The sequence below is a fragment of the Cryptomeria japonica genome, chromosome 5 (assembly GCF_030272615.1).
Source record: "Cryptomeria japonica chromosome 5, Sugi_1.0, whole genome shotgun sequence".
Classification (NCBI taxonomy): domain Eukaryota; kingdom Viridiplantae; phylum Streptophyta; class Pinopsida; order Cupressales; family Cupressaceae; genus Cryptomeria; species Cryptomeria japonica.
In genome coordinates, this window is record NC_081409.1 from 645309555 (window position 1) to 645381643 (window position 72089).

The 72089-nt window shown below is 33.8% G+C and overlaps 3 protein-coding genes across 3 annotated transcripts; all 3 read left to right on the forward strand.

Moving 5' to 3' along the window:
* Positions 1-13132: 13132 nt before the first annotated feature.
* LOC131876016 (pathogenesis-related protein PRMS-like) lies at positions 13133-21941 on the forward strand. The gene is made up of 4 exons (XM_059220772.1): positions 13133-13184; positions 13331-13398; positions 20888-21058; positions 21393-21941. The coding sequence occupies exons 1-4, from the start codon at positions 13133-13135 to the stop codon at positions 21939-21941; spliced, it is 840 nt and encodes a 279-aa protein (XP_059076755.1).
* A 20684-nt stretch (positions 21942-42625) lies between these two features.
* LOC131050346 (pathogenesis-related protein PR-1-like) lies at positions 42626-43117 on the forward strand. The gene has a single exon (XM_057984508.2). It carries the CDS (start codon positions 42626-42628, stop codon positions 43115-43117), a length of 492 nt encoding a protein of 163 aa, XP_057840491.2.
* A 21815-nt stretch (positions 43118-64932) lies between these two features.
* LOC131050347 (pathogenesis-related protein 1-like) lies at positions 64933-65424 on the forward strand. Its single transcript, XM_057984509.2, has one exon. It carries the CDS (start codon positions 64933-64935, stop codon positions 65422-65424), a length of 492 nt encoding a protein of 163 aa, XP_057840492.2.
* The last annotated feature ends 6665 nt before the right edge of the window (positions 65425-72089 follow it).

The following is a 72089-nucleotide window of genomic DNA, read 5'->3' on the forward strand; positions in this document are numbered from 1 at the left end:
TTTTATATCGGCTTGGGATGAAACCACCTTCAAGATAGAGGTGCCTAACACAATCAGAACTAAATTATTCTATGTATCTCATTTCTAAATTTTTAACTCTCTTCTACATTTCTAGTTTGTATTTTCTACTTTATGTCAATCTTGTTTAATTGGCCTTTCTTAACCTAGTTTGTCACACACACACAACCAATCCCAATCACATGCAATATAAAAAGGTGTGAGTCTAGGAAAATATGACTCTTATTTGTGGGCAAAAAGATATGCCCTTCCACATATTTAATGTTTTATGGGAGAAGGATTGACCGGAGTTAATGCACATGTTAGTCTAGCATCACTTTTCCTACACATCATTTTGGTGAACTTGACTTAGCTTACACTTACAATTGTTCTAATTCATTTGCATTATGTTCAAATATAATTGCATAGGTCTTATTTATTGATAAATGAATAAGGCAGTTACATTGATTAAATATTACTATTGTATATGTTGTATAGAAAACATAAAGACATTAAAACAAAATTTTCCTTTTCTTTTAGATTAGAAACAAAACATTTAACAATTTTCATTATATCCCTTAATTATCATATTCATTTTGTCCTCACCTTTTTTCTTCTTTAGCATGGTTCATGCTTGTCCCTCTCCCAAAATTAGTCCTACTCATGAGGATATTTTGGTGCAATAGGATGATATCATTATCACTTTTTAATGCTATTTGTTCTAGAGATGAAGAATCGACACATAAAGAGCCTAATAAAATTCCAGTCAATGCAATTTATGTTTCCTAATCCCAACCTAAACCTATTACTACTATTAGAGATTATGAAAGCCCTAACCACAAACTAAATAAGTTATTGTTGTTCAAGGTGTTAAAAACCCATCTTGACATCTTGGATGCATCTTAAACTTTGCAAAACAAATAACTCAAAATAATAATCATTATCAAGATGTTTTGCAACAATATCATTACCATATGGTTTCTCACACATACAACACTTGTACCAATGATTGTTCTTCTTCCTTCTCAACCTATACTTCCTCCAACACCTCTTTTTTCTCAACATGGTGGTAAAGCATATGATCTTATTGAGAAACTTTGTGCTACTCCGACTAAGATTTAACTTTGGGAATTGATACAATGTTCACCTAAATATCATGAAATGCTTCAAGATGCCCTACAAAAGGTAGTTCTCCCACCTAAAATACAAGATCTAATTATATAGTGGATCTATTATATTGTATGCATGCGACAAGTTTGGACATCATCTTCTCACAATGTGAGATACCTTCCCTAAAAGCTCAATAGAAAAATTATCCTCTTATGATTATGGTTGTTATTAATTAAAATGGAATAAAGCATACTATAATGGATAATAGATCAAGCCTTAATGTTTGTAGCATACATAATTTGTTACCCAATATTAGTGTAGACATGTCTCTCATTAAACATAAATCTCTATATATTGGTGGCTTTGATAATGTGGGTAAATAGTCATTAGGTACAATCATGCTACTAGTAAAGGTAGGACCTATGATTTTATCTATGCTCTTCCATGCCATGCATGATTCTCTCATACAATTTTCTTCTGAGTAGATTATGGGTTCATGGGGGCAATCCTATCTACTCTTCATAGAAAGAGCCCCAACCATCATCAAGACACTTTTTAGAAGGATAAAGCACATCCTTAGTATATTTGTTTTTTTTAAGGCAACATAAGCCAATGACGGGGTCATTGGTTTTGATTGTGAGGTGTGATTTCTAATGAACCCTAATCATCACCAAAGAGAACACTCAAAGATGAAGCACTATTCATACCATCACTATTTTTAGTAGTGAAGAATAATGGATCAATTTATTTTTTAAGAAATCAAAGTGCTAAGAGATGTGGATATAGGAGGTTAACAACTGGTCTCTACTCTCTTTTCATGTGTATAGGTTAATATCTTGAGACTATGATGAAGATAGTAATATATTTAGACAAAGTAGATAGTAATGAATAGCTTCAAACTTTGAATGGCAAAAACCCCTTGGATACTAGTGCTAAATGCTAGTGTTTACATACCTTTTAAAAAAATGTTTCTAGGGCTTCCTCACTTTCTGCAAGTTTATTAGACATATCTCTATAACTCATATCCCCCATGTCTACCTTAGGAATCCTTCCCAAGTGGTTAATCCTTAAGAGAATTAGGCTCGGATACAAATTGATAAAATTATAAGGAACTAAGAGGGGGGGGTGAATCAGTGCAAGCAAAAATAAATATGAATGTAATCACCAACTTAAACAACTTAAAACTTAACAAGCATAAGAGGAATATCACCACATAAGCTAATGCTGAATAAAACAAATTTTACATAAAACAAGAGATTTATATGTGGAAACCCAAAAGGGAAAAACCACAGTGGGAGTTAATAGCCACAAGATTCACTATTTGCAAAATAGAAATCTTGACCGATTAAGGTCTTACAAATATGCTTGTTAGGAGCAGACTCGATTAGGAGTCACCCAGTTAGGAGTCACCTGGTTAAGGGATTTAAATGATGAGCCCTATTAGGCTATTTGATTGGTTAGGATCAACCTCGCAAGAGGATTTAACACTCTGATAGAGCTACCCTGTTAGGGGGTTTACAAGTTAAGGCTTGTTAGGACCTACCCGGTTAGGGGATTTTACTGTTGCAAACTCTTAGGAAAACAACAATCAAATGATCTTCATGTAACACCTCAATGTCTGAGAAGATCTACTTCAGATCATCAAAAATTTAACAACACATCAATACAGAGCTTCACTTATCACCGCACAATCAAATTTGTATCGTTCGCTAATGATCTCACATGCTTTCATACACACACCAACTTGATACCTCATCACACTTTTTATAAACATCTCTTAGTCGGCTACAACCTTGGAACAATTTCCTAGGTTCAATGAATCTAGACATTCTTACATTACATGCCTTACTTATGTCAGCCACCAACATAAGAAATAAAAAATAAGACAAAAACCTGTGTCGTTTTACCGATTTAAGTGACTTTATCACTACCGGTTAAGTGTTCATCAGAATGCCTTCTCTGTACATCAAATATCACTTGTCCGGTTGAATCTACCAATGTGGTCATGAACATAGCTCCAAATACCTATCTCCATCATTGCTTTAAAACCGCATCTTCCAACTCTTTATCAATCTCCTGTACTGGTTGTCAGAATGCAACTCTGTTCCTATTTACCAGTTAAATTCCTAATTACTGGTTCTCTGTTAAACTGTCTTTTGTACCAGTTGGCTTCCAAGACTTAGATGACTACAAAAACATTGTTTCCATCAATGACAACACAAGACTTATTCATCAAACATGAATCTCAATCTCTTCATCATATTCACTAATCAATCATTTACCAGTTGCATATCACCAACAGTATTTACCGGTTTAGTCAAATGCCAACACTATATATATTGATCTCCAAAGTAGATTTTTCAAGTCAGCCAAGGAGCTAATAAAGCACAATTCAAAGTATGTCTTCACTAAGTGTTCCTGTGGTGGAAAGGAATGAAAAGTGGACCACACAACAAAGCAACAACATGCTATCCAAATGTCACAATCATTAAACCAAAGATAGAGCATCTGGGGTTAACCGGACCAAGAAAGAACATGGCCAAAACAAAATTTCAAACCACATAAACACATTCCAAACTATAATAAAAAAGATACATGCATGCATAATATAAATCCAAAAATGCAATAGGAGAAATGAAGATGGGAAGCAATGTGGTGCTCTGCAAACTCTGCTAGTCAAGCATCATCATTACTGCACAGACTTTCGGAGAACACCTTTTAGACCTTCAAAACATGAAAGAAGAATCATCAAAGAAATATTCAACAACTTTCCAACATATTAGAAATATATCTACAATAATTTAGAACATCTGGAGAAAAAACCAAACACTGAAATAGATTCATCATGTTGACATCAATGACAACCATACTGATACATCAAATAACTTCACATTTGCAACATGGTTGAGTAGCTTGTACTCCATGGCTAGGGGTGCTAGAAAGAGATAGAGCTAGAGATGGGAAAGGAAAGTCAAAAAATAGAAACCTACCTACCTAACTAGAAACACTTCCTTTTGATCACACATTTCTTAGTATGTGATGACCTCATGAAATTTGTATGGGGAAGAGATTTGAGGTGTTAGAAATACGATTGAGCAAGTACATAAGAAACGTCAAACCTGACTAGACTTAGCATTTATCACTATAAATTGTCTCTTCTAATACTTCGACACCAGTTGATGGGATAACATGACTTAATCAAGTGAGCACTAAAGAAATATCAGCCCTACCCAAACACGGTGTTCCCACTATAAATTGTCTTTTCTAATGCTTCCACACAAGTTGATCAGATAACATGACCTATCAAGCATCTATTGAGCCTTACACTTGGCTTTGATGTGACATGAGCCTTTAAGAAAGCACTACCATTGCCATTGCAAGTTTATCATGAAATTCAATTGGGATGTACTGCATGGTTAAAACCTACCTGACTAGGAAAAGAAACTTGGAAAAGCCAAAAAGTATTAGAATTCAATTAGTTGTAAGCTTTGGCTGATGTAATAGATACCAAATCACCATCCGATTGGACCTCTACCCAATATAAACTAACATCCTCCTTATTGAAAATGTACCCTTTATTAGATAACATGTTAGAAAGCCCATTGGCTTCATTGAAGCAGTGGTTGATAATATAATCTTCAAATTTCTCGAGAATTTGTTATTTCTCTTGGAGAATATAGTGTATTTTTCAAGATGAGGCTTCAAACTTTTTTAATGCCAAAATAGTATTCATTGAGTCTCCTTCAATAATCAACTTTTTAATCTTTAAAGTACAATCCATGCATAATCCATATACTAGTTTTATGGCTTCTACCACATTATTATATACATCTAGGATTTTGGTTGTCCCTACTTTCAAGATTTCCCCATTGTGGTCTCAAATTGCATGCTTGAGGCCTGTAATACTTAAGTTTCCTTTAACTACACCATCAAAGTTAAGCTTCTAATGTTCTTTATTAGGGGGTTCCCATTTTACATTTCTCTTTTTCTCTTTCCTCGCTTGACACTTGAGGAGACTTCTTTTAAAAGGAATTGTGATCCTTGACCATTTTTTGAGGATTATGTCATGGGTGAACTCACAATGCTAGTTCCCACTTTTTTGTACATCCTGATTTTTGTTGAAATTATACATTTTTTAGAAAATATAATGATTTAAGCTTTAAGAGATCCCATTTGAAGTAATTAATTGAAGAGAGTTAGATCAAAGGCTCTTAGATCAAAATTTCTTGGATAGAACCTCTCTACTTCTAAATTACACTTGCAATGGAGTCTCCTTTGCATCTATCAAACACTGATAAACAACCAATTTTACAGCTTTTGGGGGGTCAAATGAATTCATTTAGAAGGGTTGTTTTTTTAAGTATTTAGCCCTTATTATAATCTTTCCAAATAGTATAATTTTTAATATATTTAACTTCATTAATATATTTTTATTTTATTTCTTATGAATGCAGGGTTTTCATCGAACATGAACTTTAGTTGTTCAATGCTTATGGAAATAGTAAAAGTCACCCAAAAAATTCTAAAAAATATTTATGCACTAGGTATTGAAGTCCTCTTTCCAACAAGAAAATAAAAATTGATTTTCATTACATATACAAGAAGTTATGTAATATCAAATGGACATATGTCAAAATTATAGTGAACTCAACTTCAAATCTTAATAAAATATGAAATATTGAAGATAATTTAACAAAACCAATTGCAAACACTAGATATGGATGTTACAAAACCAAATTCCAAATAATCACATTCATACCTATTATGGAAAAAATCTTATTCTATACAGAGTGAGTATCACTCTTTAAAAAAATTGTTTTTTGAAAAAAACTAGTATTCGAGGGAGATATAAAAAATGGAATAAAATTGATTCCAAAAATTAGAAAAAAAATATTTATAGAATCTAGATACAAAATGAGACAAATCACTAGTTCACATCATCTACAAATTCCTTACGGTTTAGAAGTAATAGGTATCTGAATCTGAAGTTTTTTCTGAAAATGAATATTGCAGTGTCAAAGTTGGCAAAAAAGTGTAACCCACTATTGTGGGCTCACCCTCATGTCATAAGGAAAATAAAGATTCCAAGTTTTTGTGTTTCAAAGTGCAATCTCTTACCACCTCTTGAATGGACTTTTTAATGTTGCTAATTACCTGAGTAATTGCATTCTTTTCATTTTTAACTGATCCTTTTGTTCCTTTCCCACCATACATTCTAAATTACTATTGTTGGAGCTACTTTCCATAAAATTTTAAAAAAGGACTCCCTATGCAACTTAGGCCAAGCTTCCAATACCGAGATAAGGTTAGAGTAGAGTGGACCAAGCTAGTGGAGCTTGTGGAACAACAATGACTAGCATACAAAAGAAAAATCATAGTTATCACATCAAACACAATTAAAAACTAGTGAGAGGCCTAGAAAGTTATGTCTTTCACTAGTGAGAATTCTTCCCTTAAGAGACAACCAAGCAAATGCTCCTACCTTTGGAAGACTTGCATTTCTTCAACAAAAGGAAAAGAATCTCATTCTTGGGTATGTGTGTAGTTATCTGCTAATAGCTTCATATCCTTCTTTTAATGTATAATTACCTAAATTAGATTTATTCTAAATTAATTTATCCTCTTCATTCCTAAAGTGAATAGTTGTCTTACTAAAAGCCTTAGAGAGAGTTACTATCTAGGGTTGTGGAACATTGAAAAGGGAGAAGTCTTTCCATCAAAATATAAGAACATTATTTTGAGAGGAAATACTAAAGTAGTCTAAAACTTAAGTGCGCCACTGGTTTATCAAAAGTGTCTCAATTTCTGAAAGGTTTTCTATACTATCTAGAGTAGGGTGCACATTCTATGAGTCCTCCTAGAAACAATCTTTTTTACCATCTTGGATCACTTAGGAAAGAAGAGGGAGAAGGATATTTTTGCAACTAACCAAAAAATTCCACATTTGGGACCCAGATGGGAGGTCAAATATTGTGAAGATTCTCTCTGATTCTAGCGAGTCAAGGTATTTTGAAGAGATAATTGAAGCCCATTTGGAAATTTTTTTGGAGAAAAGTCTACAAACCATTTTTCCTCCAAGAGCCATATTTATTAGCTGCAAATTGTGTATTTTAGGTCCTTCCATTTTTGGTATACAACATTTGTCCCATGCAAGAAGATGATTCTTTTATTTTTCCTCATTAGGACCTTTCCAGAGGAAATGTTTAATTTTGGACTCAACTAAATATAATTCACCATTTGAGATATGCAACACTGACATGATATAGCTGGAGATTGTGGCTAGTAGAAATTTAATCATTAGGATGTGACCAACTAATGAGAGCCATGTATTTTTCCATAAATAAATAATATTTCAAATAGAAGAGGAAATATTTGACCGAAATGTACTCTTATTCTGACCCACAAACAAGGGGATACCTAAGAATTTGCAAGAAAGAGTATCCAACTTAAAACCAAGAGAAATAGGGAGAAATTTAAGAAAAATATTTTTTATTTTGAGGCATTAATCTTATGGTCTGATATATCACAATACTTATCCAACACATATATGTGTAATATATTTTATTTTAAGATGATGTATTATTTTTCTCTTATCAAACTTATATGTTTTAATGTGACATTATTTATTATTTTTTATGTGGTATAATTTATTATGTAAATTAAGGTGACATTCTTTATGACTTGTCAATTTATAGGTATATATTATAAGGTGTCATTCTTGTTGTCTTGTCAAATATATTAAAGATCATTAATCTAGACAATTTAGAAAATAAGATTGTATCAAGTTCCTTTGGACTATTTTTATGAAATCCTTGTGGCCACAAGTGTTTCTAGTAGACAATGAGCCAATAGATCCTTTAAATTAGGGTGATGTGACCACATTAATTTGAATCTGAAGGAGAACATCACCTGGGGTATAGAATAGAGTCATCGAATAAAGATAAGGAAGTGATCAAAGCCAAAGAAATAAGGGAGGATATATGTCCCAGATCAATGACATTTCAGGATGAAGAAGAAATACATCAATCAAGGCAAACCTAGATGAGGCCATTTCCCAAGCTCATATTACACCAAGTGAAACTAATTCTCTCTAACACCATGTCAAATAGCTCACCTTGATACAAAATCTCATGAAGGTCTTGCATAGTATCAAAAAAAACAAGGACACTGCCACCTTCTCAAAGGGATATAGGGGAGCATTATAATCACCCATTAGCATCAAATTGGATTTCTGGAAAGAAGCTCTTAGATCAAGGAGGTTAGATTCCAATCTCCTTCTTAATATCAAATTATTAGGTGCATAGATATTTGAAAGCAACTATTTGGACCTACTTACCTCATCATGAAAGAATACATTTTGAAAATGATTATCCTGTGAAGTTAGAACTACCTTCAAGTTATGGGTTTTCCACATCGTAGCTAAGCTTCCAAATGCACCATTTGCATTAGAAACATAAAAATAAGAAAAACATCAGATTAATTTGCTCACCTTTAGGAAGGCTTCAACACTCATCTTTTTTCTTGAAGAATCAAAATGTCAGGTTTAAATTCTTTCGCTATATTTTTTACTAAAATATTATTGTGGGAAATATTTAGTCCCCTAATATTCCAAAAGAGGATATCATTTTGTTGATTCTCTACAGAAAATATGCTCAAGAATAATCTGGCTCTGATTAGCCACATCTCTAGCTGTACACATTAGATGTTTTTCTCTATTAGAATTCTTGCCAATTCTAGAATCATTTCAGACAACTACAATCTTCTAAGATATTTTAAGGGAGAAAGAGGGACTCCCAACCATAGAGGAACTGGTAGAAGGAGATGAAGGAACCTGCACTAGTGATAAAGTAGGATCAATAGGAAGATTATCCTTAATCTTATCCTCAAATTTATCCATAACAACAACCTTTAAGTTCAAAGGAGGGGAGCTGAAGAGCCTAAGGATGAAAAATCAATAAAAGAAAACTCAACCACCTAACAAGGAAGAGTGGAATCAACCCCTTGTAGGCACCCCATGAACTCAAGAGTAGTAAGGTTAGGAATAGGTTTGAACCAAGGTCATTTACTAAAACTAGATCAACCATAAGGGCCTACACATAGTCAAAATCCTCCAAAGAAGTAAATTGAAGGACAGGAGGAAGATGAACTGAAGCCTCTAGAGACACCATAAAATGGGACTAGAGAAAATCCTTTATAGGAAATGAAGTCACCAATCCAATCAAACCATTGAGATGAGCCATAAGTGATTTTTTCTCCTCTAGCACAACCACAAACAAGGGGTAGAAAATGAATACATAGAAGTAGAATCAAACTCACTAGCCTTAAGAACCAAAATCAAGCCATAGGTCCCTTCCTTTTAGAATGGGGAGATGGACCAGTCTTCTAAGGGCCACCTCTCTGACAAGCATCACATGAGTGACCTACAGATGAGTAGAGATGGTAGTAAGGAATTAAGTTCTCAAATACCAAAGGTTGGTTCCAAGTACCCAATTGACATTACAACACAATTGGCTATGGGAACTACGAACTAGGTGCAATACATGCATAAAAGTAAGAAAAGACTAGCTTGGCTTGGTTCTAGGTGATAGAATGAAAAGAAATGGGATGAAAATTGAGTTAGCAATCCCATTAATAATTATTTCATTTCATAACTCCAACGGGAGCCTCAACAAATGAACCCAAGTCAAGATAGCACCAAAGAAATGAATAGTAGGATTGAAGCCTGGACACCACTTGCATAGAAGAAGGTGCTACCTGCTAAATAAATAAGGACTAGAGAAAATAATGTGAATATATTCTTGGCACAAAGAGAACAAGAAGAAAAATAACCCTTTAGAGAGCACAAAAAATGGATACACTTCCTTTAATAGCCCAGTGAGAAGAAGCCCCATTTTCTATCACCAACAATATTAGGGTATCTTCTCACAAATTTACCAACCAAGTTCAGTTCTATTTTAGAAATATCCCTATCCAAGGAGAGCTCCATAATATTTAAATATGTTCTAGTCTCAGAACACTCAATAGAGAACCCATCAAGAGCGACACATCAGCCTCTATTAAAAAGGCCCTTCCAAAACCCAAAATATTCCTTGACAAGAGACACAATCAAAGAGGGAAAGGATCTATTTAACTTGTCATTGGGAATTATGACCTTCTTGTCTGCCACATGTTTATGTTCTAGAGATGAATGAAAGGGGTATAAGGGAAAGGACCCACTAGCACTAAGGGGCATAACCACATGGATATTTGAAAAAATGATGCAACCATTTGCATACCAATAACAACATCCTGCTGACCTCGACTCAAACACATCTTCTTAAAAAGAATCCTTCAAGAAGGGAGGACCTTACTTCTCACAGGGAGATTCCCTACTACCGCTAGTAGAGATCATTTCATAAAATGTTTTATATCACTTACCTTACAAATATATAGTTTAAAGTTTGAAGTACATAAATTAATTATTACCAATATGTTGCCTTTAGGTAATATGAGACCACTTTGAAATTATGATGTTTACTATACACATACTATTGATACATATCAAATTCAATAGATTAACTAGATAAACCATCAGATTCAATTTTATTAATCAAGGTTTCAACACAATTCAAGACTCATCACTTGATTCCATAGTGTATAATATTTAAATTTATTTCGTATATTTAAAAAAATTATAGAAATTGGAGACTTGTATCGTATATATGTTACCATATCAAGCACTCTTGGTGAAAACATATCGCTTTCTAGGGTTAACCACTCTTTCCAAAAGTAAAATATGCTTTTGAATCATTATTTTTTATTTAAATTTTGAGATAGACAAGGGATATTTATTACATATTTGATATTTTTAACTCTTCTATGCCTATAAATTAGTTTTAACCTCCCTTCACCTGCAATATTCCATGTGTTGTTATCCCACTAAATAAATTGTCCACCATCATATATTGTTTATGTTATAGGCTAATTGTAGTGAGAATCAATGTGTTAAGATAAACTTGAGTATATGCTCAAATAGATATCATGTTATCTTAGCCGAACTGATAAAGAGTTAATTAGCTTGATCATCAAATATTTTATTTCTAGTGGAATCATCTTTATTTTCCTTCTTATTATTACATTCGATTTTTATATACCTTATTTACAATTATTTCAATACCTCAATCTACTCTTACTAGATGTTTTGAACATCCCATTTGACTTAGAATGGTCTTTAGTCTTGTCCTTAGGACCCTTCCTATTTTACTTTCCTCTCTTAATAGATCAATATTGCACATGCAATGCATCGTTAGATCCCTTTGAATTCATTCCACTGATTTCCTTAAACAAGAGAGTTACAATCAAGTCATCCAATTTTGGATAATATTTAAGAGAATAATTGATTGAAATAATCATATTATCTATGAATATTTTGATAATCAACATAAAAATAAATCTCTTCTATCCTCATTTATCTTCATACTAGACAAGGATTATATCAAAAGTATTTAGATATTATGCAACTAATTTTTCATATTTCACTTTAAGAGAATAAAAATTTCATATCAGTAATAACTTATTAATGATAGTCTTTATCTCAGATATCCCACTTAATCATTTATATGCAATTGCTTTGTTAGAAAAAAAAAATAATAATTAAAAAAATTTCCTAAGCGCAAGCATATAATGCCACTATTTTTTTAATCAAACATTAATCCTTAATTTGATATTTTTTTTGTTTGGTCTCAACCTTCAGAAAAAACACCAACCTATTTATTCAAAGAAGTCCTCCAAAATTTTCTCTCTTCAATCAAGATAAACTAGCCATAATCTATCTCTGGTGGAACGTAAAACTTCAAAAAATATAACAACACATTTTCAAAGTACTAAGAATCCAATCAAATATTCTTAAAAATGCATCACTCTTTCTAATCAAGTAAATGTTGGCATTAATATTTAATTCTCACGAGTGAAACAATACAGTGATACATGTTCATCTTAATGAAAAAATGAAAAAAAAAATGATAAAGAGGATGTTGTTGAAATAGTTGATGAGACAACATATATAAGTATTATTCATCGTTTATTGTTTCAAATTAATACTAGATTAGATGTCATGTTTTTATTTTCTATTATTCTAAGGTATATGACTTAACCATCCGAGTTTCATATAAAGGCAACAAAGAATATGTTGAAATATGTGAAAGAGAATTTACATTTTTTTTAAGCTTTTATATTTCTTAAGTGTTTGAACTTGTTCACTTTAGTGATTTTGATTAGGAAAGTAGTTTGGAAGACTAGAAATTCACATTCGATAATTATTTTCCACTTTATTCAAATTTGATTAAGTGGCACTAAGAAATGGATTAGTTGCTCTATCGTTTATGGAGTTAGATTATATTGCAATCACTTCTCCAACTACACAAGCAATAGCGTTTTAGATAAAATCGAATTGAAACAAATTTACTCTGAAGTAGTTTTTGGTTTAGTAAAAAGAAAAATGATTGAATCATATAAATTGCGGGTAGTTTATTTTACTTTTCCAATCTATATGACTGAACAATTTTAAATGGTGGATGCAAGATTCTTAAAATACTTTTTCCCTTTCCCTGTTGTTATAAGGATTCTTTATGAATGACTAGAGGAACAACAAATCATGTCAGAGTTTTCAAGGAATGCCTCACCAGCCTTAGAGATACTGCTCATATACTGACTTATCTTAATGATACCAGGAAGACGAATATAAGCTGCCAAAATCAAGACATGTTTTTAGCAGACGTTTCAAATACTTAGCATCAGATGAAAGATGTGAGAATCGCTGTTTCCTAACAATATGCCGGTCGATCAATTCAAGACAATGTGCTGGTAATAATTTACCTTTCAAAACGTGTCGCGAAGCCGACATTGTGACGTTTATCTGAAATATTATTATGAAGGCATCTGGCCGTCTTTATGATCTCTGGTCAGTTAGAAAGGATGCGCTGGTAATAATCAACACTTTAAAACGTTCTACGATGAAAGGAAAAACTTTGTTTTTTATACGACTACAATGGCAGGTGGTCGTCAAATCAGTATACAATGGCGTCTGAAGTATAAGGAACGTAAGTGCTGGCAATACTCGGGCTTTAAAACGTGTTGAAAACCAAATAGTTTGAACATTGCTTATAACATTTGACCGCTGATGGCTTTATTCTTACGAATTATCCAGTCTTTAAACTAGTTTCCTCTTATTCCTCACTGATGGCAGTTTTGGGTACAATTTTTCTCTTTTTCAAAACAATCCCCGACCTAAATGATCTACTCAAAACTGCGAATGTAAGTTGCTTCAAACATGAGAGAAATCAGGGATGCGGCTTCGCACCCACACACTAACCCAATATTATTAAAAAATAACAGTTAAAACCTCACAAGTATGGTCAGCATCCACATCTATGTTATGCTTCAGAGATTCCATGATTGCTTGGTTTGCATGTCCATGAATATATATGCATTTTACTGTTTAAAGTATATTTAGCGCCATCCTTATTAATTTCACATAGCGTGGAGAAGATCGATAGCATTATTATTGTGATTCAAATTTAATTGTATTCTCTCATGACGTATTTTCATAGGACTCAAATATCATTGTTTTGAAAGTTGAAATCATCAGAAATATTTATTAATAATATGTAATAGTACAATTTACATATATTTTTTATTAAGAAAAAATCAGATTTTGAAAGGATCTCAAAACTTTAAATAAAAAAAACTATCATCATAATACACAAAGTCAACCTGCAGCCAAAACAATGTCAAAAATTAAAAAACAGGCCTAAGCACAACAGGCTTGAAACTGAAAAATAAATTGAATGAATGATTAAATAATCGAATAATGTATTCAACAATATACAAGTGTATATATAGAGATTACAAGACGACATTCTAAATTAAGAACAAGTCGTTTAAAGTGAACTACTAAAAAGCTAAACGCTAAATAAAGCTTAAAAGCTAATTAATCTAAAAAGAAAAAGCTAAATGCTAAATAAAGCTTTAAAAGCTAATTAAATAAAAAGCTAAATGACCATTAAACAAGGAACTAAATATAGGTGACTAAAATATAATTAAATATTCTAATACCCTCCCTTAATTGTCATTCTATCTACTAACTACCCTACAGAAGACACTGCAGGTCTTTTGATCACAAATGAAAAGGACACTCTGCTGTGGTGGAGACCCTCCTTGGATCTGAAAAGTGTTAATGACCAAGAATATCAAAATCCATCCAACCTAATGTTGGGTAACCAAACTGAAACCTGTAACCATGATTTTGAGGAAAAATCGACAAACCCTTTTGCAGAAGAGTACCAACTCCAAAACTAACTGCAAGATACCACGGTTGCAGATGTTTGCCCTGGCAGGTGCGACCCAAACTAATTGCAACAAAGCACGATTTTGAGGAAAAAACCGTCAAACCCTGAAATAAGAACCCTCGAAAAGAGAATTTACGATTTTAAGGAGAAAATCGAAAAACCATGAAATCTGAGGTTACAAATCATTGTTTTTGTGGAAAAAAATGGTAAAACCCAGATAATTAAAATCTTACATGAATATCGCAGATTACAGATGAGATAATTTTTAAGGGAAAATTATAAACCTAGTGAACAATTTTTGAGGAAAAAATCGTGAAAACCCTCCCATGATTTTTTGTGGAAAAAATAAAAAAACCGACAAACAATTTTTCAGGAAAAAATCGTGAAAACCCTGGGACGTGTAAGACGAGGTCCGGCCTAAATCAATCTGATAAAGGTAACGATATTCAGATATCGTGAACATGTACTATTTCCAAGTGTTGTGGTTGAGGCCACTGAACTTCTGACTGTGTTCCAACATGATGTCGGTCAAAGATGCCATCACGGAAACCGAGGTTGAATGAGGTCAACTGAGTGAAAGCAAGAGACAAAAGAATCTGATTTTAAAAAAAGTTAGAATAGAAGTAGCTACACAAAAAATCTGAACCCCTGGAGAAGAATTCCTAGCACGAATTCCAAGGCACGAATTTTGAGGTTTGGAAGAAACCTAGAAATTAAAATTTTTCTGCAAACATCAAACTTGAAATTTTTCCTGAAAATAATAAAAAAAAATAATAATTTGCAGAAAATAAAAAAATACCCATGATTTTTTTTTTGTAAAAAAAAGAAAAATATTGACGATTTTTTTTCCAAAAAAAAACACAAAAAAAAAAGGCAGAAACCCTCGGTCGGATGTACAACATAAACAACGCCCACAGAATTAGTAGAAATCGCTGACTATTTTTAAATTCCAAGGTAAATTTGCTGGCAAAAAATTTGAGGCACGTAAAACGAGGCAACCAAAAAAATATGAGATCAACCCAGAAAAGCTCTCGAAAAACCCACTAAGAATCTAAAATTGAGGCACAAAAAATGATGCACCCAAAAAATTCCGACGACGACCCAGTTGAGGTCTCAAAAAACCCACCAAGAATCTGCAAGAAAAATAAAATTTTGACTTGAACTAAAGGGTCAAAACCCTAGTCGAAAATTGTAGAAACCCTAGGAAAATTTTCAATCTTAAAAAAAAACCCCATGTTTCAGGCTTGAAAATCTCTAGAACTCTAAAAAAAATATGAATTGTTGCCCAACACAGAAATTCGCCCACAAATGAGAAGCCCTCGAAACCCTCAAAAAGCCTTCAAAAAAGCAAAATCGATTTTTTATAAAAAAAACAATAAAAAAATCTGGCAAATATTCCAGAAAGAAGGCCATGAAATTTTATTAAAAAATTTGCCAAACTTTAAAGAATCCCATTGACCCGCTCTGATACCATGAAAAATAAATTGAATGAATGATTCAATAATCTGATAATGTATTCAACAATATACAAGTGTATATATAGAGATTACAAGACGACGTTCTAAATTAAGAACAAGTCATTTAAAGTGAACTACTAAAAAGCTAAACGCTAAATAAAGCTTAAAAGCTAATTAATGTAAAATGAAAAAGCTAAATGCTAAATAAAGCTTTAAAAGCTAATTAACTAAAAAGCTAAATGACCATTAAACAAGGAACTAAATATAGGTCACTAAAATATAATTAAATATTCTAATAGAAACACAGAACAACAAAAACATAACTAATATTTTTCAGGGCTTCAGTAACTTCTGCTTCAGTCTGATCTAGATTTTGAGACAAGTTCTTCAAATCTTGCAATTCATACTTTGCCTCCACCATAAAGTTTTTAAGGTTCCCTAGATATGAATGGATATGAATGGAAGAGCCTTTGTCATCACTAACATACTTTCCCTTTTCAGCATTATTACCTCTTTAATTTGAAGACTTGAATTTTGTGCCATTTATCCACAAGAAATTTCATACTTTCTACCTTGTTGGCTATGTTTTTTCTAAATGAATTATATCTGCTGAATTGTTCTTAATTTTTTACCTCTATGAGTCCATGTGCACCATAGACAATGGTAAAGATTAGTTTTGATGGTTTCACTTGTGAATTTAAATTTTACAAGTCTTTTAGGGATTCTATAGGAATTCTAATTCTCTTGAAAATACCATCAATAAAGGCAATATAAAGTTCATACCTATAAGTGATGATATTGACAAAATTTTCAATGAGTAGATAATAATGCTATTTAATAAATTCTATAATAATATTGTAAAGCTTCTAGCTTTGAAAGTTTTTGCACAAATTGGTTTTACTATAACATGACTTATTTTGTATAACGTAGGAATCATTTGGAAAGGAATAGAATTGATAAATGGTAGTCCCAATAGTGAATATTTTTTGTTTTATAATTAACTTTTCTAAAGTCAATGATCATAATGAATTCTCTTTTGAAATGCTTTAACCTATATTACTATTAATGAACATCAATCTTCAGCCTTTGACATTTTGAAATGTATTCACTAAGGCTAACCTTTGCCTCCTATAGTTAAGATTATTTTTATGTAAGGTTTTGGTACCTAATTGACCATGTTGTGTCCTAACCACCTATCAAGGGCATGTCTCAGTCAAATTATTTTTCTTATTTAGTGAACGAGCACTCCCTTTGTGAGTCTTTTGCACACTCTTTTAGAAGAGGAATTCAACATAAAATGTCATCCTCATTGATTTGATATCTTTTATAAATCTTCTAGTTATAGAATCCAATGGATGAAAACTCAATATCATCAATAATCCATGGTCCTAAAGCTTCTTTGGGTTGATTAAATTTTGGTAGAAGTGCATTGATCATGGGGATATTTTTAATTTTCTACACATTCCTTCTATTTTTCAAGCTTCTTTAGCTACTTTATGTGAAGTAAAAAAAAATTAAAATTGAAAAAAGTTAGCTTATTGAATAACTAACAATTATTTCCATAATGAAATAATAAGTTTGTTTTAAAATTATAATAGTCACCCATGTGTACCCTCCTATTGAGTGTCTTTGAAATCCTCTTACCAAAATCTTGAAAAGAAATTAGGTACATTCTTTGACCTTTCTCTTTTAATCATAGAGAATTTTATAGGCTTTCATTGGAGTTTTATTTTTTCCATGCGAGTTAGAAGTTTGGTCTCACTATCTATTAAGTCCTAGGGTGTGACTCTTCGTTCCAAATACATCATTAAAGCCCTTGGTAGTAATGAAGGTTCAAAATTCATTGTTTAGCATTGCATTTTTGTAGGTGTTCCTCTTGGGAAACAGATCTATAAGGGGATTGTCGTCCACACACTTCTCATTATGAATGATCTTCAAATTCAATTGACTTTTGTTATCAAAACCATTAGGAAATATAGGGAAGTTCTGAAGCCTTATCTTCTTTAGATTGGAAATAAATTCTATAGCTATATTTTTATTAACTATCATTCTCTCCAATGGTCCTTTCTTTTTGTTAAGATTGTCCCCTTTGCTCAAATTCCTTGGATCTGTACCTTTAGTTGTTTCCTAGGAGTGAAGGTTCTTCTTGTTTTTTTTTTTCTAAAATAACAAGGAACTTTCTCTATTGTCTTGAAACTAATGACAAGTTTTATTTGTTCATTCAAGACAAGGAAACCTACCACAAGATTACTAGTTTTGTTTCACAAGCCATTATCCGTAAATTTTGGTTAAGAATTTCAAACTGTAGTGGAAAGATTAGAAAGTATATCTTGACCTATGATTTCACAATCATAAGCCTCACAAGGGTATGATCCCTAGTTTTAATAAAAAATAGTTAATTCAATATCTTTTGAGTATTTGGCATCTTAGAGTAACCACTATCTAGTCAACTACTATGTTCACCTACCTTGCTCCTTTTGCTTGGCTTTCACTACTTTCTTTCCTTTCCATTTTTTCTAGACTCATCCATATTGGAATTAAGGATCTAGTATGCCCTTTTTCTAGTCACCAAGAAATGCTTAAGCAACTCTTTTTATTTAGTCCCAAGGTTTGAGCATCTTGAAACTAGATACATGATTTGTTCAAGTGTTTTCAACTTGATTCTTTTTCATGACATTTGGTTTTATTAGGGAATTAGCTTGAAACCCCTTTCAAATTCTCTCAAATTTAGTAGCATGTTAGGGTAGAAATTATTTTCAATATTTGGATGGGTAGATTTTTGTTTTCTTTTTCTTGCAATATAATTCCTCCCAATTTCTCACTTTACAACTATGGTTTTCTCTTATGTTCTTCTATAGGTATACATTGTTGGCCATTTGGAGGAATTGATTAGGAGTTGCATTGATGTTTTGTCATTGATGTTAACACTAGCTATTTTTGGATGCTTTACCAGCACCCTTCTGGTCCTGGTAGGTTGTATGGTTTGTGGTTGGTTTGGATCTAGCATGATCTGGTATGCTCCGGTATGATTTGGTTATAGAATTGGCTTATTCATGCTACTCATATTCATATTCAATAAGTTTTTTTTGGTTTGGTCATCGGATGCTATCTTATTTGCTTGGAAGCTTGGTTTCTGGTTCTAGAGAGGGTTTCATTGGCAGAGCTTTGATGAAGATCTTTGATGACATGCATAAGTTGTGTTGGTGTAGCTTCTGGTATGGATTCAGGATGCTGATTGTGATCATGTGAACAAGACTTGGTAGATGGAGATCACTGCTTTAGCGTGTGGAGCTATATTTGGTCCCGATTGATTTAGGTTATGGACCAGCTTAATGTAACGTGTGGATTGGACCTCTCAATGTGTTTTCGAGTTTTCTTATGGGTTGGATATTATTTGTTTGGCCTAAGGCTAACATGTTTTGTAATTATATAATTGGTTTATTGTCTGGTGGTCAACCTGATTGTTTATGGGCGAGGGCTTGTATATATATTGTAAGATGTCATTGTAGATGTGCTCATAGGGATGGGATATGGAAATGTAATGTGCAAATAATGTAATATCATTTGGGCAGAAGATTTGGTCAATCATTGGAGATCGAGTTGGGTTTATGTAAGAGGATTTAGTCCTCCGGTATTGAGCTTAACCAGAACTATACTCAGGCATAGGAAATGCTATCTTTGCAGTTCATTCCTTTCTCCGGATTGTAGTCTTGATTTCTATGTAGTCAGTGAGACTCCTTTTGTGATGAGTAGTGTGCTCTAGGTTGTTGGACTTCCTGGAAGTGCAGGCCCCTCAATTGTAATTTACATACTTACTGCAAAAGTATTATCTGACTGTGCGTAGGCTTCCCACCGTGGTTTTTCCCTTTACCGGGTTTTCCACGTATAAATCTTGGTGTCATGTGGATGGTATTTATTCTCTGATCATTGTTTGTGCTTAATTTGTTTAACTACTACTCTAGTATTTGGTTTAAGCATTCCAGTATTAATGTTTTTGGTTCCAGTATTATAGTTTTAATTGCTTAATGTTCTGGTAATCTGAGACAACTGAGTCACCCCCCCCTCTCAGTTGTCTTCTAGTTATTTGAACTGTCTAACATAGGTATAGGGGCCAACAATGTTTTCCTTGATGTTACACATCTACAAGTGCTTCTCAATACTGAGGCAATGCCCTTTGTACTATGGAGACAATTTTCATAACACCTGCCTCCAATTGAGGCCAATCTTCTCCTCATGACATTGTTGGTGTCAAAGCCATTTTCCTTGTCAAAACCACATGCCCATTCTCAAGCCTTTGAACTTCATGGAAGAAGAAAAATTGCTCAACAAAGTTAGCATCAACATTCTTACCACCACTCTACTCCTCTAGTTATTAGTCATGATCCATGACCTGGGCAATATTTGACAAGTTTCTCATGTTGGTTTTTGGTGTTTATCTTATTCATAATAATCAAACTAATTGTGATACTAAGAAAAAGACATGCCTTACACCTAATTTTTTTTTAGCATATAAATGTGAAATATTAGAATTTATAGATCATAAATTTTAATGTTTCTATTTAACCATAACTTATAAATAACTTTTTAAAATTATTGAATACATTATATTTACACAATTTCATTTAACTAATTTTTTTATAATAAATAATATTTGAAATATAAAAATTCAAATATCTAATTAATTATTATTTAAATTAATTAATTAACTTATTATTCACTAAAATATATGTAATGATGGTTGATTCAATGAAACAAAATAATACTTTAATATGATATCTTCTAGTTTCCATAAATTCAATATTTCTGTACCATTTTAAATGAACTATATTATGTTAAGAACATAAAAAATGAAAAAAATATTCAAAAACTTGAATAACTTGATGGCATATATATTTTTTCTTACACCCTTGTTTAACAAACCATCGACTCAAAAATAATTAAATCCAAGTGTGTAGGGGTTAATGATTTCTACGTGAGTAATTGTTATTAAAATATCAGACTCATAAATCATCTCCGAAGTCGTCTGTGGCTTTGCTAATGTCTGAAGCAACATGCATTAAAATAACGGGCACGTTACCCCACGTAAACAGCCGTCACGTTGCTCAACGTGCCTGTTGTTTTCAGCGACCTGCTCTTACAGAGTCGGCTGCATTATTAACGCCAGACAAGGTGTTGTTCTAGTTGAATATAGCTTCTTAAAACAAAATTACGTTTAAAATCACAAAACTTGTGAGCAAAGCCAACTGGCATAAGACTAATAACCTTAGAAATGAGGGCATGAAAGCTCAGAACGATAAGGATTAGACTGATTCTTTTCTCCGCAACACCTCCTAATTTTATTAATAATTTACTTTAAACCTACTATTTTATCATTTTGCGCATGTATTTAAGAAGACAGTTGTGGCACAGCATTGTCATATCTCAATCTCTCTTACAAACTGGTTATCAATTGTTAGTGTTGAATAAGATTTCATCTCAAGCTCTCTTAAAAACGAACTCTCAGTTTTCATCAATTGTTAACAGCTGTTATTGTGAGATTACACGTTATATTGTGTCAAGAATGAGTAGATTTTGCCAAATACTCCTGGTCTTCTTGGTGGTTGGGTTATTAAGCCGTGTAGAGGGCTTGACGAACTCTCAGGCCATTGCAGACTTCATTGATCCACAGAATGAGGCAAGAAAAGCCATCGGAGTTCCACCGCTTAAATGGAACGATACAGTTGCGGCTTTTGCTCGTAATTATGCAAGACAGAGAAGAACCGACTGCCTACTTCAGCATTCAGAAGGATCGCCCTATGGTGAAAACATATTCTGGGGCAAAGGCCCAAAGTGGACACGTCGTCAGGCGATGAATGCTTGGATTGATCAAAAGAAGTGGTATATTCATGCTAGTAACACTTGCACATGCCCAGATTGCACACACTATACGCAGATTGTGTGGGCAACAACCACAAGTGTTGGGTGTTCTATTATAAAATGTAAGAGCAATGACACATGGGTTATATGTAGCTATGATCCCCCGGGCAACTATATTGGCGCTAGACCTTATTGATTGCCTGAGTGTAGGCAGCATATATTTTGCAGTTGAGAATTGGCTAATCTTATTGTTTGTAATAGTGTAGTGACGAAAAAATAGAATAATGCTGCTGTCATTATCCATCTTTGTTGTTTTGGTATTCATAGCACATTTTACTCTCACTTGGTTTATCTCTGTATATCAGTAAAGCAAATTGGAGTTCAGACTTAGATCTCCTCTAGCATTGAATCATAGTACCTAGCCAGCAACTTGAGAGAGGGTTGTGGCATACTTATTTTGGTTTTGCAAGCTGAGTTTGAAAAATTAAACATCATATAGACGTTTTTAGGCAGCCTTCTCAGGCTACTGATGATTTGCCTTATTAAATTCAACTCAGCAATGGATTTGGTCTAATTTTCTAAATAAATAGTATCCTTGACTGGAATTATGAATAATCTTTTCCATCTACGTAAATATATTGCAGTGGCAGAGAAAATGTTAATCTCCTTACACAATATCTTAATCACACTTCCTGAGAAAAAACTTTTCTAAACTTATGATTTTTCTAAACGGTGAATTGAAATATCCTCAAAAGATTTTGCACTCGCGGACTTTTGTCTACGGAAAACGTCTTTCATCAACAACTGTTTTTGAAGAAGTTTCTGAACATATTGAATAATATTAGAGTAATAATCAGAATTTAATATTTTAAAGTAAATATTCTCTAATTCTAACCGAAATTTTCTTTTTAACCTAATAATCAGATGTTGTTGACTCTCTAAAATCATTGAGACCACACTTAAAAGATAATTTTTCTTCTTTATTCTCAAGGATTGTAGCTTCTTTTTAGCTTATTAATGAGTTCAACATCTTTTGAACTCATTTTAACGGTTCTATAAGACAATTCTTTCATCTTATCATAGTTTTGGGCTTGCGTAGAATCATGGTCCGCTTTCATAGCGTCTCCAAATTAGGGAAACTAGGGAAATCACAAATTAGGCGAACGACCTCATTTTATTTAATAAACTTTTTCTGAGTTCACAGATTATGAACTTGCCAACGTTTAAAACCTAATCGGATTTGTATAAAGTTCATTTAAACTAGCGAGTCTTGCAACATCACAAACATGCTGATCTTTTGAGTTTATTTTTTAAGGTTTTAGTTTACTTCTCATATTAGTATTTTGTTTAACTATTATACTTAGCTAATTTTAAATATTTATAATTTAAAGGAATAAATTAATTATTAGGGGAGGGTCAAATATTACAATAAAGAGATATAAATGAATGTAAGGGTCACTAAAGAAATTACAAATCATGTTTTATTAATGGGAAAAATAAAGGAAAAGACGTGGAAGAGGAAATGATAAAAACAAAATTTACTAATTTTAAGGCTTACAAATTGGCTATTGATACAGAAGAAATAAAAAATAATTCTAAACTGACCCATTACTTTATATGGGTCCCATAACAATTATTTGATAATTTACATTACATGATGATAAATAATTTTCATATACTTCAAATATCTATTCATATTTTATTTAAATGCATCTTGGTTTTACAATTTAATACCCTTATTGATTCCATTTAGTTTTGAACCATTGTGATGGAATACATTATGAAAAATATATACCAAGTGTTACACTTTCATGCTAACTCTCACTCCTTCAATCCTTTGCTAGTCCCATCCCACATTCATTTATAGCATTCTCGATTCATTTCAATTTCTTGCATCTCTAATTACATTTAGGTCAACATGTTTATCACTATTTTCTATTTATTTAAATTATTGACTATCAATCTTTTCTTTCTAACTTTTCTATTTAGTTAATTCATATATTAAAATTCATAGCATCTATTAAAAAACAAAGAGAACATTTTCAAAATATTTCCATTTGGATCACTAAAATTTTTAGCGGTTAACAATTGATGCAAAAAGATTGTTAAAATCTGTAAGTCATAAAATTGATCATATTATCATGAGTGCTATTATGCATTAGGCTATACCAATTTGTAAATCTCATCTCTTCTTAATTCAAAAAAATAGAATCGTACTTAATTATATTAATTGATTTTAATTAATTGAAATTAATGTAAACAAATTATTTCCATACAATAATCTAAAATATGTGACATTGTTTTAAGATTTTAATTGTTGTATTACTCATAGTTCAATATTACACTCTTGAGTACAACCTAAGTTGGCCTAGTTGTAGAGAACTTGTGCTCTTGAAAGAGGGATCACAAGTTCAAATCCCACAAGGGGGTAGGGTGTGTAAAGCTTATCGGCTTCGGCCCATTACCTATATAAAAAAGAGAATATTAAACTCTTGAGGTTGAGGGCCTCGTTCAAGTAGAGGTTAGCGTTGTTCCAATCTGGGCTTCCTTGGCTTGGATTGGAGTTGGTGTTTTCAAGTTTAAAGTTTAAATTTCCTATGCTAGTTTGATAAACTTGATTTTGCTCTTAATATGTTTATATACTATGTGAAGATTTTTAGTATAGACTCTCGTTAGAAGTCTTTTTGGTTCTCCATCCCTAAAGACTGTATTTAGAATTTTTTATATAATATTAAAATTAAGGCCTTGAAATAAAATTACATTCCCTTGAATAATGCATCTTCTTCCAAAATAATAAAAAAAAAGCTAAAAAAGAAATGTTCTTATGAAACACCTGCATTCAACAAGATTATTCATAACATTCTGTTTTTATAACAAGCTAATAAGCCTCAATAGTTAACTTATCTTGGTGCCGCAAGATAAAAATAAATTTTGAATTAAAAGCTAAAATAAGTATAGTGTATCGTGCCATGGCACAATTGAAAGGATGTTTAGCAGGAAAATTAAATAACTTATTTGGAAAGGATGTTTATCCCAACAGTTATTCTGTTTATTGTACAGTAAACATTCTCCAATCCGTCCAATTAATTCAGCTTTCATCGTGAAGTGTGAACCCAACGACATAATGACACCAAAAAAATAGAGCCGTTGACAACGAGAGCTTTGAAATCCATATGATAAAATGATAAATAATAACATTATTCAACTAACTCAGAGCTTCGAATCTTTTTCAGTGTGAATAGAAAAACTTCAATCTCCGTAACATTATTGACACAGAAAGACGCCCTTCTTCGAATTGCCACTATATTACAACGTCGCACTCATGTGAAAAAACTAAATGGACTGCGGAATTTGGGGTAACAACTCCATAAATTAGATTAAATGTTAGATACGCAGAAAATTCAATAACTTTGAAAATAAGGCATCATGCAAAGAATCAGTTTGTCATAAATGTTAGATACAAGAAATCAGTAGGTCGTCTCTGAAGCTTCACATTGGCATTCAATCGAAGATTGTTTTTATGTATGCAAAGGGAGTTGTCTGCAAAAGAAATATAGGGTTGTCAGCTAAAGAGTTGCTACTTGCTCCTTGTTAATTAAAATGTCTCATCATAATATAACTGGAATATTAGTTTTTATGTCAATATTTTTTATATTTATTTATTTTCATTTAGATAATAATGGACAGAAAAGAGTTCTTAACAAGGTACAAGTACAAATTTGAGGTTTGATCTTACTTGTCTAGGCTAGGTTTTTATGATAATTATATATACAAACTTGTCTTTAAAATGTTAAGACAAACATTATATTATATATAGATTAAATAATACATAAATTTTTATTAGAAATTTAAATAAATTTTAATGATTACAAATTGAAGATAATCATATTCATGCATATATTCATATAATATTCAATTAAAATATACATTAATATGGCAAACATTCATCGTAAATAGCTTATATAACATATCTTGCGACAATATTATAGACTAAAATATGTGACCAAAATAAAAGTGTTATGATCCTTTACAGTTAGGTTCATATCCCTTTAAGTAGACAAATGTTAGAACATAAGATGATGAGCCAATTCACATGTGTCACATGTTATTTTTGACAACTATATTTGTATTGAAACAAAACAAGTAGAACAAACAATTACAAGACATTTTCCATTTACATTATACTAGAAGTTGTTTGGAAGCAAATGAAAATTTGAAATAGAAGAAGAAGAATAAAATGAAATCATTGTGTGGAGTCTATGGCTTTTGATTCTAGATGTTGTCAAAACCTAATAGAACATTGATGTCATGGAAATAATGATTTGTCCTTAATATCTATTTATCTTTGTGGCATATATTGCCTTCCAAGGCCACCAAAATTCAAGCACCATGACAACTTTATTGAGATGAGCATTATACCTTGCATCTAATGCTACCTTTCTCTCCTTAACAAAACATTCCAAACTTGATTCGATTTTTACCAATTCATCCATGCTCTTACTCAATCACTTCGAATTTGGCTCTCCACTTGCACATATAAAAGAACACGACTAATTTATGTTGTTATTGAATTCAATTTTCTACAAGTTATTAACATTTGCTAATTAAATTATTATCCAAAACATCATCCTTTATTTTTTGGAGCTATGCTCTGAAGCCAATAATCAATCCTACAAGCCATCCTTCACACACATGAAAAGAAACTTTCTAGATGTTATTCCACCTATACACAACTAAAATTGTCATAGCCTAATTGAATAGTTTTTTTTTAATTTAATTATTCTATTTTCTTCTATTAATTAAATGAAAATTTATTTGCTTAATTAATTCACTAATCCTTTTTCTAATCCATTTTCTATCCTAATTTAAATAATTAATTTTGTTTATTTAAATTCCCTCTTTCCCAAATTAAATAAATATTTAATTTTTTAATTTATATGGCCCTTCTTATATTAATTAAATAAATTCTTTAATTTATTTAATTAATTTATGTACATGTTTCTCTTTCCATTTGTGTAAATGATCCATGTTATCATGTTAGCTTCTCCTCAATTAGTTTATTCAATGAATATATGAAATTAAAAAAATATAGTCAAAATTAAATAATTTAAATTTAATTTTTATTTTATATGATTGTGAAAATGCCATTTTTATTAATTTCTAATGATAATACTAACTATAAAATTCAGTTTTCCAAAAAAAATGCATTTTATACATTCAACATATTCAATAAAATGTCAACGAGGTCACCAACATCTATCCACCATACAAATCAAATAAATGTGTGCTTTAATTTAATATGTGCACCAGTTCTTCTTATACCACAACCTATCCAATGTAATGTCTATTAGCATGTCCCTTTGCATGGACAATTCTAGAGTCTAGATGTCTAATGTTGATTTGAACAAAGTATGGTCCTTCTATGTGATTAATTGGTTTGTTGTAGAGTAGTTGTTGCTAGGCGTCAATTCTTACCATAAGGAATATAATCTAATGAAATGTAAATAAATACATCTAACTAAATCAACGATATTTTAATAAATATAACTGTGACATAAATTAAAAAATATATAAAATAATTTTATTCATTTATATATTTATGTTTTTTTTTAATAATTTTAAAAATTAAACCTTTAAATGGAAAATGACATTTTATTATGTTTTCACTAATTAATGATTTAAAGAAAAAAAATGTCAGTGATAGGACTCATAGTTTGGTTGGTTTTGTCAATGACATCTAGGCCAGTGCCTTAAATTTGATTCCTCCATTATTTTTTATGACACCCACATTATTAATAATTGTGAGACTTTGTGTGGTGGCTCTTTAACTTCCTCTAAATCAAATAAATTTTTAAATATTTTTCTAGAATATATGAAAATCTATATGTGATTTTTTATTTAATTTTGTAAATTTTAGTGAGAAAACAATTTATTATAATTATATATTAATGAATGGTGTATTTAAAATTGTTTTTTTTTACTTTTACTTATTTTCATGCATATATGTTTCTACTTATATTTATAAATATACACGAGTTTATATATTTTTGCAATCAATATATTAATTATCATAAACATCCTAAATATATCTATCTAAAAAGTAAATTATTTTATATTATTTACTTTATATGTATATTTATAAGTACAAGAACGCGTGAACACATAGACACATATTTAATTTGAGATATTAAGGCGTATAAATATCTTAAGTGCATCTATGTAATAATATATTATTTTATTTTAACTTTAGAACTACTCTAGATTTATTTTATCTTATTTACATTGTTTATTTTATTGATTTAAGAGGTCTTTTGTTTAATGAAGGGTTACTCTAGAACTATTTAAGAATTGTTTTACTTTTGTTACATTATTTTATTTTATATATTTTACAAAAGAGTTATTTTTTTTACTTAAGAGATTTTATAATTTTAATTTTCTAAATATATGTTTGTTGTGCTTTACCTGTTATGTGCATAGTCATTAGTTAATACTTTGTTCTACTACTATAGAACAACTCTTAATGTAATTGCACATGTTCACATATTTATCACTATACACTAGTTGCATATTTGAATCTAAGCCCTCTTATGTCCTAGGTCATTTCTACAAGTGAGGGCTCAAACCCACAAGCATTGAATTGACCCTTGAAATTTAAAATTTGGCCATCTCTTACCCATTACTTTTCTACCTAAGGCAGCTTAACACATATTTGTAAGATTTAGTGCTATGTTTTTATATAAAGGCATTCAATTTCAATCACTTTGTATCTCAAAATATCCTCCCCTCTCCCATTTTCAATATCATGATCCACACTTAATGAAGGGAACGCTTTAATTTAGTGGTCTAAAATGAATCTAGATCCACACATTTAGTATTGGAATATGTACATGATTGAGATTAACTATTTTCCATCTTTTACAAATCTTTCTAAGGGCCAACATAGGAGAACATAGTTAGGCATGGAAACATAATGATATCCCCTTAATGAAATTTAAAAATATGAATAGTCTTCACACTAACAAAAACTATATGAATTAAAGATTGGTATCTATTTGTTTCTTTCTTCCTCTTCCCCTCTATCTCCATCTCTACTTTTATCTACTCTAAACTAACTATATTATTCATAGGAACTTGACACATTGTGTCCTTTTTCGTAATTGGAATATTATTTTCTACATTAGTATTTATAACTATTTTCTTTTTAATGAATACATGGGTTAGATTATATTAATTACTGTACACATATCCACAAAAAATATAGAGGGACACATGGTCATCCCTTGGAGTTAGATGTTCAAAACCTAGAAGGCTAAAAGACAGTCACATGAGCCCATCTCAAAAAGTAAAATACCAAATATAATTATAAAAGTCATTAGGTCAAATCCTCAATAGTAGATAAGCCTAAAAAAAAGTTGCTCAAGCTATAAGAGCAATCCAGAAAGACATCAGAGAGGGATCTCGGTCATCCAGTTTCCCTTATACATTAGTAGTATGTGAAATGACGTCAACCAAGGAACACCCCTCATTAGTAGCAACTTCGCCTTCCTCCTTATCTTACTCATCACAAATAGGTGATATCACCAAAGTCAATCTAGGAAACCCCTTGGAAGAATTAGTCTAGCCATTACCACCACTAGAAGCTAGTCATGTCCCCCTAGAACCCCACTTAGAGGAAAAAGCCTCCTTGTACGGGAGATATAGAGAATTGAGGAGTAGAATCACTTCCACCACAAGAGTGGCAATGAGCATCTTGTGATAAAGGGGTCTAAGAACACTGGATTGAAGAATTGTGACCATGCTAGTGGGCACGAGGTGGGGAGTGGCCACATGAGGAAGAGCTATTAGGAGGAACACATGCTACCATGCAAGGGGCATTTTCCTAGTTTCCAAGAACCTCTTGGAGGTGAAAAACCTCTAGTGCCACTATATTTTCTCACACCTAGATTTAAAGCATCCGCATTGTTGCAAATACACACTTTAGGAAAAGGTGAAACATCGGTAGCAATAGAACTATTAGAAAACAAAACAACCTTTCTATCAAGTTCCATAGAGAAAAGACAATCTCTATCCTAAAATCATGCCAAATTTGGGTATACTTAAAAGGGAAATGGGGCCAATCCCTTAGATGAGCCATGTCCTAGTAAAATGGCTTTGGTTATGAGGGATGAAAAAATTCATGAATCCAACTCCACAAGTTTTGAGTATGATGACAAAGCCAAAAGAGTTGACCAAAAAATGGACAAGGAGGATCCATAATACCCATATTTCAAAGGCCAAATCCCAATTAAAAGCCTTGGAAAATAATACACCAAACAAAGTGGGTGAACTGAAGCTCAATGTCAACAAACTAGATGTTATGAAACTATCATTTCCAAATAGAAAGAGGCAATTGCAAGTGCCACTAAAGATTTAATGTGGACACCATGGGAAGGTGTAGAAAAATCCAATGGTACCCTAGATGTGGCTTATAATTATAGAAGGTGGTGTTAGAAGACCAATGTCAACCTTTCTACCAAGGCTTCATAGAGTGAATGCCAGGTAAAGGCAAAGCCGATAGAACAATGTCAAATGTCTCTCGATTTAGCCAAAAAAGACAATACTAAGTTTTCATATCTTCCCAATAGTGAAGATTCATCAAGGCTCTAAAAAAAATTCTTGGGGGGTGCAAATGCATCACTTGTAAAACCCTAGAGCACAAACCCAAGGTAGTTAGGCAAGGGGAGGCCTGTGAATCTAAATGAGTAGAGACCACTAAAGATTATGCTAGTTAAAAGAAAGATCATCTCAAGAGCTAGAATCAACGTAGTAGATCTTGGGCTTAATGACTTCTTATGCACACCAAATTCTTTTGGCCACAAAGTTGCCTTCGATGTCCACAACATCTTTCATCACTAGAATGGTTATAAAATTGATCCCATTCCATGCAAGCTAGTTGCTAGGATAATTGGAAGAAAGTAGTTTTCACCATGGTCTAAATTTAAGGTTTGACCTTACTTATTGAGAGTCACTTTTTGTCACGAGTATATATACAAACATGTCTTTATAATGTTGATCTTAAGATGGTGAGAGATTGGCACATCAAAGGTGATATTTATAAGGCTTCAAGATAAATGAAAAAGGATCGTGAAGGTATTAGTTGGATTCATCTCCCAAGGGGATGGATAAAAGATAATTTTGATGGGGCGGCCAAGGGTAATCCTCGGTCGGATGGGAGTGGGGGAATGTTAAGAGATCACTATGGCAACTTTGTTTCACCTATGGCACTCTCCTTGGGCTCTCATTCCAATAACATAGCTGAAGCCATAAGAGTTTTCCAGGTCATTGGTCTTGCTACCAAAGTGAACATAAAAAATATATGGAATGAGGGGGCCTCAAACAACATTATTGAATGCCTTCTAGGAAATTCCCCCCCATCATGGACCATAAAAAGTTGGATCGATGATGCTAAATCCCTTTTATCCAACTTTGAAAATGTTAGAATTTCCCATGAGTTTAAGGAAGCTAATGCGGTGCCTGATTATTTTGCCAATGAAGGGATCAAGATTATTGGCTGATGCACGTGGCATACCTATAATGAATTAGAAGTGGATGTCAAAGCCTTATTTGACTATGATGTCATGCATGGTAAAGTTGTCGTTTCAAATAATTATTAAGTGGATTAGAGAAGGATAGTTTTTCATCATTCAATACATTGGTGGTGCCTTAATTATCTTTACGAGTTGCAGGGAGTGACACATTTTGTGGGTGTATTGGTTTCACTGTTGGCTTCCACTAAGTTTATCTTCTCCACTACTGCAAAAAGTGAAATCTGTGAAAAATGGGGGGAAGCAAGAAGAGGGTGGAGCCAAAAAATTGTGAGAAGCACAAGAAAAACTAGAAGGTTTGGAGGAAAATTTATAGAGGAGGACTGAGAGCTTTCCTTGAGAAACTTCATGGTGCTAACCCTGATATTGAGAAGTATTTTATCAAAAATTGGAAGGAGGTAGGAATTGTTATCTTTGGGAGAAAAGTGAAGATATATGAGAATCTTATTGGGGAAGTAACGGGACTTTCTACAAAGGGGATGAAGTTCTTTCGTGATAGAGAGATCTTTGATGAAGCGGTTATCAAATTTTTAAAAACTGACGAGGAAAGCGCTTGTTTAAGTTTCAAATAGCTATTTTGAGGTTGGTACCATTAAGAAGCTCTGGAGGGAGGTGCTCAAGATTTTAATGGAATACATTACCATGGATGACAGATTTACCTGATTCTACTGCTACCATTTTATCCTCCCCAACCACTTCTGGCACAAGGTTAGGATTTATTTTCCCTACTACTTGTTGTGTTGTCTGAAAATTTGTCTTCAAGAACACTATAATAGACCTAGGAATTACACTGTCCTGTATGTTGGTCTTATTCAGCTTATTCATGAGCACTTTGCAAACATGTCATCTCCATCTAATCCCATTTCGACCTTGGCCTCGGAAGGGTATGATATTGAAACTAGTTTGTCTGAGGGAAATTCTTATTGGGAAGAGTAAATTACTCCCCCCTCTAAGAAGGTTCCTAAGAAAACCCCTTTGAGTAAGCCTTTGGGTCAAAAATATCTCTCTTTGAAAACCCTTTCTAAAGCTAAAAACAAGGTGAAGGCCCCTCCTAAGAAGAAGTTGTTTTTTTACTTTGAGGACTCGTTAGAAAAATCCTATGATATGTCTAATCCCAGTGAAGTATGATCCCACTCTTCTCACCCTACCACTCATAGAGAGAATAGGCCTCAATTCTCCAAAGACCTCAAACCTAAAGACCATTACTTTAAACCAGACTAGGAATTTCTAGATGATATCCTCGTAATTGCCAGCAATGGTGTTGTGGGTTTCAGTGTTTTTAATGGGTTTTTTTATGAAATAAAAGACATTAACTTAAAGTATAGGGCGGTGTCTAGCAAATTGGATGAATTTATAGAAAAAGGGAAGCCTTAGAATACTGAAGGGGCAGTGTGGACTGAAGAAGAGAAGTTGTCAATGGTATAATGTCTCCAAAGAACCATGTAACTAATGGATAAAATAAAAAAGGAAAACAAGAAAAAGACCATGCAACTCGAAGGGGAAATTGGTAAAATTAGGAAAACAATGAATGTCATTATGAAGAAAAACTTTGCGGCCATAGTGAGTACATTGGTGGATAAGTTGGATAAATCCTAATAGGGTTCCTTGATCGTGGACATAGACGTTGACAGAGAAAAAGGCTAGAAAGAGGAGTCTTGTCCCTCTAAAGAACCAGAGCCAACCTTAAGAGAAAGGCAAAGTCTTCCATTCAGGAGTTCCAGGATCTGAAGAAGGTGGCTCAAGAGATGAACATCCTTGAAAATGAGATTGCAGAGACTTTAAAGTCCTTAGGTTAATGTTTGTTTGGTTTTAGATTTTTTGTTGTCTTCTAGTTCGGTCTCTTTTCCTTTTTGTCTATGTGACAGCCTTTCTATTTTAGAGGAGTTTGGATGTTTATTTTTCTGTGGTTTTGGGTCCCTGTAAAATCCACTTTTTCCTTAATAAAAAATATGTCTTTATAATGTTAAGAATTTTTTTTATATAGATTGGATAAGAGTTTTTGAATAAATTATATAAATTTTGATGATTTGCTTATTTATTTTTAAACGATACAATTTTTTAAATTATAAATTTACAATTTAAGAAAAAAATTAAATATGATTCATATAATCATTATGTTTTTTTCACTTTTCATCTAATTACTATGAGATTTGGCTTAATAACCTGCCAAGATGCAAATGGATGAAGGAAAGAAAATAGAGAAACGAGAAATGAGAAAGAATAAGCTATATTCTACTCAATAGAATGCAAGCTAACAATGAGCATGAAAAGTGAGAATACAAAGGGAACCACTTGGTTATATCGAAAGAGATACGATATCATAATATTATGACAAGTGTCTTAATCTTCTTATATGAGACATAAAATATATAAGTATCATAAGATTGTGACAAGTGCTTTAATCTTATGATATGAGACATAAAGTTGATATGTAGCATTAAATTGTTACAAGTTTCTTAATCTTATGAAATGAGACAAAAAGTTGTAAATATCTCATGTGGACCATAAGTAAATTTAATTAATAAGATGTGAAAAGGACTTCAGTGGATAACTATATGGACTAGTTAGATAAAGTACCCTATTCACACTAAAAACTCCCTTAAGTGCAATGTAGGGAAAATGTTGATAAAGATGGGTCCCCACTATAATGCTAAATGAGGTACCCATGTACAAAAGATCCTCTCAACTATAAATGAAGGAGAAAACCTAGTGGGAAAAAACTCCCTCATATGAGAGGATGAATGAATAAGGCCTAAGTGACCCCCTAGAAGAGATGTCTCGTACCCCCAAGAGAGACTGAAAATGAACATACTTTCTCTTAGTGAAGGGTTTGGTGAGGATATCTACAGCGTGCTCTATTTTAGGATATTATTGCAAATCGATGACCTACTCCAAATTTAGATCCCTCAGAAAATGCATGTGGATATCAATGTGTTTGGTTCATTGATGGTGAACTAGGTTCTTTGAGATCTAGATGTTGCTCTTGTTGTAATAGTAGATGACTGATGACTTTTGGTAGGTGATACCAAGTTTAGTGAGCATATTTTGAAGCCAAATATCCTCAGTGATAGCATTAACAACCCCTCAATACTAAGCCTTAGTTGAAGAAAGAGAAATGGCATGCTGTGTCTTTCATTACACCTAGATAAAACCAAAACCAATGTGAAAACTATAGCTAGATGTGGACTTTTGATCATCAAGATCACCATCCCAATCAAAACTATCTATCCAACCAAGTTTGAACTTACATGCCTTCTACATATAGTAAATCCCATAACTATGAGTGCCTTCTATGTAGTGAAAGATAAGTTTGGTGGCCTTCCAATGAAGCTCATGTGGCTGTCATGAAGTGTGAAACAATGCAAAATACAAATAAAATGTCAAGGCAAGTATGAGTCAGGTAGATGAGTCTTCCAACAAGTTGATGATACAAGTGGCATCAACTAATGGCTTGGAACACTGTGCCTCTAGCTTGACTCTAGACAAAAAGGAAGTCTGTGTAAAGTGACAATTAGCCATGTGAAAATGAGCCAAAAGATCTAGAGCATACTTGGGTTGCACAAGAGAGATCCTAGAAGAAGACTATGTAATTTAAATCTCGAGAAATAATACAAGAGACCCAAGTCATTCATGGAAAACCTATCATGCAAAGAAATCTTGACATTTGTAATGATGGATGAAGTGCTCCCTATGATAATCAAGTGATCGACATAGAGAGCCAATTAAAGAAGAGAATCCTTCTATTTTAGAATGTAGACATTTAGAATAGAGTGGAATCAAAAGAAACCAATTAAGAGAATAAAGGAGTCCATCTTGAGATACCAAGCCCGTGGGGCTTGCTTGAGGCCATAGAGAGACTTATGTAAGTGACAAACCAATGAAGAATTCTGAAAAAATCCCTATCGTTGCTCCATGTAAATATCCTCATGTGGATACTCATTTAGAAATGCACTCTTCACATCCATCTTATGTATAACTCAACCTTGAGCTACAAAAATACCAAGTATTAGGCGAATGGAGTTCATCTTGGCTGTAGGAGCAAAGGTATTCGTCTAGTCAAGGGTTTGGTCACTAGTTTTAATCAGAAATAGTTACATCAATCTCTTTTGAGTATTTGGCATCTTAGAGTGACCACTATTTAGTCAACTATTATATCCACCCACCTTGCTCATTTTGTTTCATGCATATTATAATTAATAATTTATTATACCATTTCTCTAGTCACCAAGAGATGCTTAAGTAACATTTTTTATTTAACTGCAAGGTTTGAGCATCTTGGAACTAGATACATGATTTCTTCAAGGATTTTCAAACTTGATTCTTTTCATGGCATATGTTTTATTAAGGATTTTACCTGAAACCCCTTTGGAATTTGCTCAAATTTAGCACCATGTTAGGGTATAAATTATTTTCAATATTTGGATGGATAGAAAATTTTATTTGTTTTCTTGCAATATAATTGATCCAAATTTGTCACTTTAGTCTACAACTATGATTTTCTCTTATATTATTCTATAGGTATAGGTTTAGGCCAACAAGGTTTCCCTTGAGGTTACACATCTACAAGTGCTTCTCAATACCAATGCAATGCCCTTTGTACTATAGAGATAGTTTCCGCAACACCTACCTCCAATTGAGGATATCTTTTTCCTCACAACATCGCTCTGTTAAAGCCATTTTTCTTGTCAAACCATGTGCCCATTCTCAAGCCTCTAAATTGCATAGAAGAAGAAACAATGCTCAACAAAGGTAGCATCAACATTCTCACCAACACTCTATACTCCTATAGTTTTTGGTCATGGTCCAATGAGCTAGCCAAGATTTGACAAGTTTTTCAACTTGGTTTTTGGTCTTTCTCTTATTCATAGTACTCAAACTAATGGCGACACTAAGCAAAAAGACACATGTTGAACCCTTTTTTTTAGCATATACATGTAAAATATAAGAATTTCTAAATCATAAATTTTAATGTTTCTATATAACCTCAATTTATAAGTAACTTTCCCAAATTATTACATACATCGCATTTACACAATTTCATTTAGCTAAGTTTTTTATAACAAATAATAATTGAAATATAAGAATTTCAAATATCTAATTAATTGTTAATTAGATTAATTATATAATTTATTACTATTAAAATATATGTAATGATGGTTGATTTAATAAACCAAAATAATACTTTAATCATATCAAAAGGATCGATGAATTCAATATTTTGGCACCATTTTAAACGAACTATAAAATGTTAAAACAGTAAAAATTGAAAAATGTTCAAAATTTGAATATTTTGATGGCAGCACACATTGTCCATTCCCTACGGAGCCCTAAAACAAACAATCGACTCAAACATAGTTAAATGCAAGTATGTAAGGGATAACGATTACTCCACGAGTAGTTATTTAAATATAAGACTCATAAATCTTCTCAAAAGATGTCTGTGGTTTTACAAATGTCCGAAGCAACATACACTAAAATAACCGGCACGTTACCCCACGTAAACAGCGGTCACGTTGCTCAACGTGCCTGTTGTTATCGCCGACCTGTTCTTACAGCGTCGGCTGCATTATTAACGCTAAACACAGTGTTTTTCTAGTTGAATATAACTTCTTAAAACAAAATTAAGTTTAAATTCACAACACTTGTGAGGAAAACCAGCATTCATAAGACTAATAACCTTACAAATTAAGGAAACAAAGCGATAAGGATTAGACTGATTCTTTTCTCTGGAACACCTTCTAATTTAACAATAATTTACTTGAAACCTACAATTTCAATCATTTTTGTCCATCTATTTAAGAAGACAGTTGTTGCACAGCATTGTCATCTCTGAATCTCTCTTACAAACTTGTTATCAATTGTTAGTCTTGAATAAGATTTCATCTCAAGCTCTCTTAAAAACGAATTATCAGTTTTCATCAACTGTTAACAGCTGTTATTGTGAGATTACAAGTTATATTGTGTCAAGAATGAGTCGATTTTGCCAACTAGTCCTGGTCCTCTTGGTGGTGGGGTTAATATGCCGTGTAGAGGGCTTGACGAACTCTAAAGCCATTGCAGACTTCATTGATCCACAGAATGAGGCAAGAAAAGCCGTTGGAGTTCCACCGCTTAAATGGAACGATACCGTTGCGGTTTTTGCTCGTAATTATGCAAGACAGAGAAGAAATGACTGCCTACTTCAGCATTCAGAAGGATCACCCTACGGTGAAAACATATTCTGGGGCGAAGGCCCAAAGTGGACGGGTCGACAGGCAATGAATGCTTGGATTGATGAAAGGAAATGGTATATCCAAGCTAATAACACTTGCACAGGCCCAGATTGCACACATTATACTCAGATTGTGTGGGCAACAACCACAAGTGTTGGGTGTTCTATTATAAAATGTAAGAGCAATGACACATGGGTCATATGCAGCTACGACCCCCCGGGCAACTATATTGGCGCTAGGCCGTATTGATGGCCTGAGTATTGTCAGCATATATTTTGTAGTTGAAAACTGGCTAATTTTATTGTTTGTAATATTATAGTGATTTACAAATAGAATAACACTGGTTTCATTATCCGTCTTTGTTGCTTTCGCATTCATAGCACATTTTAGACTCACTGCGTTTATCTATGTATTAAGAAAATTACAATTGAGTTCAAAGTTAGATTTTCTCTACCATTGAATCATGGTACCAGGCCTGCAATTTGAGAGACGGTGGAAGCATAGCTATTTTGATTTGTGAGTTAGAGTTAAAAAATTAAAGTTCATGCAGATTTTGTTAGGCTGCCTTTTCAGGCAACAGATGATATGCGTAATTAAATTCATCTGAACAATGAATATGGTATAATTTTTTATATAAATAGTAAACTTGACTGGATTTTTCAATCGTCTTTTCAATATACGTAAATATGTTTCAGTGACAGAGAAAATGTTCATCTCTGGAGAAGATATTTTAATGCCTTCATTGACACTTCTGGGGGAAAAGCTTTTCTAAACTAATGATTCTCCTAGATCGTAAATTGAAAGGCGTTATAAGACGATGTAGTCGCGGAATCTTGTTTAAGAAAAACGTCTTTCATGAAAAACTGATTTTGATGAAGTTCTGATTACATTGAATAATCTTTTATTTGAATTAACATTCTAAATTTATTCACTCTGTTTATCGTAATAATCAGAACTTAATATTTTAATGTAATTATTCGTGCTTGAATTCTAACGGAAAGCTTCATTTTTAACCTAATAATAAGATGTTCTCCATCAAAACGTTGTTGATTCTAAAAAAAATCATTGAGACCATAATTAGATAATTTTCGTCCTTTATTATCCTATTAATGAGTTCAACAAGCTTTGAACTCATTGACACAGTTCTATGATAAGACAATTCTTTCATTCTTTCACAGAGTTTGCAAACTCATGAAATTTGTGAAATCAGAAAATGGGTGAACATCCTCATTTAATTTAATAATTTTTTTGCAAGTTTACAGACATATGAACTTGCCAATGTTTGAAACCTCTTTGGATTTTTATAAGGTTCATTTAAAGTTGCGATCCTTGGAATATCACAAATATGATGATATTTTGAGTTCCTTTTTCAGGTTTTTAGTTTCCTTGTGAATTCATCATATTTCTATTTTGTCTAATCTAAACACAAAGCAAGATTAGCATATTTAGACAATTTTAAATTTTCACAATTGAAATGAATAAATTAACTAAAAGGGAGAATATAGCAAGAATGTGATATAAATGAACATAAGGCCATTAAAATTTTGTCCCTTCTCTCAGAGCTGGAAGAAACGATTAATTTCCTTCATTTTCTCCTTGACCTTAGAGGCCCAGCTCTCTTGCGGCACACGGCCTATACAACAATGACTTTCAGATACCTTAAATGGAAGTTTCTTTTTGATGAACCAGAAAACCAAGATAGCGAGGATGAAATAGAGACTTCGCCATCATAAATGGTATTCTCAAACCAAAAATTGAGCTTGATGGTTCGTTCGCTAGTGGAAAGGAGCAAGATGCACATCATCTTTGCAGAGGTCAGCTATGCTCCAATCCGGACTCTCCTGCCTAAGGTTGGAGTTAGGGAATCTAAATTTTCATAATTTTCTTTTCTGTCCAAATACTTAGTTAAGCTCTTGATATGTATGAAAGAGCTAATGCGTAACTAACATAATAAAAGACCTGCTTTAATTTTTTGGTTCATTGTTCCTTTGAACTGCTCCTAACTTGAATTATCTAATTTTGAGAAAGATCGTGGATGGCAGATAGAAATTCTGCTCCAATTTTTTGTAATCCTTTTTATATTAACATAATATGAAATCTCAAGCTCTGGCATTCACCGGTCAAAATAAAATAAAATTTTGAAGTCAAATTTAATAAATGAGAAAAATAAAAGAAACAACATGAAAGAATGACAAAAATAAAATTTATAAATTTTGAGGCTTACAAGTTTTGAGAGAGAGGAAGTCATAAATAATTCTAGATTGACTGATTACTTTACATTGGTTCCATAACTATTATTTGATAATTTATATTACACGATGATAAATAATTCTTATATACTTCAAAATATTTGTTCATTTTATACTTAAATGTACCTTAATGTTAAGATTTTGTGCCCTTGTTGACTTCATTTAGTTTTGGTTCCATTATGATAGAATACATTATCAAATATATATACCAAGTGATACACTCTTGTTCTAAGTCACACTCCTTTTCCAATCCTTTTCTAGTCATGTACTACATTAATTTATAGATGTTTGGATACACTTCATTTTCTTGCATCTCTAATTACGTATATTTCAAAAAAAATATCATTATTATCAACTTATTTGTCCCAACATAGTACACATATCCATACATCATCAAGATTTATAGTTTCTTACATTAGGTTGTTCTTTTAGCATAGGAGATTGATCTATAGCTACCCAAGCTTGACCCAAAATTCAGAGTTAAAAATTTAAATCATTGACTATCAATCTTGTTTTGCCAACTTTTGAAATTTACTTGGTCTTCTTTTATGTAACTTATTACAATTTGGTGGTATTTGAATGCATTTACTTATGCAATTAATTCACTAATAGAAATTCATAAGTATATTAAAAAAGAAAATGCATTTTTAAAATATTTTTGTTTGGATCACTAAAATCTTTAGCCATTAATAATTAATGCAAAAATATTGTTAAAATCTGCAAGTCATCAAATTGATCTCACTGTGAGTGTGGTCTTATTGACCTATGTATGACATTCCAGTTTGACCCTAATTAGTATGGACTCAATCCGCAATAATATTAAAAGATTGTATAGAAACTTAAGACATTTATCAAACTAGAAACAATAATTGTTTAAAACAATTTGATTAAATGATAGTATATATTCCTCATAATAATTTTCAAAATTTAATATCTTGTTCATCATTTATTTTTCTAAATATTTATGTATTCCTAATACCAAATCTCAATCTCTCCTAAATTATATGTACAGTTAATTATATTTATTTATTTAATTAATTTAAATTTATATAAACAAATATTTATTTCCATTGAATGTCAAATATCAATTTACCTCGTTGAATATCTCATACTTCAATATTACATCCCTTGAATAATATATCTTCTTCGAAAATATCCAACATTTTACTCGGTGAATATTTCATACTTCAATATTACATCCCTTTGAAATATATCTTCTTCGAAATATGCAAGAAAAAAATAAAAATTAATACTAAAAATTACTAAGAAAGCAATGTCCTTATAAAACACTCGCATTCAGACTTCTCATTCACGAAATTTTTGTTTTTGTAACAAGTTAATAAGCCTATCAATGGTTAACTTATCTCAGAGCCGCAAGATTAAATAAATTAGGGAATAAAAGCTAAAATAAATTACGGAATAAAAGCTAAAATAAGTATTGTGTATCGTGTCATTGCACAGTAAAAAGATGTTTAAAGGAAAATTACTTATTCTGAAAGAATGTTCATCCCAACAGTTATTCTGTTTACTGTACAGTAAACATTCTCCTGCATTGGAAACTTGTCCAATTAATTCTGCTATAAACATACTGCACTTGACAATGAGCGCTTTGAATTCGATACGATAAAATGATAAATAATAATAATATTCAACTAACTCAGAAGTTTGAATGTTTTTGAGTGTGAATAGAAAAACTTCAATCTCCGTAGCAGCCAACGAAGATTCACGTTTGCCAATCCTTATGATCATATTCACACAGAAAGATACATAATATTTATATCTATTTATTTCCATTTACATAATAATTGAGAGAAAAGGTTTCTTACCATGGTCCAAATTTGAGGTTTGACCTTACTTGTATGTTAAAGACAAACATTATATGATACATAGACTAATAATACTTTGTTTTTAATATTAGAAGTTTAAATAAATTTTAATATTTATAAATTAGAGATAATATCAATACGTATACATATAATCAGTTAAAATATACTTTCATATTACACAGATTCATGTAAATACTTTATACATGGCAATACTATAGAATAAAATATATGCCCAAAACAAAAGTGCTATAATCATTTTCAATTAGACTCATATGCTCTTAAAATGTGTCACATGTTACTTTGATAACATCATTTCTATTCAAACAAAACAAGTAGAACAAACTATTACCAGACATTTTCCGTTTACATTTTAATGGAAGCTGTTGGGAAGCATATGTATTTGAATAAAAAGAAGAAGCAAAAAATGGATTCATTGCATGAGCTCTATGAATTTTGAATTGTGATTTAGGCGACTGATGGTTTTGCTCATGTCTGAAGCAACATACACTGAAATAACCGCCACGTTATCCTACGTAAATAGCCGTCACGTTGCTCAACGTGCTGGTTGTTTTTGGCGACCTACTCTTACACCGTCGGCTGCATTATCAACGCCTAACGGGGTGTTTTCTAGTTGAATATAGTTTCCGAAAACAAAATTAAGTTAAAAATCACCAAACTAGTGAATAAGGACATCAGGCATAGGACTAATAACCGTAGAAATGAAGGCATCAAAGCTCAAAGCGATAAGGATTAGACTGATTCCTTTCTCTGGAACACCACCTAGTTTAATCAATAATTTACTTGAAACCTGCAATTTTATCATTTGGCGCAAGTATTTAAGAAGACGGTTGTTGCACAGCATTGCCATATCTACATCTCTACTACAAAGTGGTTATCAACTGTTATTGTTGAATTGGATTACATCTCTCAGTCTCTTAAAAACCAATTATCAGTTAGTATCAATCCTTAGCATTGTTATTGTGAGATTACAAGTTATATTGTGTCGAATATGAGTCGACTTTGCCAGCTAGTCCTGGTCGTGTTGGTGGTGGGGTTAATAAGCCGTGTAGAGGGCTTGACGAACTCTAAAGCCATTGCAGACTTCATTGATCCACAGAATGAGGCAAGAAAAGCCGTCGAAGTTCCACCGCTTAAATGGAACGATACAGTTGCGGCTTTTGCTCGTAATTATGCAAGACAGAGAAGAAATGACTGCCTTCTTCAGCATTCAGAAGGATCGCCCTACGGTGAAAACATATTCTGGGGCGAAGGCCCAAACTGGACACGTCGTCAGGCAATGAATGCTTGGATTGATGAAAGGAAGTGGTATGTTCATGCCAATAACACTTGCATAGGCCCAGATTGCACACACTATACTCAGATTGTGTGGGCCACAACCACAAGTGTTGGGTGTTCTATTATAAAATGTAAGAGCAATGATACATGGGTTATATGCAGCTATGATCCCCCGGGCAACTATATTGGCGCTAGACCTTATTGATTGCGTGAGTGTAGGCAGCATATATTTTGTAGTTGAGAACTGGCTAATTTTATTATTTGTGTTTGTATAGTCATTCACAAATATAATATTATTGCTATCATTATATGTCTTTGTTGCTTTGGCATTCACAGCAAATTGAAATTTCATTGGGTTTATCTTTGTATGTCACTAAAGATGAAATTGAGTTCAAATTTAGACTCTTCTACCATTGACTCGTGCTACGAGGCCTCCAATTCAAGAGACGCTTGAGGCATATTTATTTGGTTTTGTAAGTTAAAGTTGAAAATCTAAACTGCATGTAGATTTTGTTAGTCCGCCTTTTCAGGCAACCGATGATTTGCCTAATTAAATTCTACTCAACATTGGATTTGGTTTAATTTTTTATATAAAGTGTAACCTTGACAGGAATTATGAATAATCTCTTCAGTCTACATAAATATTTTTCAGTGACAGAGAAAATGTTAATCTCTTGAAAAGATACTTTAATGGCTTTTCCTAAATCGTAATAAGCCATTATGATTTAGAAAGCAAAAACTAAGAAAGCAATGTCCTTATAAAACACTTGCATTCAAAATTCTCATACACTAACTTTTTTGTTTTATAACAAGCTAATGAGCCTCAATAGTTAACTTATCTTAGTGCCGCAAGATGAAAATAAACTATGGAATAAATACTAAATTAAGTATAGTGTATCGTGGCATGGCAAAGTTGAGAGGATTTCCAACAGGAAAATTAAATCACTTATTCTGAAAGGATGTTCATCCCAACAGTTATTCTGTTTGCTTTACAGTAAACATTCTCCTGCATTGGAAACTTGTCCAAATAATTCTGCAATCATCGTGTAGTGTGAAACCAACGACACAATGACACAATAAAAATACAGCAGTTGACAACGAGAGCTTTGAAATCCATATGATGAAATGATAAAAATCGTATTATTCAATCAACTTGGAGCTTTGAATCTTTTTGAGTGTGAATAGAAAAACTTCAATCTCCGTAGCAGCCACCGAGGATGCACGTTTGCCAGTCCTTGTGATGATATTCAGACAGAAAGATGCCCTTCTTCGAATTGCCTCTATATTACAACGTCACACTCATGTGAAAAAACTAAATGGACTGCGCAAATTGGGGTAACAACGGGATAAATTAGATTAAATGTTACACACAGAAAATTCAATAACTTTGAAAATAAGCCATCATGCAAAGAGTTAGTTTTTCATAAATTTCCGTTATGTAGGCCGTCTAGATCGTGGAAAAGTGAAGTTCTTAGCAAAAATAAACAAAAAACCCAAAAACCAAGAAATCACTACATCATCTCTGAAGCTTCACATGGCAGGCAATACAAGATTTTTTTTTCTTAAGGTATGCAAGGGGGGCGAAAAAAAAAAACATTTGCAAAAGAAATATAGATTTCGCAGTTAAGGAGTTGTTCCTTGTCGATTCAAATGTTGTTCTCATCTTAATCTAATTGGTATATTAGTTTCATGCTGTTCCGGGAGGATCCAAAAGACTTCACACCATTCCATCTCTCCTCCGATTTAATGGATGGTCGTTCAAAATTTGGTTGGGGTGATTCGAATCCCCAACCACTCACTTCCTTTTCTCAAGCACCACAACCAGGGTAAGCGCCTTTTTCGGCATCATTTGGGAGGCATGTTATCTTTGTCCACTACAGTCGGTGGCAAATCCGATAAAAGGCCATCCAGCGATTTGAAAACCTAACCTCCCAACTTCGAAGACTACGCACAGCCGCTTGATTTTTAAAGTTGCTCGAACAAACTTGATTTTGATATATGTTGAAAGTCTAGCCGTGGAAATAGGAGCTCGGGTTTAGACCGAGCCCTCCAACATACATGAATTTTAACCATAAATCAATCCGAAAATTCCATGAAATAAGGGGAGCCTGTAGTAATTTATATAAGTCCGATTATTAAAATTTGAAAGGCTATGGCAAATTTAATTGTTAACCCCATTATAGCAAATGGAACTGTATAAAATGGGGAGAATTTGGCTTGTAAAGGAAAGCAATTTTCTATCGGGAAAAGAATTTTGGGAGATTGATCTGTGTGCCATCTTCATAATTTTATTTCTTTAAGTGTAATTGGGATTTAAAGGCATTTGAAGGGTATTTCATTATTGCAGCTTCCTTATGATCATTCATTGTGGCTGCTTGCAAGTTGTCCTCAAAAATACAAGAAATTACTGTGTCTAAATTTCCTATGTTTTCTAGCTCAACTTCCCTTGAGACCCTCAAGTTTGCTCTGTGATAATTTCTCAATTCGGAGAGTGAGGAAGATACATTCTTAGAGTCTTCCCATCCTATTGAACATTCAGCATTAGGAGTCCTGTTTTCCACCCCCCAATTCCTCCCTTTTAAAGTATCTTTTGAATCTATTTCTTTTTGTTTTTCAATGGTTTCCTTAGCCGAATCACTCTCTGAAGCTATAGAGATTTATTCAACCACATAGAATTTGGGGTCTTCCTCCTTCCACCATGAAGCCTATTTGTGAATGTTACTTTTGGTGCATTGGGCAGCCATATGACCTATTTGGAAGCATCGTCTATATCTAAACAAAATACCTTTATAATCTATAGATTGCATCCAACATCTAGTAATAGATTTTAAACAAAACTCTGCAAAGGGAGCCAACTTTGTGTCCATTTTGACAAGAATATGAGCATAGGTAGTATGAACGAAATTGAGAGAATCCTCATCAACTCCCAAAAATTTGCCTAACATGTTTCCAATAGCTTGAAAACAAGGTTCAGTCCAAAAATGGAATGGTAAGTTGGGGAGTCTTACCCATATTGGTATCTTCTCAAAGGATTCAGAAGCTGGGTTGAAGGCAGGATGCCATGGTTTCAGCAGGAGTAGATATTTATCTTCTCAACTCCATTAGTGCTCCAATAATACCTTCCTTATGTCCTATGCACTATCAAAGAGAACCACAAATAATCCACATGCCCCAAGGAATATCTATACATCGCCATCCAAAATGGGCCTCCAATGCTCTGAAATTTATTTGTAAAATTTTCTCAGGGTCGGCCAAATACCCTTAAACCTTCCAATCAATCCCCTTACTAAGAGAAAAAGTTCAGATTTTGCTACTTTAGGCCTAGTATCTCCATCCAGACATATAGTTGGTTTGTTTGCAGAAGGTAAAATACTCATCTTTCCACTTTTTGCTCCAAAAAGACCGAATCCCTTTGCTCATTTATACCCATCGGATCCCTTCCCATCACCACCATTTTGATAATTCCCAAGGGATTTCAGACCATTTGGTGTTAGGATTGAATGCTAAATTAAGGTGCAGAAATTAAACAGAGAATTCAAAGATAAAGACAAAAAGAAACACGCAATTTTATCATGGTTCGGAAGATTGCCTACATCCACACTCAAAGCAGGGGAATCATTTTATTATGATCATAAGTCTGATTTTACATACACAGTAGCTTGGCTTCACACATAAAACCTAACTTAAATGATATACAAAGTAGCTCTTAAAAGAGCTACGAGTGAGAAGGTGAAAGGCCAATGTTTGGTAGGAACTAAAGGAGAAGTTCATTGGACTTCACTTCCAACAATCTCCCACTTGAATGCCAATGATGTGCTACAACAAAGTGATTCCCCCACTCAGTCCCGCTGTCATATGTTGGAAAGGCTGAGAGAAGCTCGACAAAACTCGAACTTCTCCCATGTAACAACTTTGGTGAGCACATCAGCTGGGTTCTCCTTGGTGTGAATTTTATCTACATGAAACTTGCCCTCTTCGACCATGTAACGAACATAATGACTATGTACATCGATGTGTTTTGACCGAGGCTGAGATGTTTGATGCTTAGTCATAAAGATGGTACTGCGATTATCACAGAACAAGGAAAAATCTTATTGCTTCAAACCCAATTCAATGAACAAGAGTTGCAACCATACCATCTCCTTAGCTCCCTTAGAAAGAGCTATGTATTCAGCCTCTGTAGTTGATTGAGCAATTGTATGTTCTAATTTAGAAGACCAATTGATCACTACCCCAACAAATGTGAAAGCATTACCTGAAGTAGAATTTCATTTGTCTAAATCCCCAACAAAATCATAATTAGTAAACCCTTGCAAGTGTTCGTTGCCCTTCCCAAAACATAAACAAAAATATGAAGTACCCTTGAGATAACGTAAAATATACTTGACTACCTCCCAATGCGGTTTGCTCGGATTAGACATAAATTTGCTCACCACTCCCACAACATGAGCAATATCCAGACGAGTAGACACCATAGCGTACATAAGACTCCCAACAAAAGAGTTGTATAGAATATTGTCCATAAACTCCTTATCTTCTTGTGTTTTTTGACACAACTGAGAAGACAACTAAAAATGAGAGGCCAAGGGGGCGCATACAGACTTAGCATCCACCATACCAAATCTGTGCAATACTTTTTTAATGTAGTCTTGTTGAGATAGTTTGAGTTCTCTCTTTTTCCTATCTTGAAGAATGGTCATCCCAAGGATTTTCTTCGCTACCCCTAAATATTTCATGGCAAACTCATTAGCTATGTGAGACTTAAGCTCATGAACAATTTTCATGCTTGTGCCGACCACTAGCATATCATCCACATAAAGGAGAAGTATAACAAATTCGCCATTGGAAAGCTTTTTAAAATAGACACAAGGATCAGATTCACAGCGAGTAAACTTGTGATCAATCATACACTTATCAAATTTGAGATACCACTATCTCGGGCTTGCTTAAGACCATACAAACCTCATTTCAATCTGCAATAGAGATGTTTCTGACCATGTTTGATAAATCCTTCATGCTGATACATAAACAATTCCTCATTAAGCTCGCCATGGAGAAATGTTGTCTTCACATCTAATTATTCAAGCTCAACATCCTAGGCTGCAACCAATCCCAATTTGGCTCGGATGGTAGTCATTTTGACTACTGGCAAAAAAATTTCTTTAAAATTGAGGTCTTTCTTCTGAGCGTACCCCTTGACAACTAGTCTTGCTTGAAACTGTTTCTGACCACTAGCTTCATCCTTCAATTTATAAACCTGCTTATTACGTAATGCCTTTCGGTCAGGCGGAAGTGGCACCAAATCCCATGTCTGGTTTCGCAATAATGTGTCCATTTCTTCATGCATTGCATTGTGCCATTTATCACGATTTGCATTTTTACAAGCTTCTTTATAAGTTGTAAGCTCTGTTTGATCAGAGATTAACAAGGTGGGCTCAACTTCATCACAGAATAATAATTCATAATCAGAGAACCTAGTTAGAGGACTCCTTTGCCTGGTAGACCTTCTCAATTGACTCTCTATGTGAGTAGTGAGATCATCCCTACTAAGATTATTTAAATAATTCGGTCTCTGGCTATTCAAATCAATGTATTCTGTAGGCAAAGTTCGATGCACAGAGTGAATTCCAAATTCTTTTGTGGAAACGACGTGTCGAGCACACTCAGTGTCTAGACAACCATTCTGCGTAGTACTATCACTAGGATAGGGAGGACTCGGACCATGAAGCCCATGAAGACCACGCGGATTAGTAGGGCCAACGCATTGATAAAGCAGACCACGTGAGTGATCTGCCGCAGAGGCATCATCCATGGCAAACGAATTTTGTTGCCCCTGCTGTGAGCTTGTGGAGGAGTTTTTTCGGGGTAGGCGTGTGTACTGCCCAGCGTGCCATGAAGACAGCTTCACACCAAGCAAGGTAGATTGGGATACAAGCCGCAGGGGAGAAGTCAAGTCCGATTGTAATTCCTCCACGTCAGCCCCTATTTGAACCTGTGAGGTTTCAATTTGAGGCTGTGATTTCCCTGTTCCAAATAGTGATGGCTCTGTTATGAGCCGAGAAGATTGAATAGAAGGGCTACCAGTGTCTTCACCATTGTGAGTTTGCCTAGAGGACTGAATACTGGAATCAAATGGCAGATTAATAACCATCAGAGATCCCACTTGATGGGAAGATTGATGTAAACCACCATTAGTTTGAATTGGTGAAGAATAATTTTTAAAAACCGATAGAGGAACATACTCTATTTCTGATTTATTCTGAATTTGCAGTGCAGGGAAAGATATCTCATTAAAAATAACATCCTTGTTGTGAACAATTTTTCTATTGACCAGATCCCATAACCTGAAACCGAATTGCTCTTCACCATACGCAACGAAAATACACTTCTATGACTTGGCATCCAATTTAGTTCTTTTCTCTTTGGGTATATGCGAGAAGGCTTCACATCCAAACACGTGAAGATGGGAGTAGAAAATCCTCTTTCCCCGCCATTCCTCTTCCGAAATACCGAAATCCAACCTGGATGAAGGACTTCGGTTGATCAGGTATACTACTGTGTTGCAAGCTGCCTCTGCCCCAAATTCCTTACCTAGACCTGCATTTGATAACATACATCGTACCTTTTCAAGGATTGTTTTGTTCATCCTCTCAGCTGCACCATTTTCTTGAGGAGTGAAAGGAACAACCTTATTCCTTCTAATCCCATTATTAGAACGAAATCCATCAAATTATTGTTAACAAAATTCTCTACCATTATCTGTTTGTAGACACTTAATCTTATGCCCAATCTGATTTTCAACTAAAGCCTTAAAAATTTAAAATTTTGATAGAGAGCATGTAAATCCATACTTGTACAATCACCAAGAAAGGTGACAAAATAGTTAGCTCCTTCAATGGAGGTTACCTCGGTAGGCCCAAAAACATCTGAATATACAAGCTATAGCGGTGTTGTTTTCGTATCACACCCACCTTTCAAAAAACTGACTCGCTTTTGTTTTCTATAAAGACAATGTTCACAAAAGGCTAAATCTATAAGTTTGAGACTTGGAAGCTGATTCCTTGTGTGCATAACATGGAGCCCTTTCTTGCTAATATGCCCAAGCCTTTGATGCCAAAGATCTGCTTTGCTATCCTCAATCACCATTGCAGCTCCCACTTCACCATGATTCTTAAATATATAGAGACTGCCCAATTTATTGCCATTTGCAATCAGCATGGTACCATGAGTTATCTTCCAAGTATCCGGAAGAAAATTTACATTAAGACCTTGATCGAAGAGTTGTCCAACGGATATCAAATTCCATTTCAATTGTGGGGCATGTTGAACATCTTTGAGCAGCCATTTCTTACCACCTTCTAATAGTAGCAACACATCAGCATTGCTTGTAATTTTGCAAGCTTTGTTATCTCCTAAGAAAATATTACCAAAGTGACCTTCTTTGTAGTTAGTGAACACTTCAAGGCATGAGGTAGCATGATGGGAGGCACCAGAATTAAGTACCCATTAATATGGAGTAGTGTCGGTTGTTGAAAGGATTAGTAGACTATCATCCTTGTCCTAGATAGTATTCGCTTCACTGTCCTGCACCTTCTCTTGTGCCCTTTTGTAGTTTCTACAATCCTTCTTTACATGACTAGATTTGCCACAAAACCAACAATCACCGTTTTTGTTTCTAGACTTCAATTTCCTTGCTGATTTTGATTGCCTATGATAATTATTTTTGCCTCTATTGTGACTCCTACCTCTATTTTCAGTGCTTAGCACCCTTAAGGCTTCACCGGATGAAGGTTCTACAGTTTTTCTTCTCAAATCCTCGCTGGGAAGAGTAGCTGCTACATCATTAAAAACTAACTTATTTTTATCGGATATCGATGTGCTAACGGTTGTTACATCACCATCCCAATTGCTTGGTAAAGAGCATAACAAAAGGACACCCTTTCTCTCATCGTCTTTTGTCATCCCCACCAAAGTTGCTTGACTAATCAATGTATTAAATTCATTGATGTGATTTGCCATTACGCAGCCTTCCTTCATCTTAAGCTTATACAACCGCTTCATGATAAATACTTTATTTGCAGCTGACACCATTTCATACATGGCTGTTAATTTATCCCATACATCTTTCGTTGTTGCTTCACCCATGACATTGAAGAGAACATTGTTGGGCAGTGAGAGAAACATTATCGCTCTTGCCTTCTAGTCTAATTTTTCCCATTCTTCATCAGCCATCGTAGTTGGCTTCTTTGCTTTCCCTTCAAGCACAAGTGAAAGGTCTTGCTTTATCAGCAAGGACTCCATCTGTACCTTCCATAACCCTAAGTTCTGACCAGAGAACTTCTCTATCTTTGCTTCTTCCACGATTTTGGAATTTCAACCATCGAAATCTTAACAACGATCTAAGCTTGCTCTGATACCAATTGTTAGGATTGAATGCGAAATTAAGGTGTGGAAATCAAACAAAGAATTCAGAGATAGAGACAAAAGAAACACACAATTTTATTGTGGTTCGGCAGATTGCCTACATCCACACTCAAAGCAGGAGAATCATTTTATTATGATCATAAGTCTGATTTTACATACACAGTAGCTTGGCTTCACACAAAAACTAACTTAAATGATATACAAAACAACTCTTAAAAGAGCTACGAGAGAGAAGGTGAAAGGCCAATGTTTGGCGGGAACTAAAGGAGAAGTCCATTGGACTTCACTTCCAACATTATGCTCTCTAACCAACTTTTCCTTTCCATTTGATTTACTACATACAGACAACATCCCAACACCCCTCTTTACAATTTGGGATTTACTAGATTCTAGTTTCATCCATAGATATCTTCCCCTGTTATGGCTTCCCCTGTAGAAGCCATAGCCTTTTCTCTTGGACTTCCATGCACTACATCCACCTATCTTGGCTGTTGCCAGATTCGCAGAGCGCCAGAATGTGGGGATTTCGCTGAAAACTTGTAGTTTAGGAGACATGGTGGCATTCTTGACCGTTCAATATTTGTATCAAATAACTGCCAGATTCACAGAGCGCAAGAATGTGGGGGTTTCGCTGAAAACCTGCAGTATTGTTCATAATTTGATGTTTCAAACTAACAGAAGATTAAATGTCAATTTTTTATTTTGTATTATTTAAAAGTATATGACCGAGCCATCTGAAATTAATATAAAGTCAACAAAGAGTATGTAAAAGGTAACACAATTTGTTTTGAAACTTTTATGTTTCTAAAATATTTGAACAAAATCAAGTTGAAGCAAATTTAATGTGAAGTAATTTTTTTGTGATAACATGAATGTAGTTAAATTGGCTAGAAATCCTTTTCATTATAATAGAACAAGACACTTTAATATGTAATATAGTTTCATTGATAATTTGGCTTAGTTGAAAGAAAAGGAATTGAATTATATAAATTGTTGGGATATCTAACTTTACTTAAAATACTTGGTTGAACAATTTTAAATGGTTGATGCAAGATACTTAAAATACATTTTCCCTTTCCCTGTTGTTATAAGGATTCTTTATGCATGGATAGAGGAACAACTAATCATTTCAAAGTCTTCAAGGAATGCCTCACCAACCTTAGAGATACTGATCATATACTTGACACATCTTAACGATACCAGGTAGATGAATAACTGCCACAATCAAGACATGTACTATCAGACATTCCAAATACTTATATTAAATTCACGAAGCTAAGCATCAGATGAAAGTTATGAGAATCATTGTTTTCTCACAATATGTCAGTCGATCAATTCAAGACAATGTGCTGGTAATACTTTACCTTTCAAAACATATCGCAAAGCCGACATTGTGACCTTTATTGGAAAAACTCTTTCTAAAATACAATTATGAAGGCATCTGGCTATCTTAGTGATGGTTGATCAATTAAAAAGAATGCGCTGGTAATAATCAACACTTTAAAATGTATACAAGTACGAAGGCCGGTGGTCAGATTCTCAGTATACGATGGCAGCTGAAGTATAAAGAAAGTATGTGTTAGAAATACTCGAACTTTTAAACATGTTGCAAACCCAATAGTTTCTACATTCATTATAACATTTGACCACTGATGGATTTATCCTTACAAGTGATCCAGTTTTGAACTAGTTTTCTCTTATTCTTCACTGATCACAGCTTAAGCTACAATTTCTCTCTTTTCAAAACCATCCACGACCTAAATGATCAACCCAAAACTGCGAATGTAAGTTGCTTCAAACATGAGAAAAATCAGGGATGCGGCTTCACATCCACACACTAACCCAATGTTAGTAAAAAATATAATTAAAATCTCACAAGTATGACCATCCACATCTATGTTATGCTTCAGAGATTCCACGATTGCTTGATTTGCATGTCCATGAATATATATACATTTTCCTATTTTAAGTATATTTAGTGCCATCCTTATCAATTTTAAATAGGGTGGAGAAGATCGATCCATTATTATTCTTATTCAAATTTAATTGTACTCCTTTATTATGACGTATTTTCCTTTTTTTACATGACTCAAATATATTATTTTGAAAGTTGGAAAATTCAAAAGTATCTATTAATAATATGTAATAGTGATATTTATATACATGTTTTTTATTAAGAGAAAATCAGATTTAAAAGGAATCCCAAATCTTAAATACAAAAAACTACCAACAAGATACACATAGCCAACCCATAGCCAAACAACATAAAAAAAAAAAAAAAAGACCTTAAGAACAACAAGCCTGAAACACAAAACAACAAAAACATAACTAAGATTTTTCAAGGCTTTAGTAACATTTGCATCAATTTGGTCTAGATTTTAAAACAGGTTCTTCAAATCTTGCAATTCATACATTGTCTCCTCCATATATTTTTTAAGGTTCCCTCGATATTCGTAGAAGGGCCTTTGTCATCACTAACCTTCTTGCCTTTTTCAACCTTCTCAATATCAATAACATTATTACCCCTTTATTACCCCTTTAATTTCAAGACTTGAATTTTCTACCATTTATCCACCAAAACATTTCATGCTTTCTACTTCGTTGGCTATGTTTTTTTATTTAAATAAATTATGTCTGCTTAATTGTTATTAATTTTTTACCTCTATGAAGCTATGCTCACCATGGACAATGGTAAAGATCAGTTTTGATGGTTTCACTTGTGAAGTTTACAAGTCTTTTAGGGATTCTATAGGAGAGAAATTTAACAATATGTAGCTTAGAATGTTTCATTCTAATTCTTTTGAAAATACCATCAATAAAGGCAATTAAATTTCATACCTATAAGTGATGATATTGAGGAAATTCTCGATGAGTAGCTAATAATTCTATTTAATACATTGTATTATAATATTGTAAAGGTCCCAACTTTGAAATTTTTCCCTCACCTTCCACAAATTGGTTTTACATAAACATTGTTCATTTTGTATAATGAAGGAATCATTTGGAAAGGACCAATAGTGAATAATTTGTTATTTTATAATTGACTTTGCTAAAGTCAATGATCATATTGAATGCTCTTTGCAAATGCTTCAACCTATATTACTATTAATGAACATCAATCTTTAATCTTTGACATTTTGAAATGTATTCACTAATGCTACCCTTTGGCTCCTATACTTAAGATTATTTTTTATGTAAGTTTTGGGTACTTAATTGACCATGTTGTATCCTAACAACCTATTAAGAGCATCTCTCTCTCAAATTATTTTTCTTATTTAGTGATTGAGCACTCCCTTTGTGATTTTTTCACACTCTTTTAGAAGAGGAATTCAACTTCAAATGTGATCCTCATTGCTTCAATATCTTTTATGAATCTTCTAGTTATAGTATCCAATAGAGGCAAACTCAATATCATCATTAATCCATAGTCCTAAATTTTCTTTGGATTGATTATTTTTGCTAGAAGTGCATTGATCATGGGCTTGTTTTTAATTTTCTACGCATTCCTTCTATTTTTCAAGCTTCTTTAGCTACTCTATGTGAAGTAATAATTTTTTAAAATTGAAAAAAGTTATCTTATTGAATAACTAACATTTATTTCCTTAATGAAATAATAAGTTTGTTCTAAAATTATAATAGCCACTCATGTGTATTTCTCCTCCTATTGGGTGTCTTTGAAATTCTCCTACCAAAATCTTGAAAAGAAATTAGGTAAATTCTTTGAGATTCCTCTTTTAACCATAGAGAGTTTCATAGGCTTTCATCAGAGTATTATTTATTCCCACATGAGTTAAAAGCCTAGGTTCACTATGTATTAAGTCCTAGGATGTGGCTCTTTGTTCCAAATACATCATTAAATCCATTGGTAATAATGAAGGTTCAAAAATTATTGTTTAGCATTGCATTTTTTTATGTTTTCCTCTTGGGAAACAGATCTATAAGGGGATTGCCCTTCACACACTTCTCATTATGAATGATCATCAAATTCAATTGACTTTTGTTATAAAAAATATTTAGAAATATAGGGAATTTCTGAAGCCTTATCTTCTTTAGATCGGAAATAGATTCTATAGTGGTCTTTTTATTAATTATCAAACTCTCCAATGGTCCTTGCTTTTTGTTAAGATTGCCCCCTTTGCTCAAATTCCTTGAATCTGTACCTTTAGTTGTTTCCTGGAAGGAGTGAAGGTTCTTCTTTTATTTTTTTTCTAGAATAACAATGAACTTTCTCTATTATCTTGAAACTATTGACAAGTTTCATTTGTTCACTCAAGACTAGGAAACCTACCATAAGATTAGTGCTTTTGTTCACAAGTCATTATCCATAGATTTGGGTTTAAAATTTCAAACTATAGTGGAAAGAATAGAAATTATATCTTGACATATTATTTCACAATCATAAGCCTCACAAGGGTATGGTCCCTAGTTTAAATAAAAGATAGTTAGTTCAATCTCTTTTGAGTATTTGACATCTTAGAGTAACCACTATCTAGTCAACTATTATATTCACCCACATTGCTCCTTTTGCTTGGTTTTCTCTACTACTGTACCTTCCCATTTGTTCTAGACTCATCCATATTGATTAAGGATGTAGTATGTCCTTTTCCTAGTCACCAAGAGATGCTTATGCATTTCTTTTTGTCTAGTCCCAAGGTTTGAGCGTCTTTGAACTAGATACATGATTTGTTCAAGTATTTTCAACTTGATTCTTTTTTGTGAAATTTGGTTTTATTAGGGAATTGGCCTCGAATGACTTTCAAATTCTCTGAAATTTAGCACCATGTTAGGCTAGAAATTATTTCCAATATTTGGATGGATAGAAAATTTTATTTGTTTTCTTGCAATATAATTGGTACCAATTCCTCACTTTATAACTATGATTTTCTCTTATGTTTCTCTATAGATATAGATATAGGTATAGGTTAACTATGTTTCCCTTGAGGTTACACATCTACAAGTGCTTCTCAATACTAAGCCAATGCCCTTTGTACTATAGAAATAGTTTTCATAACACTTGCCTCCAGTTGAGGTCAATCTTTTCCTCATGACATCATTGGTGGCAAAGCCATTTTGCTTGTCAAAACCACGTGGCCAATCTCAAGCCTTTGAACTACATGGAAGAAGAAACAATCCTCAACAAAATTAGCATCAACATTCTTACCACCACTTTGCTCCTCTAGTTATTGGTCATGGTCTGTGAGGTGGCCAAGATTCAACAAGTTTCTCAAGTTGGTTTTTGGTGTTTATCTTATTCATAATAATAAAACTGATTGTAGCACTATGAAAAAGACACACATTACACTTAATTTTTTTATCATATAAATGTAAAATATTAAAATTTATAAATCATAAATTTAAATGTTTCTATTTAGCCTCAACTTATGAGTAACTTTTTAAAATTATTGAATATATTATATTTAGATAATTATTTCATTTAAATAATATTTTTATAACAAACAATTTTTGAAGTATAAAAATTCAAATATCTAATTAGTCATTATTTAGATTAAATATTTATCTTAATATTCATTAAAATATATTAAATGATGGTTGGTTCAACGAAACAAAATAATACTTTAATTTGATATCTTCTAGTTTCTTTATCAAAAGGGTCCATGAATTAGATATTTTGGTACCATTTTAAATGAACTATAATATGTTAAAAAGATAAAAATTAAAAAATACTGAAAAACTTAATTTGATGGCATGCATTTTTTTTCTTACACCTTTGTTTTTTATTAGGTTAAGCAGGGAAAGGGCCCTGGCCCATTTACACTGAATAGGAAGCGAGATTTTGAGATGGCCCCAAACCCTTGTGCAAAGAAGAATAACTCCTGGACATGGGTTTTAGAAAGGACCCACAACCTTCATGGGTTTTCAAAAGAACCCAAAACCTTCACTTCCAGAAATTAACTATTTCGAAAGAAAGTGAATAGATGACAAATAGACCATCCATCTACAAAACCTCGTAGGCAACCAGGTGCAATAGGAAGGGGAATTTTTCCAAGGTTCACCTAACCTTCAATAAGGGCTTAGAATTGGCTTTGTGAACCAACCAATAGCTTTGATCTTGGAGCCTCCACCAATGAACCACCTTCTCTCCAGTTGAACTCCTCTCCACCTTAATAGAAGAGGATCCCACCTCAATAGGGTCCAAAGAGAAGAGGACAGATAGAGGGACGCACCAAATAGGCCTTAAACTAGCATCTAAGCAACACCCATTGAGAGAATATCATACAGAGAAACCTCCAACTTCCTTTCCGAAATAGATCCCCACCTCAACAGGAGAAGTTCCCATCTCAATAAGGAACCAAAAAGAGAGTCGCACGAGAAGAATACACCATTTCAACAATAGGGAAACCATTAGAAACCCCACCTCAATAGGGGTAGCCATCACCTCCATAAAAGCCATGCTTGAAGGAACCCATCCAAGAGCATCATAGGCCTGACTAAAAGAGAGAGTGATAATTAGATCATTGACAAAAAAATACCTTAACCAAAAATAGATTAAGGTGAGAACGGTCCCATGAAAATTGCTAGCAACCTTCTAGCCCACAAGAAGAGCAGCAACAACAACATTTTGAAAAACAAAATGACAAAGGGAACCAGACATAGTGGAATGCTCTAAACACTAGCAAAAGCACACATAGAAAGGGCCCATAACCTTCCTAGAAAATAGGCTAAAGAAAAAAAGAACCTTGTTCCACAATAGAAAGGAAGCACTACATCTCCACTCCCAATGCAAGGAGAAACTCTGAATGGAAACCTTTGAAGGTGTCTCTTCCCATAGGCACAGAGGGAGAAGAGGACCATCCAAGTCCTTCTTCCACCCCTCAATCACCAAAGATGAATGGGGAAAAACCAGTAGAAGCCTTCCAACAAACAAAAAACCAATAGGGAACACCCTACCTGAGACAGTTGAAGACAACCTAAAACCCCAATCTGAGAACCAAGGGCGAAGAAGCTTCACTACAACACCATCAAGGGTAGCGACAACATCAAAAGAAAGAGCAATGCCTCTCAATTCCTTTCCTTGCAAACCACAAGCATCCCGCCAACACAGAGTACCCACTATAGCTGCAGGGCCAACCCACAACCAAGAACACATGTAAGCGAAAGTTGGAAAAACCATTAAGTTCCCCCCCCAGATGGGAGAAGGAAGATGGGAAGAGGGGCCAACTGCATCCTTCACAACCACAAGGAAGCTTCACAATAGTGCCAAGACATCCTCACCATCACCAAACACAACCACCAAGTAGCTGCAAGCATTGGTGGAACTTCCATGACTATGAAAATTCTATTGCAACTACTGATTATTAATTCCCTATCTTATATGGATTATTTGACTACCAAAAATTAATTCACAAAAAATATTGAAAAATAACACAATAGCAACTTAACAAATAAAATTATAGAAAGAAAATATGCAACACAATGAACACGATATTTTTGGGCAAATTGTCCTTGGAAAAACTTCGAAGGAAAAATCAATTTTGTAGATGAGGAATTTTATTAAACTTCAACAAATCAAGAGATATATAAGTTTCTTTCCTTTTACTTGCAGAATTCCAGCATTGTTCTCCTCCAGAAATTCTTCTTCCAATTTCTCTTGATAAAATTTCACTCTTGTTGTCTCCAATGCTATCACTGCGCCCTTGCTATTACTACAAAATTATTTTCTAAGAATGCAAATTCATTTGCTATCACTGCAAATGCTTCTCAAGTATGTGTTCTCCAAATGCCCAATGACCTCCTTTTATATTACTCTCATCGGAAAGCCAACGACTGAGATTTAATCTCAATAAACAACTGAGATAAATTAGACCTTAACAACCCATAACAAATTGGTTTCTAGATGACCCTAAAGGAATCACTAAATTAATTAAATAATTATCTTCACTCTAACCAAAGTCTCCAGAAAAACAATTATTTACTAATTCTTGGACAATGGAAAAATAGTTGTCCAAGCTACCAAAACTAAGACTCCCTCTTAGTGAGGAAGGTGTTCTACATGACACCCAACTTTTCTCAGAAGAAGATTAATTTTGCCTTCCACAATGCCTTTGTCAAGATGTTTGCTACCTACTAATCTATAGGTATATACTTTAACCAAACAATCCCCTACTGTACACAATCCCTGATGAAGTGATACCTAGTGTCTATATGCTTAGACCTATCATGAAACAAAAGATTCTCAAATAATCTAATACAACTTTGATTGTCATAGTGTATCATAGTAATCTCAACCCTTTGACCAAACAAGGCTACTATAAACTTCCAAAGCCATATCGCCTCACATGTCATCATGCTAGCTGCTATGTATTCTGCCTCAGCAGAACTCAGAACCACAGACTTTTTCTTCCTACTATACCAAGAGACAATTGTTTTGATCCCAAGCTAAAGCAACACCCTGAAGTGATTTTCCTATCCATTGTACTACCTGCCAAATCTGTGTCAGTATAGCCTATCAACTTGATACCATCACCTCAAGCATATCTAATCCCATACTCAATTGTACCACGCAAATACCGCAACACATGCTTTGACGTTGTCCAATGCACTCTCTTTGGCTCAAACATGAACTGACTAAGAGAGTTTACTACAAAGGATATATCTAGCCTGGTGTTGGCCAAATACATGAGAGATCTAATCAGCTTCCTATATAAGGTGGGGTCTACATCCTTCTCCCTGAATAAGTCTACCTTCTTGCAATTTGTGATCATAGGTGTACACATGGCTCTGCAATTCTCCATCTCAAACCTCCTCAAGATTTCAATGTTGTATTTCCCTTGTCCTAGGAAAATCTCTCCATCTGTCTGCCATACCTCCATGCCTAGAAATTAGTGCATAAGCCCCAAATCCTTCATCTTGAACTCTGCCACAAGGTCCCTTTTGCACTACTCTATGAGGCCTAGTGAACATGTTAGACACAAGTCATCCACATATAGAACAAGAATGAGAACCTCACCCCAAACCACTAAGTAGTAGAGGTTAGCATCTGCCTCACTTTTCACAAAGCCCATTCTCTATAAGTATCTATCAATGCACTCATACCACGCTCTAGGAGCCTTCTTGAGTCCATACAAGGCTCTCTTTAATCTGCACATGTGGGTTTCGCTATTGTGTGCTACAAATCCCTCTGGTTGTTCTATGTATACCTTCTCTTTCAATTCACCATTAAGAAATATCATCTGGACATCCATTTGATGGATTTGTCACCCCATCTATGCTACAAGTGAGATCATGGCTGGTATAGAAGTATACCTGGCCATTGGAGTGAATTTCTCCTCATAGTCTATTCCCTCCTTCTAAGAGAACCCCTTGGCCACATACCTTTCCTTGTATTTCTTGATGCTACCATCATCATCATGTTTGATCTTATAGATCTAGCATGATCCATCCACTACCCTATTTGTTGGTCTAGGCGCAACCTCCCACATATCATTTTTCATTATTGAGGTATATTCCTCAACCATCATATCTCGCCATACCTATTTTTGTGTGGCTTCCTGATAGTTTGAAGACTCGCTATCTACTAACTAACTAACTAATGCAACATAGTCATTAAACGTAGCTAGTTGTCTCCACTGTCTATTACTCATCCTAGGAGTTCCCAAAAAAATTTGAGTATCCCTATGTGTTTGTTGAACCTCATGGTTCCTATTGCCAACTATAGAGGATGAAACATCAACCTCCATGTCTTCTTGATGCATCTCATGGACTTGTTGCATCTATTACTCCATATTCTGCAAACTCTCAATGCTTGAGACTATGCTTGTGCTAGTAATTGTACTGGCATTTTGTTGTCCTTGATTCAGTTGAACGATCCTTGGGGCTTCTGTTGGCTGTTCACTCTGTTCATCTGCTAGCGAATCTCTAGAACTCCTAAATGACTTTTCCTCCATGAATTTGACATCACGTTTGACTATAATCCTCCTAGTCCCTAGAATAAATATTTGATATGGCTTTGAGGTTTCACTGTACCCCACAAAGTACCCCCTCTCTGCAGTCTGATCTAACTTGGAATGTGTGACCCTTGGAATGTGATAATATGCCAAACTTCCAAATATTCTGAAGTGACTGACATCTAGCTTCTTCCCTAAGAAAGATTCCTCTAGTGTCATCTTCCTGAGTACCTTATGCAGAACCCTATTCTGTATGGATACTGTCATACTACATGCCTCTTCCCATAATTAATGTGGCATGTCCTGGTCATGTAGCATAGCCCTTTCCACCTCTAATATAGAATGATTCTTCCTCTTAGCAACCCCATTCTGCTGCAAGTTGTAAGGAATGGTCCACTCTCTCTTGATTTCTTCCATAGTACAGAACTCCTGGAACTCTTTCCCTTTGTACTCACTTCCATTGTCTGATTGACAAACCTTTATCTTCTTGCCTATCAAATTCTCCACAAGAGCTTTGAACTCTTGGAAGCAACTGAAAACCTCATGCTTGGTCTTCAAGAAGTAGATCGAGGTCTTCTTGGAGAAATCATCAATAAAAGTAACAAAGTACTTGTATCCTTTGAGAGACTTAATCGACATTGGTCCACATATATCTGAATGTACTAGATCAAGAACACCCTTGGATCTGGTGTCACTCCTTGGAAAAGTTACTTTTTCAAATGTCCCCAACACACATCCCTTACATACATCATCATGCTCTGTGCTCACCTATAGAACACCTGTCACTGTCTCGCAAAGAAATTTAAGTTCTCCATGATGTATATGGCCCATCCTCCTATGCCATAGCTCTCCTCAATCTCTAAGACTACTGCTGCTCATGAGTGCCTTAGGAGTATCAAATTGCAACCTATAAAGTCGATTGCTCCTAACTTGAATAGCTATAGGTGATTTCCATTCCTTATGCTTGATCAATACTTGTGTCCCTCTAAAGAGTACATTGTAGCCTTTATCCTAGAAATGGATACAAAAATTAGGTTCATACCTAAGCCTGACACATGCAACACATCATGAATGGGAACCAACTTGCCATTCTTCCTCTGAAATTGAACAGTCCCTTTCCCAACTGGATTGAGTTTGGACATGTTCCGCATAGAAATTTGGATTCTGATATCCTCCTCCTTATAACTGGAGAAGTAATCTCTAACTCCTGTCATGTGAAATGATGCTCCACTATCTATATAACAAACACTTTGTGAGGTTGAGCTAACCATACAAGCTATGAGTACAAACTCATCATCCATTCTATTGGAAAGCTCATCTGCACTTGCTAGAGCTGCCATCTTCTTCTTTCTTTTCTTATCGTTCTTCTTCCTTTGCGGGCAATCAGTGACATAGTGGCCAAACTCGTGACAACCATAACACTTGATCTTAGATAGGTCCTTTTTCTTCTCACTTTGTGGATTTGATCCTTTGCTAGACCCCTTCTTTGCTTTTCCTTTTGCTGCTATGGCAATGTTTTTCTGTTCTGCCTCACTTCTTTGACTTTTTCTACTGGTCCCACTAAAAAAGACTTAGTCTAAGCTCCTCTTGAGTGAAGTCGCTCCATAGTCGATCCTAACTCGGTCAAGTGTCTCATCCATTAATAACTTGAATGAAGACATCCCACTACTTAATAAACCCATTTAGGGCTATTCGTACTAGCTCGTAATCATTAGGTTTATCTCCAACAACTACTAACTCATCCTTGACAAGTCTAAGCCTAGTGAGGTAACTTGTAACATCTTCTCCCTTGTTCATCCGAGTATTCCTTAACTTTTCTCTAAGAATCAGCTTCCAGTTAGTGGTAGCATTCTAGTATAGATTCATAATGGTGTCCCACATTTTCTTCGCCCTATCTAACTCTGCAATATGCATAACAATATGATCCTTGACACAGTCAAGAATCACCCTCCTCGCCTTGGCATCTTCCTTCTTATATGCTAAGAGTTGTGTTGGATCTGAAGGTACACCTACAACACTGGTCACATATTCCTTGATACCATTCTCTTCAAGCAATAAAGAAATTCTGGCTTTCCTGACACCAAAATTTGAGGCTCTGTCCAATCTATCCTGATCTCTTAAACCTACTAAAGCTATCTCAAAAATAAAATTCTTCCTATGCCTATGCTAAGCCTTTTCTACCCTTAGATCGACTCTGATACCATGTGATTCTATTGTAGCTACTAATTATTAATCCCCTGTCTTATATGGATTATTTGATTGTCGAAAATTAATTCACAACAAATATTGAAAAATAACACAACTGCAACTTCACAAATAAAAAATTACAGAAAGTAAATTTGCAACATAATGAACACGATAGATTTGGACAAATTGTCCCCAGAAAAACCCCGAAGGGAAAACCTGTACAACAGATGAGGAATTTTATTAAACTTCAACAAATCAAGAGATACATAAATCGCTTGCCTCTTACTGGTAGAGCTCCGATAGTGTTCTCTTCCAGAAATTCTTCTCCCAAGTTCTCCTACTGAAATTCCACTCCTGCTGTCTCCAACGCTATCATTGCGCCCTTGCTATTACTGCAAAACTATTTGCTAAGACTGCAATTCATTTGCTATCACTTCAAATGCTTCTCAAGTGTGTGTTCTCCAAATGCCCAATGACCTCCTTTTATACTACTCTCATTGGAAAACCAACGACCGAGATTTAATCTCAATCAACGACTGAGATAAATTAGACCTTAACAACCCATAACAAATTGGTTGCTAGATGTCCCTAAAGAAATCACTAAATTAATTAAATAATTGTCTTCACTCTAACCAAAGTCTCCAAAAAAAACAATTATTTACTAATTCTTGGACAATGAACAAACAACTGGCCAAACTACCAAAACTAACAAGAGTAAAAGAAGGAAAGCCCAATAGAGAAAGGACAGCCTAAGGCCGTCCAAATTCGCCTCCTCATCGTCATCCCCTTCCTCTAAGCTCTTTGCTCCATCACTAGAAACCCTAACACTACCGCTCACACTCCGGCTCCCGCTCATCATCTAGTTAATATTCCTTTCTTACACAAAAATACTATCGACTCAAAAATAATTAAATGCAAGTGTGTAGAGGTTAATGATTGCTGCGTGAGTAATTATTAAAATATAAGACTCATAAATCATCTCCAAAGTCGTCTGTGGCTTTGCTAATGTCTGAAGCAACATGCATTAAAATAACGGGCACGTTACCCCACGTAAACGGCCGTCACGTTGCTCAACGTGCCTGTTGTTTTCAGCGACCCGCTCTTACAGAGTCGGCTACATTATTAACGCCAAACAAGGTGTTTTTCTAGTTGAATAAAACTTCTTAAAACAAAATTACGTTTAAAATCACAAAACTTGTGAGCAAAGCCAGCAGGCATAAGACTAATAACCTTAGAAATGAGGGCATACTGATTCTTTTCTCTGGAACACCTTCTAATTTAATCAATAATTTACTTGAAACCTACAATTTCAATAATTTCGTCCATGTATTTAAGAAGACAGTTGTTGCATAGCATTGTCATATCTGAACCTCTCTTACAAATTGGTTATTAATTGTTAGTGTTGAGTAAGATTTCATCTCAATCTCTCTTATAAACGAATTATCAATTTTCATCAACTCTTAACAGTTGTTATTGTGAGATTGCAAGTTATATTGTTTCAAGAATGAGTCGAGTTTGCCAAATACTCCTAGTCTTGTTGTTGGTGGGGTTATTAAGCCGTGTAAAGGGCTTGACAAACTCTCAGGACATTGCGGACTTCACTGATCCACAGAATGTGGCGAGAAAAGCCGTTGGAGTTCCAGCGCTTAAATGGAACATCACAGTTGCCGCTTTTGCTCGTAATTATGCTAGACAAAGAAGAAATGACTGCCTACTTGAGCATTCAAAAGGATCGCCCTACGGTGAAAACATATTCTGGGGCAAAGGCCCAAACTGGACACGTCGTCAGGCGATTAATGCTTGGATTGATGAAAGGAAGTGGTATATCCATGCCAGTAACACTTGCACAGGCCCAGATTGCACACACTATACTCAGATTGTGTGGGCCACAACCAAAAGTGTTGGGTGTTCTATTATGAAATGTAAGAGCAATGACACATGGGTTATATGCAGCTATGATCCCCCGGGCAACTATATTGGCACTAGACGTTATTGATTGCCTGAGTGTAGGCAGCTAATTTTATCGTTTGTAATAGTGTAGGGATGAACATATAGAATAACGCTGCTGCCATTATCCGTCTTCGTTGCTTTGGCATTCATAGTACATTGAAGTCTCATTGGGTTTATCTCTGTATATCAGTAAAGCGAATTTGAATTCCTCTGCCATTGAATCATGGTATGAAGCCTGCAACTTGAAAGACGGTAGTTATTTTGGTTTTGTAAGTTAAAGTTGAAAAATTTAAACTGCGTGTAGATTTTATTAGTCTGCCTTTTCAGGCAAATGATGATTTGCCTAATTAAATTCAACTCAACTATAGATTTGGTTTTACTTTCTATATAGATGGTAACATTGACTGGAATTATGAATAATCCTTTTAATCTACGTAAATATGTTCCAGTAATAGAGAAAATGTTAATCTCTTTACACAATATTCTAATGGCGTTTAATAATTAATACTTCCTGAGAAAAAACTTTTTGAAAACTTTAAGATTTTCCGAAACCGTAATCGAAAGTCCCTTATAAGATGTTGCACTCATGGACTTCTGTTTAAGAAAAACGTCTTTCATCAAGAACTGATTTTCAAGAAGTTTCTCATCACATTGAATGATATTTTACTTAGATTAACATTCTAAATTTGTTCATTCTGTTTAGAACAATAATCAGAATTTAATATTTGAAAGTACTTATTCTTGAATTCTACCGAAAGCATTTTTTAAGTATTCAGATGTTCTTGATGAAAGAAATATAAAATTGGAAAACAAATAAACTATTCTATTGATTCAAGAGATTACATAAGCTTCTTGATCAACTGCTCAAGGATCAGACTAACTGATAGAGAATGAATTACAACTGTCTCATTAAATAGAGGTCTTAGATACGTCTAGATTTTGGAAAACTTGTATTATTAGAAATAAAGCAAAAACTAAAACTAAAAAACTAAAACAAGTTTTATGCATAATCATCCCAAATAAAGCTGAAAAACTAAAAGCATAAAACTATGCAAGTGGGAGGAATTAGAAAACAATATTCCAACACTTGATTCTCAGAAATCCAGATGTTGTTGACTCTCTAAAAGCATTGAGACCATACTTACATAACTTTTCATTATTCTCAATGATTGGAGCTTCTTTCTAGCATATTAATGAGTTCAACAAGTTTTGAAGGGCATTTCTTTCATCTTTATCATAGTTTTGGGCTGATGGAGAATCTTGGTGTACCCTCATACAGTTTGCAGACTCATGACATTAGTGAAATACAAATTGGCTGAACATCCTCATTTTATTTAATATCTTTGTTTAAGCTTAAAGACTTACGAATTTACCAACATTCGAAATCTACAAGGAATTTTATATATTTCATTTTAAAGTTGCAACATGATGACCATGATGATATTTTGAGTTCCTTTTTAGGGTTTTAGTTTATTCTTGAATTCATCAAATTGCTGTTTCGTTTACCTTAAATGCGAAGGAAAACTATTATACCCAGTCAATTTTAAATTTTCACAAACTTAAATAAATTATATCATGATAAAGAAATATAAATGAACATAAGGGTCCATTAATTTTTTTTAAAAATCAAAATCAATTAATAGAAATAGTAAAGGAATGGATTTGAAAGGGGAAATGATAAAAATACAATTTACAAATTTTGAGGCTTACAAATCTGACACAAATGGAAAAGAAGTCACAAATAATTTTGAATCAACTCATTACTTTGCATGTGTCTCATGACTATTATTTGATAATATTCAGACAGAAAGAACACTACTTTGCATGTGTCTCACTACTTTATGATGATATTCAGACAGAAAGAACACTTAGTTCGAATTGCAACTAAATTACAACGTCACACTCCATGTTCAAAAACTAGATTCGGGTAACAACGCCATAAATTAGATGAAATGTCAGAGATGCAGAATATCCAATAACTTTGAATGTAAGCGCAAATGCAAGCAATTTGTTTGTATTAAATTTCCGTCATGCGGGCTGTCGAGATCGCGGAAAATTCATGTTCCAGGCCAAAACAAAAACAAGACAAACAAGAAATCCCCAGGTCGTCTCTGAAGCTTCACATGGCACTGAATCCAAGATTGTTTTTTTCTAAAGTATGCAAGAGGAGCGAAAAACAAAAAATCTTTTGCAAAAATAACATAGAGTTGTCAGCTAAAGATTTGTTCGTTGATTAAAATGTCGTTCTCATCTTAATGTAATGTAAGTGGAAAATTAGTTTTTACATTAATATTTATAATTTAAAAAAAAATAAATATGTGTGTCAGATTTTATTAATTGAAATTAGTGTACACATATTAAAAAAAATGTAGAGGGACAGAAGGACACCTCTCAAGTCACATGCACAGAGTTGAAAAAGCTAAAGTACAGTCATACAAACCTCACTAAGAAAGCAAAATATCAAATATACAAAATAAAAGTCACAAGGAAAAATCTTGGATAACAAATAATTATAAGAAACAAGCCACTTAAGCAATAAGAGCAATCCAAGAAGGTGGCAAAGGGGGATCCCAGTCATCTAGTATGCCCCATACATTAGTAGTATCTGAAGTAGTGTCAGGCAAGGACCACCCCATGTTAGCAGTAGCTTCTCCTTCCTTCTTATATTTATCATCATGAACAAGTGATATCACCAAAGAAAATATGGGAAACCCCTCAAAAAAATAAAGCTAGCCATCATCACTACCAAAAGCCATCCATACCTCCCCAAAACCCCACCTAGAGGCAAAGCCTTTGTGGGGAGAGAGGCAGACTGCCACCAAGAAGAACCACTCCCAACACCAAAGTTGCAACAAGGATCTTAGGACTAAGGGGTCTAAAAATGTGGGCTGAAGAGCTACGTCCACACAAGTGTCCACAAGGAGAGGAGCGACCATAGGAGGTAAAGTTGTTGGGAGGAACCTGGGCCACCATGCAAGGGTCATTGTCCCAGTTTTCAAGAAGCTCCTAGAGGAGAGAAACCTCTAGCACCGACATATTTTCCTACAGTTGGATTTCAAGCATCACATTGTTGAAAATAAACACTTTAGTAAAAAGTGAAACATTAGTGGCAATAGAGTTTCGAGAAAAAAAAACATTTCCATCTTTCCATAGAGAAAAGAGGCCAATCCCACAAATAAGCCATGTGCCAAGAAAATGGCTTAGGATGGAAGAGCAAAAGAAAGTCATGAATCCAACTCCACAAGTTTTAAGCATGGTGACAAAACCAAATGAGTTGACCACTAAATGGACAACGAGAGTTTGTAATGCCCATATGCCAAAGGTGAAAGCCCAAAGGTAACCCTTGGTGAGGAATACACCAAACAAAGTGGGTGAGCTTAGGCTCAATGACAACAAACCAAATATTATGAAATTGTTATTTTCAAATAGAAAGAAGCAATTGTGTGTGCCACCAAAGACTCAATGTGGGCAGCATGGGAAGGTGCAGAGAAAATTAGTGGTAGCCAAGATGTGACTTATTATTAGAAAACCTAGTATCAAGAGACCAATGCCAATCTTTCCACCAAGGTTTCATTCAATGAATCTCAGCTTTGTGTAGCATATTCAAAGGTAGAGATGATAGAACAATGTCAATGTCTCTTGATTTGGAGAAAAGAGTTAGTACTAAGTTTACATATCTTCCCAAGAGTGAAGATTCACCAAAGCTTTAGAAAATAAATATTGGGGTGGGAAATGCCTCACTTGTGAAACCGCAAAGCACAAACCCAAGGTAGTCAAGAAAGGGGAAGCCCTTGAATCTAAATAAGTAAAGACCACCAAAGATTATCCTAGTTGAAAGAATGATAATCTCAAAAGCCAAAGTTGACCTACTAGAGCAGGGGCTTAATGGCTTTCCAGATGCACCAAATGCTTTTGGCCATAAAGTACCTTGAATGTGCACAATAATTTCATTTCCAGAAGGGTTTGAAAACTAATCCCCTTCCAAGAAAGTTAGTTGACAAGATAATTGGAAGAAAAGGGTTTTTACATACCCTGGTCTAAATTTGATGTTTGACCTTACTTCTCAAGGGTAGGGTTTTGTCATGAGCATATTTACAAACTTATCTTTATAATGTTAAGATTAACATTATATTATTGTAATGGTAAGGAAAGTAAGGGTTTCACCAATTAATATAATATAACCACTAATCCTACCTAGGGGGCCATTACATTAAAAGAGAGGGGTAACTGCAATAGATCTAGCTACAATTCAATTGGGAAAATGGCTAAGAATACTGATTAGATTTACCAATTTGTTGTCTCCCCCTTTTGAGTTAAAGTTTGGATTTAAATTATAGGTTTTAGGATGAAGCAATGGATAATTGGGATGAAACAAAAATAATAGGCTACTACAGGTATTAAATAGAGCCACAAATAGGGATCATAGCAGAAGAAGAGAATCAAAACCTGTTCTTGAAAGTTTAGGCTAATTTTTTGAGATTGAGAAGGTGGTTCACCCTGGTCCTTTAACTCTAAGGAAAATGAGTAGGATCTTTCTCAGATTAGGGAGACACACTATATTCACTAAAGAAATCTTGGGGAGAATTTATGAGATCAAGAAGGTGTGTCACCCTAGTCCTTAACTTTTTGCTTCATCAAAATTTGAAACTATTCGTCATCACCAACTCTATCAAAATCTCTTATTATAACTCCTGAGTCAATTCCCTATGCATAGAAAGAGAGGAAAAAAAGGTTGGGCATAGGGGTTTCCTTTAGGTCAAACACCGATTTAGAAATTAACCTTGAATTAAATAATGTAAATACTGAAGTAAATGCTAGGAGATATATCTCAAATCCGCAATGTTTGATAAGAATATTGATGATGCAATTCTCTTTAGATATGATCACAAATGTTGAATGTAATAGCATGACAAACATATGAACATGAAAGACATAATCAAACATGCACACTTGGATGAATATTGATGTAACTTTGATTTATAATGCTTGAAGAATGAAACACTATCATGAATTCCTGAAAAATGCCTTATGATGAATGCTTGACAGATGCACAAATGATGGGGTATGTGTGTTATGGAGTCTTCGATCTAAAATGAATTGATACGATGTCTTTATATATTGGATTCCCTAGGTAAATTTACTTATTGGGATAACCTATACTAGTCACATTTAGGCACAAGGATCAAAATCCATTGGGGAGGGGGATTGTCAACCCATATTGAAAATGGGTCTTGATTAAAGGGAATTAGGGTGCCATGGTACCCTAGTCTATAGACTGGCTCCACAACACCCCTATCCTCCAAAAATATGACAAGCAACCAATATATAAGGGGGACACGACCATAGGATGGAGTGCACCTATCCATGTAAACAAGTGACATCAGATCTAGATTAAAAAGAGGCCAAAACAGACCTATTGGGAATGAAGATAGGGCATGCTAAGGTAGGAGAACAAATATGAGCTATGAATTATACTAGTTATAATTTATGATTTTGCATTTATCCCCTACTTTAATGGGAGTTTGAGCCTATACAAGTACTAGTAATAAAGTATATTAGTTTAGTTGTGAACTTATCAAATTTCCATTCTAACTTAAACACAAAGTAAGACTACTATATTTAGCCAATTTTAATTTTTCACAATATAACTGAATAAATTAATAATAAGTCGAGGGTGAAATATCAAATATGGATCATTAAATTTTTTGAAGTAGAAGAAAAATAAAAGAAAGAACATGAAAGAAAAAATGATAAAAACAAAATTTACAAATTTAAAGCCTTACAAATCTAGCATTGAGAGAGGGGATATCATAAATAATCATAGATAAAGACCCATTACTTTACATTAGTCTTAAAAGTATTATTTGATAGCTTACATTATATGATGATAAATAATTCTCATATACTTCAAAATATTTGAACATACTATACTTAATTGTACCTTAATGCTAAAATTTCAAAGTCTTGTTGATTCCATTACAATGATTGTTTTAGTGGCTAATATTTGTCAATTGGCTATTTTTTTAAATTCAAAAATCAAAATTTGGCTAAGAATTCCAGTTTTAAGGAGACCAAAGTCACCTCATTTTTGCAAAATTTTATTTTAGTCTTATTTAAATCACCAGAATGTTTATTTTATTAAATTTTTGAACTCAAAGATTCGCCAAAATACTCAATACATGATTGGATCAGATTCACCAAAATTTTATAATTTATTATAAAAAATTTAATTAATTCACCAAAAATACATCATAATTATTAGTTGATTTAGGGTTTTATCAGCAATCTTTTGTTGCCACCATTGATTCAAAATATAATATAATTACCATCATTGCATTCCATGAGGTAAATTGTACCTACAGGTTGTAATGCTCATGGGGGTTAAGTTGCTTTTCAATTATTGACCTCAATTGAAATCAATGGTATAAAAATAATTTTGGGCCCCATGAGTATTGCAAATTTTGAGTACATTTTATTTTACAAAATGCAAAGAGGTCAATTAGATTAATTTAGATTAATGGCAGTAACTAAATAAAGTAGTGTCTACCCTTTAAACTCGTTAATGATTTCCACCTTAGGCCTCTAGTTTTCTACAAGATTTTTTTTTAAATAAAATTATTTGCAATAATAATTAATGCATACTTGTATTATTTTTTAAGATTTGCCAAGATTTTCTACCAAAATAAATTTGATGTAAAAAAATTCACCAAT

Bases quoted from the DNA above. Each gene is read 5' to 3' on its own strand.
- LOC131876016 (XM_059220772.1), top strand. From the start codon at position 13,133: ATGGCAGGTGGTCGTCAAATCAGTATACAATGGCGTCTGAAGTATAAG. The intron at 13,185-13,330 runs GTAAGTGCTGGC...CACTGATGGCAG, and splicing joins GCGTCTGAAGTATAAGGAAC to TTTTGGGTACAATTTTTCTC. The intron at 21,059-21,392 runs GTGTTGTTCTAG...ACGAACTCTCAG, and splicing joins CATTATTAACGCCAGACAAG to TTTTCATCAATTGTTAACAG.
- LOC131050346 (XM_057984508.2), top strand. From the start codon at position 42,626: ATGAGTCGACTTTGCCAGCTAGTCCTGGTCGTGTTGGTGGTGGGGTTA.
- LOC131050347 (XM_057984509.2), top strand. From the start codon at position 64,933: ATGAGTCGAGTTTGCCAAATACTCCTAGTCTTGTTGTTGGTGGGGTTA.